At 42.7% G+C, this 72,089-nt stretch overlaps 5 protein-coding genes across 5 annotated transcripts in view; 3 read left to right on the top strand and 2 right to left on the bottom strand.

Annotated features, from left to right (window-relative positions):
• Window positions 1–6,367, bottom strand: part of LOC308296124 (uncharacterized protein) — an 8,749-nt gene extending 2,382 nt beyond the window's left edge. Inside the window, exons 1-3 of the mRNA XM_080739263.1 lie at window positions 5,991–6,367; window positions 4,424–4,593; window positions 1,438–1,889 (exon numbers count right to left, since the gene is read on the bottom strand). Coding sequence (XP_080595389.1) covers window positions 1,730–1,889; window positions 4,424–4,593; window positions 5,991–6,296 — 636 coding nt within the window. The 5' untranslated portion in view covers window positions 6,297–6,367 and the 3' untranslated portion in view covers window positions 1,438–1,729. The remainder of the gene's footprint in view (window positions 1–1,437; window positions 1,890–4,423; window positions 4,594–5,990) is intronic.
• A 1,762-nt stretch (window positions 6,368–8,129) lies between these two features.
• LOC308295043 (arrestin domain-containing protein 3-like) lies at window positions 8,130–11,069 on the bottom strand. Its single transcript, XM_080737986.1, has 5 exons — window positions 10,776–11,069; window positions 10,081–10,125; window positions 9,501–9,561; window positions 8,822–8,972; window positions 8,130–8,276 (listed from the first exon to the last, which is right to left on the bottom strand). The coding sequence occupies exons 1-5, from the start codon at window positions 11,041–11,043 to the stop codon at window positions 8,172–8,174; spliced, it is 630 nt and encodes a 209-aa protein (XP_080594112.1). The 5' UTR covers window positions 11,044–11,069; the 3' UTR covers window positions 8,130–8,171.
• Window positions 11,070–19,961: 8,892 nt separating this feature from the next.
• Window positions 19,962–47,379, top strand: LOC308295747 (uncharacterized protein; the record flags this gene model as incomplete). Its single annotated transcript, XM_080738795.1, has 13 exons — window positions 19,962–20,226; window positions 29,297–29,341; window positions 29,443–29,506; window positions 29,931–30,087; window positions 30,965–31,061; window positions 32,095–32,351; window positions 33,658–34,235; window positions 41,379–41,539; window positions 42,292–42,352; window positions 42,690–42,837; window positions 44,360–44,456; window positions 45,672–45,940; window positions 46,734–47,379. The coding sequence occupies 13 exons, from the start codon at window positions 19,962–19,964 to the stop codon at window positions 46,845–46,847; spliced, it is 2,313 nt and encodes a 770-aa protein (XP_080594921.1). The 3' UTR covers window positions 46,848–47,379.
• A 4,379-nt stretch (window positions 47,380–51,758) lies between these two features.
• Window positions 51,759–62,509, top strand: LOC308295746 (arrestin domain-containing protein 3-like; the record flags this gene model as incomplete). Its single annotated transcript, XM_080738794.1, has 8 exons — window positions 51,759–51,837; window positions 53,556–53,729; window positions 55,784–55,844; window positions 56,182–56,329; window positions 58,168–58,264; window positions 59,115–59,383; window positions 61,094–61,183; window positions 62,486–62,509. The coding sequence occupies 8 exons, from the start codon at window positions 51,759–51,761 to the stop codon at window positions 62,507–62,509; spliced, it is 942 nt and encodes a 313-aa protein (XP_080594920.1).
• A 307-nt stretch (window positions 62,510–62,816) lies between these two features.
• On the top strand, window positions 62,817–69,357 carry LOC308295745 (arrestin domain-containing protein 3-like; the record flags this gene model as incomplete). Its single annotated transcript, XM_080738793.1, has 7 exons — window positions 62,817–62,852; window positions 64,105–64,333; window positions 65,822–65,882; window positions 66,542–66,713; window positions 67,456–67,543; window positions 68,036–68,364; window positions 69,343–69,357. The coding sequence occupies 7 exons, from the start codon at window positions 62,817–62,819 to the stop codon at window positions 69,355–69,357; spliced, it is 930 nt and encodes a 309-aa protein (XP_080594919.1).
• Window positions 69,358–72,089: the final 2,732 nt, after the last annotated feature.

Raw genomic sequence — 72,089 nt, 5'->3', positions numbered from 1 at the left:
GTGGCTTGGTTATACGTGGAGGGGAGGGGGAGGGGCATTTGGACCTGGGCTTGGTTATACATGGATGGGAGGGGGAGGGGCATTTGGATCTGTGGGTTGAGGTGGGCGGCCTGGTTGGCCGTGGCAGGAAGGCGGAGGATGGGAAATGGAGCCTGTGGTAGGGTGTGTGGGAGCTGATTGGCCGTGGGGGGGGGAGGGGGGGCTGTTTGGCCCTGTGTGGATTGTATCATTGCTTGGTTGTGAGAGGGGGGGGGGTGGGGGGGGGGCTGTTTGGCCCTGTGTGGGTTGAAACATTGTTTGGTTGTGAGAGGGGTGGGGGGGTGCTAGAATTTGATTAGGTGGGATGAGGGTTTGATTAGCCTGGGGTGGGATGGTGGATGATTGGCCAGGGTTTTGTGCATACAAAGCAAGCAAGTGAAGCAGTGGATTGGCATATGTGGATGGTGATGGTGGAATCACTGTAGTAGTTACTGATGGGGTGGCGATAGTAGTGGCTGTGGTGGTAACAATGGGGGAGGACACGCGAGCTGGGGTGGTTTTACGAGCGCGTTTTCTGGGAGGAGGGGGGGGGGGGGGAGGGGGAGTGTGTCGTGACTGGGATTCCCCGGGGCTTCCCTCTGACGCGCCTCTAGGTCCCGCATCATCATTGCGCGACGGACCAGGCGTGGAGGGGCAACACATAGCCGTACAAAACAATTCATAAAGGACGGGCTTAGATGCGGTACGGGGAAATACTATGTTACAGCTAGTCAGGGCATTCTGTAAGCCACGTACGGTCCAATCATTAATGGCTAGTGGAGGATTGACTGACCTGGAGCGTGGCACGGAGGTGGCAGATCGTGTGCTTGAGTAGGGGCCGGTGCCGGCGGTGGCAACGGGGCTGTGGGTGGAGCGCTGGGAAGCCGGTGGTGGCGGTGGCGTGGTTGTGGCGGCGGTGACGTTTCTCTGCCTGTCCAAAACCTGCCTGCGATCTGCCGTGGGGGGGATCTCGTCTTCTGAGGCGAGCAGGTCCATGGGTTCTTCCATGCTTATGGAGAACGACGATGGTGTCAATGAGACGAGTAGACTTCACTATTTAGACGCGAAGTTATACTTGTTTGTGAGCAAGTTGTCTGTTTGTTTAATCGTAGATTTGTACGTGTGTACTTTGTCTTTCTAGACGCGATTTGTACAAGTGTCTGTTTAGACGCGAGTTTGTACTTGTTGCGAGTCCCTCTGCATGCGAGAAACTGAGCAGGGAAGTGCTGTGAGCACGGCCAGGTTTAAATACAGCGCTTGATTAACCTGGTAGGAGGAGATAAGGGAGGAGGTGTTATCAGTTAGACCTGTAGCAAGCGAGGTGGGGAGGAGAAAAGCAGGTTAGATTGGAGATGATTAGGGAAGAGAGAAGGTGGTTATCCGGTGTGGTCTATTCTCCTGAACCTTTGTTGTTCCAACATCATTTAGTGCAGGGCTGAGCATGGATCAGATTACCATAACGTATTGATCTCACTGCAGATAGTCTTCAAACATATTACCTGTAAAATCAACCTTAATCCTTGAAATCAATACATTATTTCAATGGACTATTATTTGATGGCCTTCCTGCCCTGGCATTTGGCCTTTTTGCCCTAAAACATTTTACAACACCAAAGGCCAAGTGGCCTTGCCCATAAAAGGACAAAATCCCCGGCCAGGTATAGTTACGAAAAAAACTTGGTTTTTACTTGGTTACTGTCCATCACTGGTTTTATACGTCTGATGAGCGATCCGTTTCGTGGGAGCCACGCGAGGGCGGGGAGGGTGCCGCACACTGTGAGAGAGCGTCCAGGGCCGCTTCCAGATCTTTCCACTGGTCAGTGGTCGGGGTCCACCCTGGTTGGTCCCCGGAGGCCCCCGAAGCTTCACACCTGGGGGGTCATTTTGACATTTTACTCAACGATTAACTACTTGAACCCCAGCATCCCTATTCTGGGGGAAACATTCGCCAATTCTTTATTTTATTTTTCAATTCTTATTCTTCTGTTCATGTAAATTAAAGTTTATTGCGACCATAGGTCGCATTTACTATCAAACCCTGCACAAAGTGTAAGTCAGTCCGTCCGTCAGTCAGTCTGTCTGTCACACCTCACACGTCACACTCTTGCCCTGCTCATATCTCCGCAACCGTTGCCCCGATCCATGCCAAATTTTGCACACACGTTCCTTACCTGCCAAACTACAACCTCCAACCTCCAACCCCCGGAGCTCCAGGGACCCCCAGGTCCCTGGGGGACCCCCAGATGTAAAAAATGACCAAATGTGCTAAACTGACCAAATGACCACCCCAACGGGGCTGCTCACGGGGAATTCCCGGGGACCACCGACTCCTGGTGCTCCAGAACGGATGCAAAAGTGGTGACGCCCCCAGTGGAGGACCCCCTACACTGCAGCTCACATAAAATGCCGTAACTCCGGCTAGGAGCGACCGGGACAGCCGGGGTGGTACCTATTCGTCCGCCTTGCCGGCGCGGAGACCCCACCCCTCATTTCTCACATGGCCCTCTTCTAGCGCCACCATGAGGCCGATTCTTGCAAAACACATTTTTGGACACTGCTCCTACAATTTTTGCCCTAAAATCACGCAAATCGGTACACAGTATGTCTACACTCATCCCATCAACATGAATCTCTCCCATATAGCGCCACCTCCAGGCCGATTTTTAAAAACACATTTTTGGACACTGCTCCTACAGATTTTGCCCTAAAATCACGAAAATCACTATACAGTATGTCTACACTCATGTCATCAACATGGATCAGGAAGATTTTGGCAAAACACATTTTTGCCCTATTTGTGGAGATAAGTGACCTACGGTCGCTTATCTCCTGATTAGGGAGCCTTACTGGTAAGTTTATGTTTTTTTTGTAACATTGGTTATGATGTTTTTTGGTATGCGGTCAAGCTTAGGCCTGTCTCAGGGAAGAGGACGCCCCTGCCTGCCATGCAGAGTCCATCATGGGAGGTGCAATAGGTCCAAGGCCTAGCAGGGAGACTGTATATGAATCATACTGTACTGCATTTTGTGTCTTGTATTGTGATGTTCTTCTATGCCTGGACCCAGGAAGAATAGTCTACACTACGGTGTAGACTAATGGGGATCCTATAATTAACTAAGCTAAACTAAATGGAACGGTGCCTTATCCCTTATGCCTAAATGTTTTTTGTTTTATTGCAGACCGGTCTGGCCCCAATTGCTGGGTGGGCATTTTGCAGGAACCAAAAGGTGGAAGAGCCAATCAGCATCTGCGCTCAGGGCCCTGTGATGGACAGACGTTGATTGGGTCTCCCACCGTTTGGTTCCTGCATTACTCCCACACAGCGCTTGGGTCTGCAGAAGACACATGCTAATGTGCAGTGTTGGGTGTAACGACGCTATAACTAACGACGTTACGTAGCGCCGTTAGGTTTGGTGGTAGCGGAGTAACTTAACGAGTTACTTCTGCAGTTTAGTAGGATCGTTACCAGTTACATTTCCCAAAGAATAGCGGCGTTAATTGGGTATTTAAGACCTATAATTCCCTGTTTTTTCTGTTGCCACAAAGGAAAAATAAATCCATCTGACACATTTGCGCTGTTTCCTGAATGAGCTCTTCTCTCTCTGTCATAGAAGGAGCCTGAAGAGGCATGCATGCACGCATCATGGCCCGCATTTTTACACAGAAAAATGTGACCAACCAGAAATGTGTTGCCAGCCTGTGGTGGTTGCGTAGTCATTCTACAGTTTACGACAGGCTACAAAATTTGGTGTAACTTGGGGTTACTTGCGGTCATCTGACTATTAGCGAGTCAAGAAGAACCTTTTGCGTGTCTTGTTTACTTTAATTTACATGGCAGGGCTTGAGTAAGGCTGTGGAAGGATTCACACTATTTTTGGATTTACTTGGTGAAAGGAATAAAGGATAGATCAACGACATTACATTATCCACGTTGAAGCTGCACGCAGACAGCCACGCACACAGCTGACAGCCACAACAATCCGGTAGGCTGCACTCTTTTTTTATGTTTACCAAACTTTCTCACAGTGGGTTTTAATGGTCGGTAACGGTAACGGGTAGCTCGTTAAGTTACAATTGTCATTGGGTAGCGGAGTAACGTAACGGATTAGTTTTTCAAGTCAGTAACTAAAGTAAACTAACGAGTTACTTCAAAATGTAACGATACCCAACACTGCTAATGTGAATTCAAATAGCCAATATATATATGAAATAGCCAATATACAAGCTTGTTGACCGTAGAGCTTGTAGATCTGCTATTTCCAAAAGATCTTGAAAAATGTATGAACACTTTTCAACAGTTGAATTCATACAGATGAGTGGAGAGGAAGGTGATGATTATGAAAACAAACAATATTTGCAGGCTACTTCAGGTGATTATGTACTGTAATAAGTGTGACAGGCGTACCTGGGGGTCCCGGATGCTTCACATCCCAAAGTAGAGTAATGTGGAGGTAGCTCCGGTGCGGAGGGGCCAGGGGCTGGAGGATGATCCGGTGCGGAGGGGCCAGGGGCTGGCAGGATAACTAAGGGCAGAATGACCTCTGGGTTGGATGTGAACTTCACTTTCAGACATACCTAGGAAAAAGAAAAACACACACACACACACACACACACACACACACACACACACACACACACACACACTGATGGTTGATATCGTTGTATGTCACATGTATAGTTTCAACGTACAGATTATGTATTTTTGAGCGGTGGTCACACCGTCTCCTAAGAGTGAGTGTGTGTGTAGCTTTGTTACTATGTTACTATCTAAGTATGTAGCCTGAGCATGAGCTGCAATAGCGCTGGTGACCAAGTGGCACTGTCACACACACACACACGCACACACACACACACACACGCACACACACGCAACCCTGAAATGAACTGCTACACACACACACGGCCACGCACACACGCACCACCGCTCACTTCAAACTTGGTTTGATTTTTTTGATATTATACTGGTTTGCCTATTATCCTAGATTACTATCTCTATGCATTTGATGTACCTCGTATTTACCTCGTTTACAGTAAATCACTCTAGATTAAGAGCATCCGCTAAAGGCCTAAATTGCAAATTGTCCAAAACGGTTTACTTTTCAGGAAATGGAAAGGGTTCCATTGTAGTTATTATTTTGTCAAAAGTTCATTGGTTCACAGACACACTGAACCTCTTTCCCTTAAATTTTGTTTTCTAAAGTAGCAAAAAGTAGCAGATCTACACGTTGTTTTTAGATCTGCATTTTGTTTTGCTACTTTTGTGTGACACTGTAGCACGGGGCCTGGTGGCTGTGTGTTTCTGTGGGTGTAATGTAATCCAGTCACTCCCATATCTGTAAGGCCTAGGATTCCTCTGAGGCCGGCTGGGATTCCTCCCCTATTGTTCTATTCTATTCTATTCTCTGAACTCTGCTTTTGTGGTCTATGGGAGAATGAAGCGTGTGTGTGTGTGTGTGTGTGTGTGTGTGTGTGTGTGTGTGTGTGTGCGTGTATGCGTGCACGTGTGTGTGTGTGTGTGCGTTCAAATTTACAGTGCTCTGGGAGTTAGATCAGAGTTTCTCATCCTTTTCAGCTCAGACCCAAAAGATACATTTTTTAATATCTCCCCGGGGGCCGGGACATAATATTGTTGCTATTGGGTGAAAACGTCTTATGTCAAAACCGTTAGTTTTAAGCCAGGAATGGAACAACATTTTTCCGTGATTGCCTATTTTCATTTTGTGTGGGGCATTAAATAATAACATAAAAAGTTTTTATTTGGAGTTTTAAGGTTTCTGCCCAAGAGCAACATTATGAATTAATCACTTAAGCCCTATTTAAAAAAATAGCAGATCTATAATGGCTTGTTTATGCTATTTTTGTCTATGAATAAAATAAATGAAAATTATGTTATTTGGAAAAAATCTTTTGGGTTAAAACTGAATATCTACTGGTGGTGACCTACGGTATTAAAACATGACCATGCATTTTACCTTCAGCCAGTATTCAACTTGGATGATTTTGCAGTTGAGAATGGATGGAACCATCTGAGGGGGAACGGTGATGGTCCTGGTGGCAGTCTGATGGTACGCGGCAGGGATGACCTCCCCCTCCTCCTCCACGACAACCTGGAGCTTGTGCCTGGTCATATGGTTCTCCACAAGGAAGGTGTCCCCTCTGTACAGCCGGTACAGCAGCCTGATGTCCCCCGACGAGTCGTTACGAACCGAGGCCACCACCTCCATCCCCTCTCCTGCAGCACAGTGGTGGAGAGTAACGCACTTCCAACTTTCAATCATTTTACTACACCTCAAAGGCAAATATTGTACTTTTTTTTTTACTCTGCTACAATTATTTGAAAACTATAGTTACTAGTTACTGTGTAGTTTTGGATTGTTATTACAAAAACACTTCAGACCTATATATACTTTGGCAATTTGAAAATAGCCAATCTGCAAGCTCACAATAGACCATATGTCAAATCCCGCCCCATTCTGCCCTGTTACTATGGTGGTACAAATGACCCTGGGCAGATTGTTTTTATAGTGGCAGTGAATGGGGGGAGAGGGTATTTTCATTGCCTCATTATTGCAATTTAAAGTACCAAAGGAAAAACATCTAGGTGATATTAATAAAAAGGGAAGACAAAGGTACAGTAGTTACATTGCAAAACAGGGGGTTTCCCCCGAAAATATATGTTTTAATTAGTTTAATCCTCTGGATCAGACAGAGGAGATAAATAGAAAGAGAAAGCGCAGTGCATTTTGGGTAGGAAAATGACAGCCAGCCTATAGTTCTACTCACATAATAGGCTGGCTTTCGTAATTCTGCCCATGTAAAATATATGTACCCAATCAAAACTCTTAGTTACATTGATAAGGTCCATGTGAACTAGTTTGTTGAAGCTTATTCATTATAATGAGCAAAATCGCTATCACCTCGCGGACCGTTGTTGAAAGCCTAAAGCAACATTCTCTCACTGCACAACTCCACCCCCGATAGCAAAAATGAATGATTTTTTCTGGTTGGCCAGTCAGGGAGTCTCAGGGACCAATCAGAAGGCTGACAAAGGATTCAAAGGATTTTTACTTTTACTACTTTAAGTACATTCTTATACCATTACGTTTTTACTTTTACTCAAGTACATTTTGAATACCGAACTTGTACTAAAAGATTATTTCTACAATAGGGTATTGATACTTTTACTCTTAATAAAGTAAGTAATATATCCATCACTGAATACAGACCAGGGATACATTCGTCACAACAGATAAACAGTAAATTATAATGGTGAGCAGGTCATCATTGCAAAGTCAGTGTGCTTGGGTGGCACAGAGGTAAAGTACAGTACCTGCCTACCATTGTGGATTCTAGGGGTTGGAATCCACCATGGTGCACTGCATCCGCTTTAGCCCGAGCGACTATATGAACACAAGCCGACGGGGAGGGTAATATTTGTCACTTGTGCGTACTCCTGCAGGCTGGGGCGGCGCGGGGAGTGGACGACGGATGCGCTATGTCCTCCTGGAGGGTCCTCCTCACTGGCAGGTTAGCCAGTAGGATACAACAGAAGTGGGATGAATGAATTGGCATAATAATGACTAAATTGGGAGAAATCTACTTGTGATCAGGTTGCTATCCGAGGCAGGCGCAGCCTCCATGTTGCTCCCTAAAGGAAGCTTCGCCACAACAACAACGCAAACAGTGTTCCGATGATTTGAATACAGTCAGGACCTCAGTAGAAACGAGCCGAAAGGCTTTCTTGGGTTATCCTTTTAGCATCATTTTGTATGAAACTGTACCTCTGTGCTTTTTTGTTGTTGCAAACTGTTAATAAATATTTAAATATAAATATTGTCGTTGTCGGGTGGAAACCTCGTATCTCCAAGTTTCAAATGTATACGTTCTTTTGCAAAGCAAAGCCCTTCTTCATCATACAAGACCGTCGCACAAAAGTAGTGAAAACAGCCGATCTACAAGCACACACTATGGTGCTTGTCATTTTTAAAATGATAAATGCAAAACAAACGGTATTGGACATACAAGGTTTTCACCCGACGACGACGATATACTATTAAGCTTCCACTTAATAAAGTCACGTTTACCCTCATCTGCACTGCAGAGATGCCTCTTGCTCTTGCAGAGGTCTGCCAGCTACAGTACTCTGCAGCCAGCTACTCACCTTGGCAGTAGCCCATCTTGTCAATGTTGACCTGCATGGAGACTGAGCCTGAGGTGCAGAGCGTCATTTGCTTCTCCGTGGACCTCCGCTGTGGAGTCTGGAAGCATCCAGAAAGCGCACGTTAATAGGACCACAAAGCACACTTAAACCCATTGGCTGTGTAGTAAAAAAACGTGTGTTGTTATATCAGCGGTGATCCAACTTTTTCATGTGAAGGACCCCCAGAAATTATATGTATCCGGCCGCGGATCGCCCATCTGAAAATATTTGGTTCCAGTGACCCATGCACCAGAAGCAAAGATTTGAGTTAAAAATGTTCGCTTTATGTATTCAACGATCTGCACACCTTTTCAAGATTTTTCTAAAATAGCAGATCTACTGTACATTGTTGTGGCACGCACTATGAGCTTGTATATCTAATATTTTAGATTTTTGAATAGCCAAAGTATACAATAATGCTTTTTAGCTCAAATCTAAAAAAACAAAGATGCTTTCCTGGTTGCAATGGGATAATGCAGCATTCTTATTATCAACATAACATTCTTATAATACTATTCTTAATAGTTACATCAACATCTTGTTATCTTGTCAACGGAGACAGAAAGAAGTACAGGGCAGTGTTGCACTTCAGCCAGCTCGTACCATCAGTTCGGGGATATTGTTGACCACGGCTCTAGGGACAAAGTTGAGTATGACGGTGTCTTTTTTGTCCATTCTCATGGACCTGGTCAGCTTGGCTTCCAGGTCGTACACGATTTTTCCATATTGGCCACGAAACGGCGGTGGCATGTCCCTAGTCGAAAGGATGAGAGCCGTCAGACAGTTATCTCTATATCAAATAAATGATGACAACTTTGTGTGTGTGTGTGTGTGTGTGTGTGTGTGTGTGTGTGTGTGTGTGTGTGTGTGTACCTCTGCCTAATGTGCGTATGTCTGTTGAATTCATGTGGACACTGGACAGGTCTATCTATCCACTATTAAAATCATCATAACTCATATTGCACTCTCAACCAAGCGTCGAGCGGTTTGATTATTTACAAAAGGGTGTGGTTGTGTTACAGTATGATGATGGCTACATGGTAAAAAGAATAATAATAATATCAGATATTATATAGTAATGATCAAAAACTGAATTTCTTTGTAGTCTCTCTCAGTTACTTCTCATGCATATTTCTTGCAATGGAGTTATGACACAAGATGCTCTGCATAATAAGGTGGCGGCCTGGTGGTGTTGACGTGTGGCCCTGTGGGCGAAAGAGCTGTCTATACTGTACCTATTTATATATGCAGTATGCACAGGTCTATTAGAGAAGAGTCTTACCGGTCAAGAAACTCGAAGGTGAATGGATAGATGTGGCAGCCCGGAGCAACAAAATTGCTATCTGAAGACACACATAAACAATCAAACTGACTATCATAATCAGTCTAGTGGAGTGGCTCTCAAAGTGAGGTCCGGGGACCCCCAGTGGTCCTAGGGTTTCAGATGGCTCCCAGCTATGTAGGAACGAGGAACCAAATACACCTTCCTTATAGGTCCTGAATGAAATGTCAGGTGCCTGGACCTGGTGAGCGCAGGACTGGCCCTGGTGAGACGTAGGAGGGGCCCGGACAGGAGTCAACCCACAGAGCCTCCCGGCCCCAGCAGAGTATAGTTCCGGAGCGGCGGATTGTGTGGCCTTTGGTCTTTCCCTAATGGGACTGATCGTGGGTTGCACTTGCAGCTGGGTCGTAGGTCGGGACTTGATGTGTAACTAGCGTCCGTGGACTTACTGGACTAATACCACAATGGGGGTCCTTGGAGATGAAAACCTTTGAGAACCACTGTGATCACAGACATTATTAATCATTTCAGAGATTCGTACACTAGCAAGCAACAAAACATTTGATTTCACATCACTTACATGGTCTCCCAAACTCATCCGTCAATAGTGGGCAATACTGATCCTCTGAAGAAAAAGAAAGCAATACAATTAATTAATATTAATGAATATATTAATGAATTATATGATTATGTTTTGATGCAAATGTTTTTGTGCTTTTATTCAAGTACCGATAACATGTGAAATACATTTATTTTATTCTCTTTCAAAAGAGAAATGTCAACCTCTGTTAAATAGTATAGTATATTTATTTTAAAATATTTTTGTAGGATATTATATTGTGTTTCATATAGGCCTGCACCAAAAGTAGAACATTCTCAATTTAACACACAAAAAAAAAGAAACTAACTGAAGTAACTTTTTCTATGTAACTTGAAACGTTACAAGTTATATTTCTCCAGGGGTGGAACTGTAACTTGATCAAGTTACTGCCATGGTGAGTTACTTTAAGGCCTAACTGTTACAAGTTACGCTTTCAAAGTAACTTCCCCAACATGTGATTGCGTCGCAGGTAAATCAAAGAGTCAAGAGTGCTCTAACTGTCTTTCAACCGCTCTGGGTTTGTGGGTTGACTGGGTTCAACCTTATTTGCCCTCATCCAGCCTCACTGACCCACTGATCCGCTATAACATCCTGCAGGCATCTCATTAGTGATCCGCTATAACAGCCTGCAGGCATCTCATTACTAGTGATTAGTCCAATCAAGCTGCACATACCTTCCTTTTCCTTTCGGTCTCGCACAAAAAAATTCTTATAGAGTAAATAATGCTCCGCAGCGTAAGCCGTAACGCTACTCGTCCTGCCCCTGCTCTCTTCCCACTTCACTACAGCTTTCCCCTGAAACATTATGCTGAGAGTCTCTATTCGACACTCCTTGCCCACGTCCAGAACGATCCGACCCGTGAGGACGTCTCCTCTGGTGAAAGTGTCGCTTTCATTCAGACGTTTGTATTGAATCGTCAAGTTCTTGATTGTGCTCGGCATTTTGTTTTTGTTTTCAATCCGTTTTGTTTTTTTCCCTCCCACTTTCCCAGAAGGAATCAAATCCTTATCCTGTATCTCGACAGCAACTTTATTAATAGTGGTGTGATCCCATTGCCCGAAGGAACGACGGCACTGTGTGATTGGCCAGTTGGTTGTCAGGGGCTGCAGGGTGGGCACCATAGGGTGGGATAGCTGCCAAGAGACACATCAGTTATGTGAGGTCATCATCAACAATAGAAAATAGAAATATTAAATATAGCCTGAACAATAACACCAGGCTGGGTTGCCTGGCCCGGTGTTGTTACTGCTATTATCTGTATTTCTTAAAATGTTTTAAATTATTTTGAAAGTATTTCAAAAACAAGTGAAAGGCAGTGCCGGATTTATATGAGGCCCCTGGGCAAGGGGAAATAAAGAGGCCCTCGAGGGCCTGCACTAAGAGACTGCACTAAGCTTTCAGAGCAGCTACATGTGTATTACACATGCAGGGCGGCCAGCAGAGCAGAAGCTCTCAATGTTATTACCATAATAAAACAAAATGTACAGTAACTAACTAAACACAAATATCACTTCCTTTGGATTGCAATACTTTAAAATGTCATCATTATTATTATTATTATTTATTTTTTCGGAGGCCCCCCCTCTGCCACGCCTGGGGAGGGCCCCCGAACTGAGCTCATGGCTTATGCTTTCTTCAGTGAGGAGTGAGCGGGCCGCTTCTTTTCACCTGACAGGGGGGAGCTTCCCCGGTTGGACGTAGCGCGTGGAAGGAACACATTATTCCAACCAGTTCCTTTCATCAACCCTAATCCTAACCCTCCATCAGCGCCCCGGCTGGCCAGGGGGAGGCATTATAGAGACCAGGATTACTGCATGTTTTTGTGAGGGTATATCTACCCTAGTAGACATGGGGAGAACATGCAAACTCCACTCAGAAAGGCACTTTTGCTAACTCCACCTAGGGTGTGGGCGCTGATGACGCAGAGGAGGGAACACACCCCCTGCAGCGCTCACAAAGTCCCCCGGCGGATATCGAATCCAGGACCTTCTAGCTGTGAGGCGCTACCGACTGCGCGTTTTTAGAGTTAGTTCGTTGGATTCATGTCAATGTGTATTTTCAGAAATGTAACCTTTTAAACCCTCAATAGTCAACTTGACCATTGGCTCCCTTGGTCTGCTCTTTTCCAACCTTCATCATCTCTTCGAAAATAGCAGATCTACAGTAAGCTCACAAGCCTCTGCGCTTATGTTCCCTATCACCCAAAGATTTGTCTGTAGTTAGTCTTAGGAGTGAGGACCCCTTAGGGGTCCCAGACCCTCTGTTGAAGACCCCTTGAAAATATAAAATATAAATCAACAAAACAAAACAAAACAAAACAGAAAAAGAATAAAAAACAAGTAGGCCTAGCGGAAAAAAACCCAAAAAACAGTGGCATGTTTAAAAAGGCACTAGGCCTAATAGTAGTAAGTAGTGTGTGTGAATATTTCACACTGCCCATATTATTTCAAACCGGTTCCATAACAAACAAACTGGCCAATCACACAGAATCGTAACACACCCACAACTTCAATAGTAAAAGCTGCTGTTGATGCGTGTGTTGTAGGGTAACATTTTCCGCAGAGAAAGAAAAGCTTTGGGAAAAAAAATGTCGAGCACAGTGAATATCTTCAAAGTAAGCCACAACCCCATTAATGAAAAGGACACCTGGACAAATGGAGACTTTGTATCGGGACAGATCAAAGTGGAGCTGGCCAAGGAATGTCAGGTCGAGAGTCTGTACGTCAAGTTTAAAGGCAAGGCGAACGTAAAGTGGACAGAGAAACGTGGCAAAGTCACACATTACATTCATTCCCAAGACGAATACTTTAGCCTCAAACAGTTTTTCATTTGTGAGCAAAAAGATCAAGGTAAGTGCAATATCTCAAAATGTACAACACTGCTATTTTCTGTATTTCTTAAAATGTTTTTAAATTATTTTGAAAGTATTTCAAAAACAAGTGAAAACGCCACCCAAACTATCTGCTATTTTCAAATAGCCATAGGGTTGAAGTGGTTAAACTGATCTTGATGCTAACAAGCTATATTAGGCCTAACATTTTTTTGTTTGTGTTTGTATATAATATTTATCCCACGATTTTTGTAAACCATTTTTTCACCCAGTGCCAATTGTCCGGGCTCTGCTCTCCCTCTGGCATGCCTGGGGAGGGCCCCCGAACTGAGCTCATGGCCCATGCTTCCTTCAGTGAGGAGTGAGCACGCTGCTTCTTTTCACCTGACAGGGGGGAGCTTCCCCAGTTGTACGTAGCGCGTGGAAGGAACACTTTATTCCAATCCAACCAGTTACTTTCCCCTCCATCAGGCACAATGGCTGGCCAGGGGTAGGCATTATAGAGACCAGGATTACTGCGTGTTTTTGTGAGGGTGTAGACACGGGGAGTACATGCAAACTCCACACAGAAAGTCCCTTTTCCCAACCCCACCTAGGGTGTGGGCGCTGATGACTCGGAAGAGGGAACACACCCCCAGTGCCCACAAAGTCCCCCGGCGGGATTCGAATCCAGGACCTTCTAGCTGTGAGGCGACAGCGTTACCGACTGCACCAACTCATTTTGAGGACCCGCTGGGGATCACCAGACCCAAAAACTGCAAGGCCCTTCAACATGTGATTGCAAATTTGGGGTTGATTGTAGAAATTCTAGCCTATGGTGTGTTTTTGTTTGTTTGTTTGTACAGATTGGTGTGGATGATCCTTTTCAGGCCAACTTGTACAAGGACGTTGTATAGTACCATAAGGCCGATTCCCAGCCTTTCGGCGTGATATAAATGAAAAATCACACAAGTGTGAGTGACTCACCCACTATCAACCTGTACTTCCCTACGTGTCCACCAGGTGTCACATTGGTCATGTGATTGCCTTCCTGTCCTACAGAACAAGCTGAAATACCATAGCTCAAATAGCAGATCTACAAGTTAACAACAGGTTGTGATGACCAAGCCCCCAGAACCCAGGGCTAGACTTGAAGCAACGGCTACGTGCTAGCATGTAGCTAATCCAGGTGCATTCTGGGGGTTTGGCCCCACTACTCCTGTGAGCGGAGAGCAGCGTGACGTCATTTGTGGTCTCGAATAGTGGCCAATTTCCCCCAGAATGCACCTGGATTAGCTACATGCTAGCACGTAGCCGTTGCTTCAAAACGCCACTGAGCACTTGCATTGAAATGATAGTGGGGGCGGGGCTCGTCCGCTCTCTATTTTATATATACTCTATGGTGATGACACACGTTGTGAGCTTGTAGATCACCATTTTCTCTATAGACTTAAAGTGGTTATAAATGAGTGCTGCATTCTACTTAGAATATATACACCAGCGAAATGTGTTGATAGGCTATGCGATGCGTAGTGAGTGTACAGTAGGTGTAGATTTTTATTTTATTTTTGAAAAATGTGGAATACCCACAGGTTGAGAACCACTGCTATAGGTCTATAATCAATGAGTGCCTTCGATCAGCACTTGAGGGCTATTCTGGTCCAAAGATCATCGTTAATGTGAATTCTGGCCAGCCGGGGGAGGGCAATCGTACACTTGAACAGTTCGAATCAATCAGAACTTAGAGCGATTGATTGAGTTGCCTGGGCTACATGTAGGCCTACTTCCACCACTGCCCTAGTAAGCTGTAGCTAAATGTAATCTATATTCAACATGTGTGATACATTTTAACAGCAATACGATAGCTATCACGATACATGGCTGACGATTCGATAAATGGACGATATTGGTTAATTCATGGCAATACGATACAATTCTATTACATTATTTAAAATTGATACTATTTAGCAAAATGGATAGTGCAGTTTTTCAAGGGAAATTGTATTATTATGGAAATAAATAATTAAACACAGTGATTCTCCGGCAAATACATTTTATTTGAACACATGGACAAACCCGCACCTTGACATGAACGCAGAGATTACACACATTTATTGATGGACCAATGTAGCGATATGTAATGGAAAAGTAATCAAACCACTCTTTTTTTTTGCGGGGTAATCGCTCCCATGCTTGACTGTGTGTAGCTATGTCTCTTTGTATGTTTGCAGTATACTCAGTAGCAACAGCTGCAATATCTCTGGGTGACCAAGTGGCACTGTTGAGCAGCCCACACACACACACACACACACACACACACACACACACACACACACACACACACACACACAAATTAATGGACAACATAATGAATTCATATACAGTTGTGCTAGAAATGTTCAACACCCTCTGACAAATTTGTTCATTAGTGTAACCACTGTTTCTTTGACTTAGAACTTTTCAACTCTGCTCAAAACTGTACTTTTTGGATCAGTGTCTTTGCAATTGTTTTATATGCTTTTCCTTTAAAAAAAAAAAAAAAGCAATAATCTCTTGTTTGAACTTATCTGACCATTCCTTAAACTTAGCCATGTTTCTAACTGATCTAAACACACTCAACAAGTTAACAAACTTCTAGTCAGGCCAGATTGCACATCTAATGCAACAATTTAAGGCCTTGATTAGTCGATTGCAGTTGATTACAGATGTTTTCAGGTTTAATTAAGAGTTATTGAAAGTGGCGTTGAAAGTGGCATTTAGCATTGAATGAAAAAAAAGAAAGAAAAAAAAAACCTTTTAGCTATTTACATTGTTCTTGTATGATTTATTTATTTCATTCAGTTGTCAGATTGTGAATTTAGTCAATAAACTAGATTTGCAGAGTGTGTGTGTGTGTGTGTGTGTGTGGGGGGGGGGGGGGGGGGTTGACCAATTTTGAGCACAACCTTATAGCTTAATGAAATGAACTGTTCAAAGGCACAGCCCATTTCAAACTGGGTTTGATTGAATTTTGCATTTAAAAGATTGCTGAATGCAACGCACTACTAGGTATCGATACAATCGATTCACTGATTACCTATGAAAGGGGTCCATCTGAGGTGTCCAGGATATGGTGCCATCCGGACTTCATCTCCAGACTGTAGGGCAGAGCAAGGGTTAGTTGCTCTGTCTGCTGTGTGTCCTTGACCTTGGTCTTGTCGAGCACTTGACTTTCAGGGTATCATAGACCATGGGTGTGCTGTGAGTAGCACACGAGCAGCTGGCAGCTTGTGGCGAGGCCTTCTGCATGAGCAGTTGCCCTAGTGACAGGCCTACTGACTCCAGTGGAATGGCTCTGTAATCTAGTGTTGCAAGCAAGGTGTTTGTTTTGTGCTTTACTCCAAAGCCTCTCAACCGCTTGCACTGTACGCTCTGCTTCACCATTAGAGTGTGGTGTCAGTAACGAAGTACATATACTTTGTTACTTCCCATCTCTGGTGTTTCTGTTGGTTTGAGTGGCTCTCTTGGAAGTCTGTTTTTGATCTCAGCACACATACCATATTCTCTATTTCAGCACTCATGCCTGGCCAGTAGCCTACCGGTATATTGCACTTTACAAGTTCGCTGCTTGCTCTTCACTATTAGATGAGACTGATGCATTCACAATTGGGTGCAATACGGTGTCGAGTTCATAACCACGATTATACCACAAGTATTTTTTATAACTAAAAGATATTATAAAAAAAAACCCTTCTAGCTTAAGTGGATGACAAAAGTTCGCACCAGAAATATGAGGACAGTTATCGTTATAGTGCTTGTTGTGATCTTCCACACCAATGCAATTGTCGCAACTCCTTGCAACAAAACTGTTTCATGCAACTACTTGCAACCAGGGGTGTAGTTGTCATAGGCTTGTGATGATTCTTCTTCGTGTGCTTTATTTTCGGCAAGCTCAAGACAATGTCCCATGTATCCCTGCGGTTGCACGTGACCGTTGCCAGCCAATAGCATTCCTTGGGTAACATTAAAACAATGATTGCGGCACCCATACGATGGCCAAAAAAGCTTCATTTGCGCAGCATAGAAACCAATGGCTTTCCACTGTCCAAATTCTTTCATAGTGGTGCGGTCTAGGGCTGGGTGCAATAACTGCAATACAGTGGTTGTATAATGCATAGTCTACTGCGGTCCTTTTTTTAATCATTCAAAACAACATTTTGGGGAAGATACCGTGATACTGCCATACCATCGGAAACAGTGACTTAAGTACTGCGATAACTAAAAATCCATAGTACCGCCCCAGCCCTATTCACAATACATTACAACAAGGGTCTTCAACGTTTTCAGGCCAAGGACCCCTTAGTTGAGAGAGAAATGAAGCAGGGACCCCCACAACCTGTTCATAGATTCCATATATTTTCATTGTTTGACAGCACAATCATCAGTATATTTGGATTCATGTCAATTTGTGTTTTCAGATATTTCACCACTTGAACCGTCAATACTTTAAACTTGACCTTTCACTCTGTACTTAGTATGCTCTTTTTCCCCTCTACACCAAAGCTCTTTGCCAAAAATAGCCGATCTACTATCTCACAACGCCTCGTCCTGCAAGGCGTTGTGAGCTTGTAGATAAGCTATTTTTGGCTAAAGTTCTCAGAATATGGACGCTAGGTTTCAAGTTGTTAAGAAAAAAAAAATGAGAAAAAAAGGTTTCTATCACTCAAAGATTTAGAGGACTCCCTTTAGTAACTCTGGGGACCCCCTAGGGGTCCCGGACCCCCTGTTGAAGACCCTTGCATTACAATATTGTATCAAACTAGAAGTTTGCGGCCCTTCGGGCCGCAAAAGTCTAGAGTTCAGGCCGCTGCGCGGCCTTCACCGCCATGTTGCGGCAGTGTGGTGTGTGTAATGGCCAAATATGGTAGTTTTTTGAGAAAAAAAAGTTGTTTGAGAAAAAAAAGTTTTTTGAGAAAAAACAAAATGTTTTGGGGAAAAAAAAACGCTTGCGCACACACACACGCGCGCGCACGCACGCACGCACACACACACACACACACACACACACACACACACACACACCCCTCTGTTGTAATTCGATACTCTACTCTGCTCAGCTCCTCTCCCCCCTCCCTCCCCCTCCCTCCCTCTGTAACTTGATACCCTGATGATCATTTCAGCACTGGCCAGAATGTTCAGAATACTATGTCAGGACTGGCTGCTCTGCGTGAGGCGAAAGGCGAGATGTTGTTAAATTGAAATAAATGCCGTGCAAAGAGTGGCATGTTTAAAATGTGGACAGTTGTAAATTTTCACGCTTGTTCGACGTGGTGGCTATGTTTGTGAGAGGTGTAGCGAGACAATGGAGCTAAACATTCAGGTTCTAAATTGTGACCACTTTGTGTTTGCTCAATTGTTTGCTCAACTGTATTAGATTGTGTTGCAGACCAGTAAGGCTCCCTAATCGGGAGATAAGCGACCGTAGGTCACTTATCTCCACAAATAGGGCAAAAATGTGTTTTGCCAAAATCTTCCTGATCCATGTTGATGACATGAGTGTAGACATACTGTGTAGTGATTTTCGTGATTTTAGGGCAAAATGTGTAGGAGCAGTGTCCAAAAATGTGTTTTTAAAAATCGGCCTGGAGGTGGCGCTATATGGGAGAGATTCATGTTGATGGGATGAGTGTAGACATACTGTGTACCGATTTGCGTGATTTTAGGGCAAAAATTGTAGGAGCAGTGTCCAAAAATGTGTTTTGCAAGAATCGGCCTCATGGTGGCGCTAGAAGAGGGCCATGTGAGAAATGAGGGGTGGGGTCTCCGCGCCGGCAAGGCGGACGAATAGGTACCGGCCCCGGCTGTCCCGGTCGCTCCTAGCCGGAGTTACGGCATTTTATGTGAGCTGCAGTGTAGGGGGTCCTCCACTGGGGGCGCCACCACTTTTGCATCCGTTCTGGAGCACCAGGAGTGGGTGGTCCCCGGGAATTCCCCGTGAGCAGCCCCGTTGGGGTGGTCATTTGGTCAGTTTAGCACATTTGGTCATTTTTTACATCTGGGGGTCCCCCAGGGAGCTGGGGGTCCCTGGAGCTCCGGGGGTCCTTGGAGGTTGTAGTTTGGCAGGTAAGGAACGTGTGTGCAAAATTTGGCATGGATCGGGGCAACGGTTGCGGAGATATGAGCAGGGCAAGAGTGTGACGTGTGAGGTGTGACAGACAGACTGACGGACGGACTGACGGACTCACTCACAGTTTGTGCAGGTTTTGATAGTAAGTGCGACCTACGGTCGCAATTAAACCTTTTCATAGATGGCTTCATAGACTTGTTTGACAGCACTGTCATCAGTGTTTTTAAAGTTATTCATGTTAATGTGTATTTTCAGAAATGTAACCTTTTAAACCCTCAATAGTCAACTTCATTGGCTCCCTAGCTTGGTCTGCTCTTTTCCCCCCTTCATCATCTCTTCGAAAATAGCAGATCTACAGTAAGCTCACACGCCTGAAGCCTTGGCGCTTATGTTCCCCATCACCCAAAGATGTATCTGTATAGTCTTAGGAGTGAGGACCCCTTAAGGGTCCCAGACCCCCTGTTGAAGACCCCTTGAAAATATAAAAATACAAATCAACAAAACAGAATTGGTTTGATTGATTGAAGACTTTATTAGAAGTTTGCATAGGAAAAGGTACAGTTTCATGACGGTACAGTTCACTGGTACAAGGTCTACTAAAAGGAGATCCATGAAAAGACTAAGCTTATTTCCACTGGAAACCATTGAAGTATCTCATATAAAAAAGAAAAAAAGAACAAAAAACAAGTAGTCTAGCGGAAAAAAGCAAAACAAAAAAAGAATGGAATGTTACTAGGCCTATAGTACACACTGTGCCCACATATTTCAGTCTGTGCCCACATTAATGTCAAACCTGTTGCAGCATAACAAACAAACTGGCCAATCACAGCGCGCCGTTCCTTCGGGCGATGGGATCGTAGATCGTAATACACGCACAACTTTGGTAAAAGCTGTTTATGATGTGTGTGTGTTTTGTAGGGTAACGGTTTTCCGCAGAGAAAGAAATGTCGAGCACAGTTAACAGCTTCAAAGTGAGCCACAACCCCATTAATGAAAAGGACACCTGGACAAATGGAGACTTTGTATCGGGACAGATCGAAGTGGAGCTGGCCAAGGAATGCAAGATCCAGAGTCTGTACGTCAAGTTTAAAGGCAAAGCGAACGTACATTGGTCAGAGAGAAATGGCAAGACTACACATCACTATTATTCCAAAGACAAATACTTTAGCCTCAAACAGTTTTTCATTCGTGTGCATTATCAGTATCAAGGTAAGTGCAATATATCGAATTGTAAAAGTCAATAATATATCAGCCTATATAAGGAATAAATGTATGCTTTGGAAAATGAATGAATGTCTATTGTTAAGTCTGCATGAGTTGATTCATTGAACATAAGAGTAAATGGTGTGTCTTTAACCTATCATGGAATGCACAAAGATCGTTGTCTTTTAGTTTCTTTATGAATTAATTGCCGACCGAAGCTACCCGGTCTCAAAACATGTCTCAGCTGTGTGTTACGTCATAAAATGCCCTTATACAATTTGGTTATCATGTCATGTGACTTGGGGGGCAACCAGTACATTAGACTAGATCAATTTTCAGAAAATCAGAACCCTGAAGGCATTTTGCGAATATTTATTATATACAACTGTTCTAGGGGTATTAAGGCATGCTGAATCCAAATTTGCTGTATATAATGCTCAAACATGTTCCTAAATGGCTCAAAATTTAGAAATCCAACATGGCGGCCACTGCAAGGCTGAAATCTATTTAAGTGCAAATCTTTTTGACTAAACAAGGTAGAAACTTGAACTAAATGTGTTTTTCTAGGTTAGCCTACATGGGGAATTTGAAATTATATCCGGATTTTAGCTCAAATATGAATAATTGGCTTGAAACTCATACATGTATAGCAGAAACGGTTCGTTATTGATGCATAATTCATCAAACAGAAACAAAAGCAGGATGAACCATTTTATTCATCAAAACTTGATTTAGATTTTTCTATCATCATATTTCTATCATCGTATATGCAAATTATATACGTATAGTCCTTAATATGAAGGTAGGCTACATTAATTTAGCCTATTTGCAGTCATCAATATTTCGAGCAGATGTCATAGGTATCTTGCAGCTGCATGCATCCAATTCCACTTTTCCTGAATAGAATAGAATGGGTTATAATATAATATAATATAATATAATATAATATAATATAATATAATAGTATTTTACCATATCAATAAAAGTAAATGTACATGGGAATACGTCTTACTGTAATCCTTACTGTGGCAGCTTATTCAGTCTTCCTCAGTGTTCCAGCAAGTTTTGAGTTTTTTTTGCATTTGCATGCTTCCATACATGCCATATGACTCTTTCTGGATAGAATAGAAGAGAAGGGGATACAATGTTTATAGCCAGCACAAGTACCGGTACATCAGGGTAGGGTTCATCAATCTGTCAACATCTAAGAGTCTAGAGTATGCAGTCTAGTATAGGCTAGTATCTCTAAAATTACCAAATCCTATTAGTACAATCTATTATTCATATATACCTGCAGCTGCAGTTTTGGCTGAGGCACTCCTTTGTACACCCACATGAAGTGAACTCCCTGCAGGCTTTGGGCATAGGTGGCAGAGAGAGTAGCTGTGGCACTAACTGGCCTTCCTTAATCATCCATCCCATTTCCTCCACTGGAGGAAGATTGGGGTGTGGCAGATGAGCTTGATTCCATATAGTTGCTTGATAGTGTGCAGAATGTGCACGCATGATTTGATATGGAACCTCACAGCATCTGTGGTTGGTGGCAGAGTATCTTAGGGACGACCTTTGCAGAATAACTTTACTTGTGCTTTGTTGCATGAATCAACATCAGGCACACCATAGATCTTACAAATGAATGTTTCTGATGATGTCACGATATCTTCTGTGAAAGTCCCCTTCCCAAGGCCAGCAAGATCAGTGTGATCCGTGGTCGGATCACACATTGTCACATCCAGTAAGGGCATGGAAGGCAAGGAGTGTGTCCAGTTGATCCTCAGACAGTATCCTGTGAATTTCATGCACTGGGAAAAACTTTGGGTCCTTTGATGTCCCAGCTTTCATGTAGACATAGGTACATCTGATCTGATCTGATCTTGAAGTCTCCTCCCTGAGTGCTGACCACGAGGAAGCTGATGCACGACCGATACACGATACAAGCTGATACCCGACTGATCCTTCACTGTATCCATGCACCGATGGAAACAGTAGTCGTGTCAGCACGTGACACAGACATGCTTCTACTACTGCTTGCTCACTTTGACAAAATCAGATGTACCTATGTCTACATGAAAGCTGGGACATCAAAGGACCCAATGTTTTTCCCAGTGCATGAAATTCACAGGATACTGTCTGAGGATCAACTGGACACACTCCTTGCCTTCTATGCCCTTACTGAATGTGACAGTGTGTCTCAGTTCAGCGGCCACGGAAAGAAGACAGCCTGGCAGGTGTTCGAACAACATCACACTGATCTTGCTGGCCTTGGGAAGGGCCCTTTCACAGAATCATCATCATCAGAAACATTCATTTTTAGATCTATGGTGTGCCTGACGTTGATTCATGCAACAAAGCACGAGTAAAGCTATTCTGCAAAGGTCATCCCCAAGAGACTGCCACCAACCACAGATACTGTGAGGTTCCATATCATGCGTGCACACTATCAAGCAACTATATGGAATCAAGCTCACCTGCCACGGCTATTCTCTCTGCCACCTATGCCCAAAGCCTGCAGGGAGTTCACTTATGTGGGTGTACAAAGGAGTGGCTCAGCCAATGCTGCAGCTGCAGGTATGTATGTATAATAGATTGTACTAATGGGATTTGGTAATTTTAGAGAATCCTAGCCTACTAGACTGCATACTCTACAGACTCTTAGATGTTGACAGATTGATAAACCCTACCCTGATGTACTTGTGCTGGCTATAAACATTGTATCCCCTTCTCTTCTATTCTATCCAGAAAGAGTCATATGGTATGTATGGAAGCATGCAACTGCAAAAAAACTCAAAACTGAGGAAGACTGTGAATAAGCTGCTACAGTAAGGATTACAGTAAGACGTATTCCCATATGTACATTTACTTTTATTGATATGGTAAAATACTATTATATTATATTATATTACAATCGATTCTATTCTATTCAGGAAAAGTGGAATTGGATGCATGCAGCTGCAAGATACCTATGACATTTGCTCAAAATATTGATGACTGCAAATAGGCTAAATTAATGTAGCCTACCTTCAAATTAAGGACTATATATAATTTGCATATATGACTTGTTGATAGTAAAATCTAAATCAAGAGTTTTGATGAATGAAACCATTCATCCTGCTTTTGTTTCTGTTTGATGAATTATGCATCAATAACGAACCGTTTCTGCTATACATGTATGAGTTTCAAGCCAATTATTCATATTTGAGCTAAAATCCGGATATAATTTCAAATTCCCCATGTAGGCTAACCTAGAAAACACATTTAGTTTAAGTTTCTACCTTGTTTAGTCAAAAAGATTTGCACTTAAATAGATTTCAGCCTTGCAGTGGCCGCCATGTTGGATTTCTCAATTTTGAGCCATTTAGGAACATGTTTGAGCATTATATACAGCAAATTTGGATTCAGCATGCCTTAATACCCCTAGAACAGTTGTATATAATAAATATTCGCAAAATGCCTTCAGGACTTTATACAAGCACATTCTCAGAAATTCTGCCTAGTCTACATGATGACATCCACCTTTTCCGTGGAAATAAACGTGTAGGCCTACCTTGATCAAAATATGTTTTCCCCTTTTTCTTTTCAATGTACAACGATCCTTTTTTTTCTCCTTTTTTTAAACAATGTGTAATTCAGCCTAGGTCAACACAAAATCAAATCACTGAACCTTTCAGGTGGCTTAGTGGTGACCCTTTGAGGTCTGGCCTTTGGCACCTCTGACATCCGAGTGTGTTATTTTGGAGTGTGAGTGACATTAGTCTGTCTATGCATGTCCACATCAAGCGCAGCGCACTGTCCTCAGTGTGTCTCCTCTTGTTGTCTCCACCAGCCGAAGGCAGGGGGAGAGTATGTTTTCGCCCCTGTCCGTGCGTCCGTCCGTCCGTCCGTCCGTCCTCCGAGTTTGTGTACAGCTAATCTCCGGCGCCGTTGGCCCATGCTGCCAAAATGAGCACACACACTCCCTGGATGCCAATTCAGAACCTCTGCCCCACATTTTTCAAATGGCCCTGTTCTAACGCCACCTTGAGGCCGATGTTTGCAAAACACATTTCTGTAAACTACTCCTACAGATTTTGACCAAATCGGTAGACAGTGTCTCTACAGTCATGTGATCGACACGGATCTGTCTGATTGTCCATATTCCATCCTGATTGGCTGATATTGGCTTTCAAAGTTTGTAAGATTGGTCCATTTTTGACACAATGCCTCAAATCACAAATGCAGAGTGCAATTAACATGAAATCGTGCACACACGTTCCCACTAGGCCGAGGAAGAAATGCCACTTCAAATTTTTTAAATCAGCCTCATGGTGGCACTATAACTATTCGTGGTTTTACCTATAACTCCACCGATCAGTTTCAAACTTTGTAAGCGCACTCCCTATAGGCAAGGAAAAACCCTTTCCTTGTATTTTTCACATCAGCCTTTTATAGCGCCACCAGGAGGCCGACTTATGTAAGACACAACTTTGGATATTACTCCTAAATATTTTACCCAAAATGAACAAATCAGTACACAGTATCTCTACAGTCATATGATCAAGGCGGATCTGTCCCGTATTAAATATTCAATCCTGATTGGCTAAGATTGGCCTCCAAACTTTGCAGGATTGATCCGTTTCGAACAAAATGCCTCAAATCAAAGACAGTGTGCAATTGTAATGAAATTGTGCACGCACAATCGCAAAAGGCCAAGGAAGAAATTACACTACAAAATGTTTAAATCAGCCTCATGGTGGTGCCATGAAAGGTCTAAGATTGGTGAAGAACACATGCCACCCTTTTTACATTACATTACATCTTCTAGTTCGTTGTGTGCCTCCGTAGGCCGGTTTGTCACATATCTCTTTGTAACTGGTGTATCTTTATCTCTCTGCGTTGTGTAGATTAGAGACAGACCCAAAACTCTCTTTGGAGACAACCTCCGTTTAATTCTGACAAAGGACAGAAACACACATGTCTCCAAGTGAGTCTTTTTCAGTGTACAAGAGCTCCTTTATCTCATTCAATGCGGAAATACAGAAACCGAGTAACAATACAGATAACACACAACATACCTGACAAAGGACAGAAACACACTTGTCTCCAAGTGAGTCTTTTTCAGTGTGTACAAGAGCTCCTTTCTCTACAAAGTCAAACAAACACTTTATCAGTAATTTGTAACATCAATTATTAATATGTTTTGCACAGAACGATAACAAAAGCCACCCACCTCGTTCAATGCGGAAATACAGAATGAAGAGGTGGAGGTGTGGCAGGACATGTATACAGGAGAAGGTGGGGACTTAAAGGAGCTGTGACCACTAAACTCTATATACAGTACACAATGGAGAATCGTCAGGTATATGCACTTATTTATGTAATATTTTGTGTAATTATACACACTTATAGTTAATACTGTTACATCTTGACATGAGTGATGTTTCTTTGGTATCTTGCTCCTGTTGGTGACTCAACCATAACCTGGTTCCCAGTTTTGCCCTCAATCTTGTGGTGAACTTGTCCACTTTGTCCTGCTGTATGAGCACTGTGTCTGCAACGTCCACCTTTGAGTACTGAGCTCCCCATCGCTCATCAGCATACAGCTTTGCTTTCCCTTTTTGCTCTGCATCTCTGTCACATATACTTCCAGCAATGCTGTGTGTGATCCACAGAGATCTGCAGTGGCGCGGGAAGGGGGGGGGGGGGGGGGGGGGGGGGGGGGGGGACTATGGGGGCTGTCGCCCACGCTGGGCCAGAGTTATAGAATAGTAAATTGTCCCCTCGACTTTCGGCACCTCCGCGCGGTCCAAGAGGATACAGCCAATCGCTCCCAACCTCCTTGCCCACTGGCCCCCACCGTTGTGCTTACTTTCCTCCAAGGAAGTTCAAATAAGGAAAGGACACGGGGGTGTGTTTTTTTTGGCACCACGGCTATGCGCCATGACACTCTTGGTGGCTAAACTAGCACCGGAAGTTTGGTGAATAACATTGGAGTCTAGAGAGGCGGCTGGGATAGCTCATGAACAAAAGAATAATTCTGATAACTAAATTAAATACATTTTTTACTTTTCAGGATTCAAATTATAGCAAATAGCAAAATGGCAGATCTACAAGCTTAAAACGTGTCGCACTGCGACACGTTTTGAGCTTGTAGATCTGCTATTTTTGCTACTTTTTGTGTGACGTCGAATGATGAAGCAGGGTAATAATTTACGCAGAGATAAGAGATTTCTGCACAGTTTCTGCCATTATGCAATGTGGCCCTCTGGAGTGAGTGTAGAAGTATAGTGGCCCTCTACAGTCTACATCATCATAGTTGCAATAGACGATGTGCCTGCCAGGTGTCATGCATTTTGGGAATTCCTTTGCATCTGTTGGCTGCTGAATCTGTCATGAGAGATAGGTGTTATGTGAATGGAGATTGGAGTTGGCGTTGACGCATTGTTGGAACTAAGTGAACTTTAGATGGATAGTAACTAATTATTATCCATTACCTTATTACTATCATTAATAAGTGATAGGAAGAAAGAAAGAGTGGGTGGTGGATGGCTAAAACTGGAGCTTCATATTTCACATTGCCCATATTAATTTCAAACCGGTTTTTCCTGTTTTTCTATCTTCACAACCAAACTGGCCAATCACAACACACTGTTCCTTCGGGCGATGGGATTGTAACACACCCAAAATGTGTTGTTGATGTGTGTGTAGGGTAGATCTTTCCTCAGAGAAAGAAAAGTTCTGTTTTTTTGTTTTGTTTTTAATGGTAAAAAGAAATGTCGAGCACAGTTAACAGCTTCAAAGTGAGCCACAACCCCATTAATGAAAAGGACACTTGGACAAATGGAGACTTTGTATCGGGACAGATCAAAGTGGAGCTGGCCAAGGAATGTCAGGTCCAGAGTCTGTACGTCAAATTTAAAGGCAAGGCGAACGTAGAGTGGACAGAGAGAATTGGCAACGTCACTTATTACTATCATTCCAAAGACAAATACTTTAGCCTCAAACAGTTTTTCATTCGGGAGAAAAAAGATCAGGGTAAGTGCAATAGCTGTCCCCCCCCCCCCCCCTTCTTTCTTTTTTTCCCCTTTTTTCCTCTTCCCAATTCTCAAAATGTAAAAAATGTAATAAACTAAAGAATAAATGCATGCTTTGGAAAATGGTCAGGAATGTCTATTGTAAAGTTTGATTTGATTGAACATAGAGTAACCTACATGGAATGGAGCAGGATAGGTGGGAGCTTTTTATGCTATTATACTGCATCTCAGTGGCGTCAGTTCAGCAAAAGCTAGGGTATGGCAAAGATGGGAGTCCTCATGGAAAAGAGGCATTACATTTTGTATAACACGGTTCTATAGTGAAAATAGCAGATCTACATCCTCATAGGCTATCTGCACAATGTCTGAAAAAAAAAAAAAGTTTTGACAGTTTTTTACGTTACTACGGTTTCTTGGGCTGGATATGGCAACCTAAGTGCAGCTAAACTTGGCATGTTAGTAAAACGTGCCACAATTAACAATAATGCATTGCACCTGTGCAGATGACATGCAGAACCTGGGAATATACCATTCTGTCAAGATGGCAAGTGTGGAGAATATAATTATAATACCTTGTTATAAGTGACATTTTGTTACATTTTGCATTTGTAGTTATTTTACTGTAATTTAACAACATAATAACCAGCACAGGTAGACAAAGAGACATTCATGGCTTTATATTTATTTATAACTTGTATTTCCCCCCTGGACCCAGGGTATGGCAGCTGCATACCCCTGCCATACCCAATTGACGCCCCTGCTGCATCTTAGCCTCGTTTAACCTCACCCTCACCATCGACAATAGTGGAGGGAGAGGTCTGGGCGGCAGCGGCGGCTCCGGATAATAGTGACTGGGGGGGGCTATGGGGGAGCTGACTTTGGTAGAGCAGGGTGCGAATTCATTTTGGCAACAAACAATAATGGATATTACTAATATGACAAACGAGATTCTCTCGCATAGGATATGGATAACTGAACAGATCAGATCATTGGCAGCTCCAAATCTGAGGACTGTAGGTGATTTTTTTGTGAGGCTGAAGATGCTTTCCAGCATAAACATTATGATTTTATAGTATGGTTTACATAGAAGTCAGTCAATTGTCTTTCCCATATTCATGTATATTTAATTTATGTATTCCTTAAATACTTTTCATCACAATTGGGTTTGTGGGATGGGGGGCCTAGGGGGTGCTAAGCCCCCCCCCCCTGGCAGCGCAATGTAAAATTGACTATTTCTTCCAAAGTTTGCTTAAAAACATCCCCCCACAAAAGAATGGTGCCAGTGTTCTCAGGGTCCCACTTTTCCAATTACCCTGCTAGCTGGTATTCAGGACTTCTACTTCACTACATTTATTTATTTTAGCTTGTAGATCTGCTACAGATTAAAATGAAACAGGGTTTTAACAATTTCTGGACTCATTGTCTCTGCCAGGCCGAAAGGCATGGCCGAGATTATGATTTCGCCCCTGTCCGTCCGCCCGCGTGCGTGTGTCCGTCTGTCCGTCTGCCCTTCCGTCTGCGGACAGCTAATCTCCGACACCGTTGGCACAATGGCAGCGAAACTGTGCACGGACACTCCCTGGGTGCCAGAGCAGAACCTCTGCCCCCATTTTCCACATGGGCCTGTTATAGCGCCACCAGGAAGCGGGTCTGTGCAAAACACTATTTTGGACAGTACTCCTAAAGATTTTGTCCAAAAATCACACAAATCGGTACATAGTATCACCATTAAACGAAACGGGTCCTTCAGATTTGTCATATTCCATCCTGATTGGCTAAGATTGGCTTCCAAAATTTGCAAGAGTGCTCCCTTTTGAACAAAATGTCTCAAATCATGAACACAGAGTGCGATTTCTGTAACTTTTGCACGCACATACTCACAAGGCAGAGGAAGAAATGCCACTTCAGCGTTTTTCTAATCAGATCAGTAACACTGTGACGTTCTTTTCTCTTTTCACGTGATTGTGGAAATATATTGTGAAAAACAAAATATATAGCTTCAAGTAATACATGTAGTCATTATTATATTTATATGTTTTTGTTTGTTTGTTTTTTGTTTCTTTCAGAAGAAGATGGTCACCCGCTATTGATGGATGAGTGTGGGAAACCATGTAAGTGAAGTGAAAGCCAACATCAAGATATTGTAGCTTGTTTTGTATAATGTCTGGGACCTAGTTGGTTATGATAATGAGTTTGATTGTTTCTTTTTCAGATAGCAATGTTCTTGCCCCAGGCAGCCACGTCTTTCCATTCACCTTTCAGTTTCCTACTGACCAGTAAGTCTCATCCAATGGACATGTGTACAATACTCTATTTCAGGGGTTCCCAAACGTTTTTGTCTCAGGGCACCCCATAAATATTTTATGGGGTGCTATTGGGGTGATATTCAGTCTTGTATGATCAAGTTGTAGATCCGCTATTTTCAAATGTCCGAAATGTATATAGGGCTGATTAAAGTATGTTTAATAATCTTAACCAAAGTTGTAATAATCGTAGTGAAGTACAAATATAACATTTTCCTCTGAGATGTAGTGGAGTAAAAGTAAAACTACAGAACATTTTAAATACTCCAGTAAAGTAAAAAATGCCTAAACATTGTACTTAAGTACAGTATTTGACAGCCCTAGTCTGGATTATGTTCATGTTAGTACTGCACTCTATAATCCCTGGCTGATTGATACCTCTCATCCTTTCCATTAGGGAAATGCCACCCACCTTCTACGGATTAGGTGGAACGGGTAAAATCACGTACTTCCTGGAAGCCCACCTGAGCAGGTCCATGAGACTGGACAGCAAAGACACCAGCAAACTCACCTACATCCCCCCCTGTAGCGTCAACAAAAACCCTGAACTGATGGTATGAGCTGAGCTAACAAGGCTGTATTATCTTCCATTTTCTTTTCATTTTTTCTTTTTTTTTTCAATATCAGTTCAGTTCTGAATCATTTGAATCCGTGTTTTTGCTAATTTGCTATTAGTGGTTCAGGAATGGTGTGTTAATTCAGAGCTTCTCAACCAGTAGTCTGGGGACCACCAGTGGTTATAGATCTTTAACTCTAAGCTGACGGAATTCCGAGTTTAAAGTTCAGCCGTTTATACAAAATAATGGCGGCGGGTAGGGCGAAATGCACAAGATCTGGACCACTCTTTTGGGGTGAGAATAACACTGACTAAAGGTAAGGAAACCTTCTAGGCCGGAATTCTCCTTTAACGCATTTGTAAAGGCCATTGCACTGGGTCATTCTATGCCACCTTTTCACCACTAGAGGGCGCCCAGTGGCCATAGAAAACACCCATCCACAAACGCTGTAACAGCACAAGCCCTGCGCAGCCATTACAAGCCTGAACACTTTCCTTTGTGTCATCAACAGGGACAGGATGAAGTTAGCTTGAAGTTAGCAATTGGCTACCAAGCATTTTAGAAGCCCTATTTTCGGCGATTTAGCCATGATTAAACCTTGCACACCTCATGGATATGCATGGAACAGAGAAAATGAGCTCTAAAGAGCCTGGATTGCATTGGAGTGGATGGTAAATATCGGCGGCGCGACGCTCTCGCGGGCCGTGTAAACAGATGACGGCCGGCGGCCCGGCTCGAAATTTTTTATTATTATTATTTTTTTTTTAAAGCCGAACTAGTTCGGGATAGGCACCCAGGACGGTCCAAATCATCCCGAACTAGTTCGGGATAGGCACTAAAGCAGTTAATGTGTCCTTTGTGGCTCCTCTCCCAGATCCCACAACATGACACCAAGGAGAAGAAAATGAAACTGTTTACATCTGGAATGGTGGCCATGGACGTCAACCTGGACAAGATGGGATACTGCCAAGGTGAGAGGAAGCCTGTCACTGTTATTACATAATCGCCTAATCACAATCATTTTAGTAAATCAAAGGCATTTCTGTCGCCAAAATCAATGACTTAAAGGAGAACTTTTTTTATTACAACAAGGGTTCATATTTTAGATTGTAATTAGAGATGAGCGTTAAAACGTTTTCATGTACTTCTTTCTATCGTATTAGCGATTTTAATGACATTGATTTCAGTGGTTGGGGGCATGCGTGCAAGTGGCTAAATATGTCTTTTTAGATACAGTAAGCCCATTCCCAAGATGCCACAATCCTTCATGGGAAGATGTGGCTTATGGGGGCTAGTAGTGTTAGTAATAAAGAAATTGCCGGCTTATTGTGTCTAAAAAGGTAATTAAAATCACTAAAACTATAGAAAGAAGTAAATGAAAACATTTTAACACTCATCTTTTCTTTTCTTTAATTACAATCTAAAACAAGGGTCTTCAACAGGGGGTCTGGGACCCCCAGGGGGTCCTCAGAGTTACTACAGGGGGTCCTCCAAATCTTAGTGTGATAGAAGCTTTTTTCTCCTTTTTTATATTAACCACTCAGAATAAGAACACCCTAGTGTTTCCTTATTCTGATAACTTTGGCCAAAAATAGCAGATCTACAAGCTTTGTGAGCTTGTAGATCTGCTATTTTCGTCAACGAGGTTTGGTGTAGAGGGGAAAAAGAGCTGACTAAGTACAGAGTGAAAGGGCAAGTTTATTAAGTATTGACGGTTCAAGTGGTTAAATATCTGAAAACACAAATTCACATGAATTCAAAATACACAGATGATTGTGCTGCCAAACGATTAAACTATATGGAATCTCTGAAAAGGTTGTGGGGGTCCCTGCTTCATCTCTCTCTCAACTAAGGGGTCCTTGGACTGAAAACGTTGAAAACCCCTGATCTAAAATATGAACCCTTGTTGTAAAAAAAAAAAAAAAGCAAAGTTGTCCTTTAAAACTAAAGGGAAAATGTTGCTGTCAAAATGAACCCTGCCCCCTGGTGGCGTGTGTTCTCCAGGGGAGTGGATCAAGGTGGTGGCCGCCATCCAGAACAACTCGTCCCGGGACATCAAGCCCAAGTACTGCCTCTACACCAAGCACAGCTTCTTTGCGCAGGGCAGGAGGCGGGTGCACACCAGCGACCTCCTCAAGGAGGTGGGCGACGTCATCCCGCCCTCGGTTCACCAGACCGTCACCAGGGCCATCGCCATCCCCCCCGACATGGAGCCCTCCATCCACAACTGCTCCATCCTCAAAGCCGAACACAGGCTTAGGGTGAGTTATCTGACAATATTCGGGTTCGGGTGATATGACTTCAAATCAATGTCCATGTATGATTAATGACGAACGATTGTTGTTGAAGACAGAAAATGGCAGAGCGGCCATGTTTTGCTGTTTTTTTACGCGACCATTGTACAATGAAGTATAATACAGCGTCAAGTGATTTATCAGACTAATTTATTAGCAGCTTTTACATTTGTTGCTTGCAGAAGGCCGCAGTGAAACATTGCCATCCCAAGTTGTTGGGACATGTCCTAGGCTGCCAAAGATAAACACAAGTAGATTTCACCTATAATCTATAGCTCTGCGATGGTATGTGTGGTATGGAGGAGTGGACAGTATTTAATGACTTTAGTCATAAAAGCTTCCTCTAAGCTTCAGTCAAAGGTGATGGTCACTTCAGGAATGGAAACTGATTTGGAGCCTTCATTGACATCAACTTCTGGTGTACTAGCAGAGAGATGTGCAAAGCTTTCAGGATTAGTACAGAGTTGAAACATGGACGTTTTGACACAGGAATGTTCTCCCTGACAGTGTTATGAGATCAACTATTCTGTCATGGCGTGCTATGTAAAGCCCTTGTATAGGCATAGCAGTCATTTAGAATGCGTGACATGGTTTCTGTAACAAGCCCTGTGGTGTGACGCAAACGATGAGGTACATAGAGGGAAACATTGTGTCTGGTAGGAAGGGTCTGTAAACTGGCTTTTAACTGTAAAGGTGATAATGTCAGCATTGAGAGCAGTTCCTAAGAAACGAATAAGAAACACAGTGATCAGCAGAGGGGAAGACATGCAAGTTTTCCTTGAAAAACACACATGTACATGCACGCACGCACGCACACACATATAATAAATGTAGTGGAGTAAATAGTGCAATTGCCTCTACGCTGTAGTGTAGTATAAAGAATTGAAAAATGTATATACGCCAGCAAAGTAAAGTTACCTCAAAATTGAACTTAAATCAATATACTTACCGTATTTTCCGGACTATAAGGCGCACTTAAAAGCCTTTAATTTTCTCAAAAAACTACAGTGCGCCTTATAGTCCAGTGCGCCTTATATATGGATCATTCATTGACATTGACATTCCCTTTAGCACAGCTCCATCTGTTGGATGCATAACGCAACGATAGCGTCTATTATGTGCGCCTTATAGTCAGGTGCGCCTTATATATGAAAACAGTTTGAAAATAGACCATTCATTGACAGTGCGCCTTATAGTCAGGTGCGCCTTATAGTCCAGAAAATACTGTAGTTTGCGTTTTGTTGATATCAAACATACTGTGTGTTTTCTGCAGGTCTATCTAGATGTTAAGTACACGACCGACCCGCACATCAAGTTCCCCATCGTCATCCTGCCAGCCCCTGGGGCCCTCCCTGGGGCCCCTGCTGGGGCCCTCGCTGGGGCCTCCGCGCTGGATCGGCCTCCAGCTTACTCTGCTTTTGGACCGGAACCATTCGGGGTCCCTGGGGGCCCACCGGCATACAGGGCTCAACCAGCATTCGGAGCCCCTGGGGGCCAACCAGCTTTCGGGGCCCCCGGAGCCCAGCCAGCATTTGGGGCACCCGTGGCCCAAACAGCATTTGGGGCACCTGGGTGCCAACCAGCTATCGGGGCCCCCGGGGGCCAACCAGCATTTGGGGCACCTGGGGCCCAACCAGATTTCTTGGCACCTGGGGCACAACCAGCATTCGGGGCACCGGGGGTCCCACCAGCCTTTGGGGCCCCCGGGGCCCAACCAGATTTCTTGGCACCCGGGGCTCAACCCTCGTCTTGGGCAACCCGCATCCGGGGCAGACGGGGACCCACCAGCATTTGGGACCCCCAGCAGCCAAGTGGGGACGCCCCCCCACCTCCTTACGACTCGCTTGGGCTGTATCCGACGTTGGCGGAATTAAATTTAAATAAATAAAAGCTCTATATTCTGATATTAATTGTTAATATATATTTTGTTCAATAACGGAGGTCTCTCCAGCTCTTCAGTAAGGAGAAAATGCTTTTTCAGGTCAGGATTCCAATTCGATCCAATCGGGAGAGAGAACTCATACAAGATACTAGATCCTGATTGGCTGACATTGACAACCCGCCTGAAAATGCATTTCTCTTCCTACGTCATCCTTAAAGGGCTTTGCACACAGACATCTTTTTTTTCGCACGGAAAAAACAAAGATTCTCTATGACCTCATGCTCACCGGCTCCGAATTTGCCATGCGGTAGGTGGCTGTGGCAGTGCGTTTTTTTCCCCCGATCGAATCCAGTTCAATTTGTGCGTCTTGTCGCATGCGTTAAAAACTCATTGACTCCTTTTATGACTCCTTTTCGGATCCGCAGTGTGGATTCCGCACACCAAATCCAATGCAGAGTAGCAATGATTACTATCAGGATATAGAGCTATTATTTAACACTTATTTTAAGACATATCCCTTACTAGCCATATAATCCTGAAGATATCTGTCATGAAAAGAGATTAGTTTCTAGGGCTGGACAATATATAATTGTTGTATTGATATTATATGAAGATTATGATAGAAGGCTAGATATCGCCAGGGACTGTGGATAACGTAATCTCGCGATTGTGGCATTAGTGTTGTCTTTTCCAGGTTTTAACCACTTAAGCCTTATTTTATACTTTAAAAAGTAGTCAAAATAGCAGATCCTGCAACTATTTTTCAAAATAATAATAATGTATAAATATTGAGGTATATTATGTTTTTTTTTCTTTTTTTTTTCTTTTTACAAAAAAAAATAGAAAAAAAAAAAATAGCAAATATACACAAAAGGAAGAAAACAAACAAATACTTGACAAGAAAAAGGTTAATACATTACTTGGTTCAAGTTTAATTTGATTGTCACGTCACAGGCATGAAGTGTTGTACACTACATGCTCTATCATTTGTTGTTTTCAACTAAGGGAAGAATAATAGAGATAGAGTAGAGAAAAGAAAACAAGTATAGAAAAACAGGTAAAATATCACATTTATTTACAGTTTTTTAAGCTGATAGGTCAAATGTTTAGCTTATTCACATTATTAAATTAGTTATATGGTTAAATTTTCATTTGTAATCTGTTTAAATGTTGATGCAACATTATTTCTTATTTTTTTATTGATAATTTTGTTGTGGATGTGTGAAATAAAATTGTGTTTATTCAAACCTTAGAAATGACAAATAAACCTGAACCTAAAACAAAATATTCCTTACGTGAGGAGACAGAATATATACTGATATGCACAATATATATAGAAACAATAGAAACAAAGTAATTTAAAGGGGAAGACCACCCATTTTCAATATTGAAATATGTCATTAATATACCTTAGAGGAGTTGTGTGGAAATAGAAAAAAAGTTCCTCCCCTTCTGTGTTGCCTAGAACTGGAGGATTGATTTTGAGGTTTGTCTTGTAATTTACAATGTATGATGTCATCAAGTTGTAATTTACAATACAAACCCCAAAATCAATCCTCCAGTTCTAGGCAACACAGAAGGGGGGGAATGTTTTTTTTTCTATTTCCACACAACTCCTCTAAGGTATATTAATGACACAGTTCATTATTGAAAATGGGTGGTCTTCCCCTTTAAGTACAAAATATACAAAGTTAAATAAATGGTATAATACCAATTGCAAGATACACAATACCAAATATGCAATAACAAATATACAGTGCGAATATACAATACCGAATATACAACGGCGAAAATAGAGTTACGAAAGCACAATGGCGAGTATACAATGCCAAATATACATACATGGTCAACAAATAAATTGAGTAGAGAAACATTTGCAGCAGATATACTGTAAATAGCAGTAGGCCTACATGTAATCTCTTCTGTAGGTGAGAGACACGACTTAGCAGTGCCTTATTTAAGTGAATTCAAGTATTGTGACTTTTCACTCCATTACATTTCAAAGACAAAAATTGTACTTTTGACCGCACTACATTTCTAGGAAAGGACCACTGCGACCCAAATGTACAATAATACACCACTTAAGCCTTATTTCATAGTCAAAATAATAAGCTAGTACCAACCTTGTAGAACTGCCATTTCCACTGTTTTTGAAACATTTGGTTTCTTTTTCTTTTCATTTTTATACATTTCAATACAACAATGCATTGATTTTAAAAAGACCTTGTACTTTGTAAATCATACTTTTGAATGTGTCAGTATTTTTAAACACCAGCACTCCAAGTTCTTTAACCCAAGTACAATTTTGACAGAGGGACTTTCATTTTGTACTTGGTAGGCTAACATTTTGACCAGGAGTATCTGTACTTTGACTCAAGTATTGTCCACCACCGGACCGGTGACAATGTCACAGTGTGCTAATATTTTGATTAGTTATTAGGTATTAACTAGGTATGTTATTGTCTCCACCAGCCGAAGGCTGAGGGAGAGTATGTTTTCCCCTCCGTCCGTGTGTCCGTGCGTCCGTCCGTCCGTCCGTGCGTCCGTCCGTGCGTCCTCGCAGTTTGTGAGCGCCAAATCTCAGTCGCCGTTGGCCCGGTCGCTGCCAAAGTGAGCACACACATTCCCTGGGTGCCAATCTAGAACCTCTGCCCTAAATTTTTCAAATGGGCCTTTTCTAGCGCCAACTAGTGGCCGATGTTCGCTAAACACATTTCTGTGCACTACTCTTACAGATTTTGTCCAAAAATCCTACAAATTGGTAGGCAATATCTCGACAGTCATGTGATCGACACGGATCTGTCCGATTTTGCATATTCCATCCTGATTGGCTAAGATTGGCTTCCAAAGTTTGTGGGATTGAGCCGTTTTGAACAAAATGCCTCAAATCACAAACGCAAAGTGCAATTATCATGAAATCGCGCACACACGTTCCCACTAGGCCGAGGAAGAAATGCCACTTAATTTTTTTTTAATCAGCCTCATGGTGGCGCTATAACAGCCCGATTTGTGGTTTTACCTTTAACTCCACCGATCAGTTTCAAACTTTGTAAGCGCACTCCCTAGAGGCTAAGGATAAACCTTTGCCCTGCATTTTTCACATCAGCCTTTTATAGCGCCACCTTTGGGCCGACTTATGTAAAACACATTTTTGGATATTACTCCTTGAGATTTTATCCAAAAATCATGCAAATCGGTACACAGTATCTCTATAGTCATGTGATCAAGTCCGATCCGTCTGATATTTCACATTCCATCCTGATTGGCTAATATTAGCTTCCAATGTTTGCAGGATTGCTCCGTTTTTGAACAAAATGCCTCAAATCATCAACGCAGCTTGCGATTACCTTGACATTTGCCACACATATTCCCACTAGGTCAAGGAACAAATGCTACCTTTTTAACATTGTCCTGTTATAGCGCCACCAGCAGGTAGACTTTAGCAAAACACATTTTTGGAACACTATGCTTGAAATCATGCATGCAGCGTCCGATTGCCATGAAAGATCTAAGGTGAAGAACATATGCCACCCTTTATACATTGGCCTATTATACAGTAGCACCACCAGGACGCACGGCCTGGTGGAGACCTGTGCTCGGAAGAGCACTGCTTCTAGTTCTACTTTGAATTTTGTATTTTAATATGTTTTTATGTGTGGGGAGTCGGGACTAGGGACTAATAAGTCTGGCATGTTAACATGAAATCATGTGGATGATTTCCGTTCATGTATTAAATGTATTAATTAACTTGAATTGTCCTGTCCAAATAAAGAAATAAGATAAGGTAAAGGTTCAAATAGTGAGCAGCATTGTATCTGTCTAGTGTGTGTGTGTGTGTGTGTGTGTGTGTGTGTGTGTGTGTGTGTGTGTGTGTGTGTGTGTGTGTGTGTGTGTGTGTGTGTGTGTGTGTGTGTGTGTGTGTGTGTGTGTGTGTGTGTGTGCGCGTGTGTGTGTGTGTCTTTGGACATCATGGAGGTGCCCAGATGTCCTATATCTGAAAAGACATACATGTGATGTGTGTATAGACTACTATCTGCACTTTGACATCTAAATCTGCATAGCCTACATACTATACTTCCCATACGACTGGTGTGGTTTACAAAGCTGGTAAAACCTGTTTTCTTCCTGTCTTTGCTCATTCCTTCACAGCTGAAGTAGAACTGGAAGCAGTCTGTTTCTCCAGAGAGCTGATCTAAGTTTAGTTTGAAGCAGACATGACCATCAGTAAATTCACCATCGAATACGATGCTCTCAACGATCGAAACATCTTCACCAACGGAGATTCAATAACAGGCAAGACGATTGTAGTTTTGAATTGTTTCATTTGTTTTTATTTTCATTCGTTTTCAACGTGGGTTTGCTAGTGTATTTATTTTTTATTGTAATATGCAGTATTGGACAGGGCAGGGGAAAAAGGCAGTGCCAGCTCGATGCATCGACTAGTTGCATTATTCTTTAAGATCCGCAAGCTAAGATTTCCTACTGTATCCACCAACATTTTTACATAACATTATAGTGTTCTTATTTTGATCATAAGACCCAATTACTGAATGTCAGTCTCCAGGTTTTCTTCAGAAAATGTATGACACAGATTTACTCTGACACTATGTACAGTATGGTCCACTAGGAGTGTGGCTCTTTAGCGTTTTATTTTCAAGGACTCCCATGAATGGTATTTGGTTCCATGTGTACACTCTCAGAGTTACAGACCTATATTGGTCATTTTTAGGGCTGGCTCTTTGTGTTTTCTACTCATTGTTTGTGGCAAAAATAGAATTTTGACAGAGTACAGCAACTTGCAATGGGCCTGGTGTACAAGATACACTACACCACTAAGATACCCATGTACCTGGCAAAATACATTATATTTTTATAGGTAAGGCGTTCCTTTATGGAACGCCTTACCGAAGACCTTAAAGGAGTGTGGATCACTAGCATCCTTTAAAATCGCCCTGAAAAACAACTTACAGGCGGCAGCCGTTCGCAACTGGTTAAAACAAACACAGCCCAGCCCTACCCTCCCCCTGACCCTTCTTTGTATTTACCTACTGTTGTTTTTTAAAATGTTTTCCCTTTTTTTCCTGACTATATCTACTGCATAGTACTGTGTAGTGTTGTAGTACTCGAGTCAATGACTCGTCTCGAGTCAGGACTCAAGTCCAAATTTTCATTGACTCGGTCTCGTCTCGGTCTCGCCCTTAATTTGACTTGGACTCATCTCGGTCTCAGTCTAATTTGACTTGGACTCGCCCCCCATGCACCGAGTCCACTCGAGTCGAGTCACAACAATGCAATGGAATAAATGTTATATCTATATATGAGCGCAGACAGTCACGTTAACATTAAGAGAGCTGCCTTGTTAAGTAACGGAGCATTCTGACGCGCATCTGATAGGCACACAGTAGCACGCACGCACACACAGGCACACACACGTAGAGCCCCCCGCTCAGCACAGCAGCAAGCAACTAATCTTCCCAGAAGTTATTTTTTTCGCCAAACAGACAACAGCACAACAGTCCACTTTCCTCTTACCTGCAGGATATCCTTGTGTCCCCAAATAAATAAGTCCTTGTTGTAGTAAAAACAGCTTCCAAACACAAGCCTTTGTGATTATGTGTAGTTTAATCCACCCACAACGCTGGATTAAGAATTTTCTTTTTGTATTTCCAGGTGTAGTCTATTACTCGTTATGCAAGCCTCGTTGAAAAGTTTTAAAGTGCACTGATCAACAGAGAGATGTGTATCATTGTAAGTCCCTGTAGAGAGGTTAAAACGAATCAAGCAGTGACATGGGGTATTGTTTTGCCTTGTATATACTTGAAAGGCATCAGACTAATGACATATAGGGTAGCCTACATTTCTTACCTTAAACAATGAAATGCAGACAGGCACGTACTGCTATGTGTTTGAATGGGAAAACCTTATTTATTTATTTTAGCTTTTAGTCAAAATAAAATATTAAGATAAGATTTTGTTTGAAAAACGTTTTGCTATAATCATGCATGCTATATTTCAATGTAACTATAACAGCAATGTTTAAAAATGTTATAGATTACAGTAGTAGACCTATAATTCTTTTTTAAATAATATTATTTTTGTTATCACTTGGCCTTTTGGTGCATGGGCATCAATATTATATCCATATCATGATATATTAGACTGGATAGGCCTAATTATCGTCTGTGATTTGGGATATTGTACTACAGTATATGCCAAGTCTTATTTGTACAGTAAAGTTCTTGTTCTCTGCCTGGGGGAAAATGTAATTGTAGCAATGTAGCAACTCAAATGTCTAGTTCTTAGACAGAAAATTGGTATGGGAAAAAACTACCTCTCCATAAAACTCACTCAAACCTAAACCACAGCATTGACAGCAACCAAAGGTAATTTGGGGACACCTATTGATTTAATTTGAAGACAATTAGCCATTCATTTGAAAGGTATTGGTCGGAAACACCAGACAGGTGAATGCACATGAACGGGGGGTTCTTGCATTGCCTGTGTGTGTGTGTGTGTGTGTGTGTGTGTGTGTGTGTGTGTGTGTGTGTGTGTGTGTGTGTGTGTGTGTGTGTGTGTGTGTGTGTGTGTGTGTGTGTGTGTGTGTGTGTGTGTGTGTGTGTGTCCGAAAAAAATGAAAACATAAAAATAAAACAAGAAACAAACAAAAAAATATTGTTTTCTGCAGACTACCTATCAAAAAAAAAAGAAGAAAAAAAAACTGGACTCGGCTCGGTCTCGCCTCCCATTGGTCTCGGACTTGACTCGGACTCGCCTCCCATTGGTCTCGGACTCGACTCGGACTCGACCCCCTCCCAGGGGCTCTTGACTCGGACTCGACTCGGACTCGAACCCCATAAGACTTGGACTTGACTTGGACTCGCTTTAGGTGGACTCGACTACAACACTAGTACTGTGTTCTATCCGTCTGTCTTTCAATGTTATATGAGATACTTGATAAGTGAACTGTACCGTCATGAAACTGTACCTTTTCCTATGCAAACTTCGAATAAAGTCTTCAATCAATCAAAAAATCAAACAAAAATGTACACCACAAGCCAGCATGGCGATGACCCCTGCCTGCTCCAATAACGTTGACGATGGTTGACAGGCAGAATCATCGTGGTGACGTCGAGTCAGACCAAGGTCCAGTCGCTGACCTTCACGGCCAAGGGCAAAGCACGGGTGTGTTGGTCTGAACATCATGGACAGAACAACACCGTGGTCTACCACGACAAGGAGAAGTACTACGACGTGGAACGCGCCATGCTGACAGGTAAAAAGAAAATACTTTTTTTAACGCATTTAAAAACCTGAGGTCGATTCTACCAAAGCCTTCTAAATCGTTGGTTCTCGAATGTTTTCGTGCCAAGGACCCCCATAATCATCTGAAAATGTGTTGTGCCAGGACCCCCAGAAGAGAAGATTTGATATTAAAAAATGCAAAATTTAAAAAAGTTATCAAACACAAGATGTTTTCAAAAATGTTCAAAATAGCAGATGTGCATGCTTTTAGATTTGCAATATTTGAGAACCACTGTTCGAAAGCAATTTTCTAAATCCGGCTTTAATAGGTTATGGAATTATGGTTCTCAAACTTTTTGTTTCATTTCAATTGGCCACAGACCCCCATAACTCTGAGGGCCCTATATCTTCCACAATTGTACAAATGGAACCAATGAATGGACAATTTGGTTCCATTACTCTGTACACTCTCAGAGTCATAGGGGTCTGTGACTCTGTGACCAAATGCATACCGAACTTGTACACTACAAGTACTGTATGTACAGTATATATGAATGTATGTACGTGTGTATGTGTTGTGTTCTTTGTTTACAAAGCCTAAAGGGTAAACTGAAATCTGAAATTACATTTTGATTTATATGTTCGATTGTTCAGTGACAAAAACACACAAAAGCAGAGACGTAAAGAAAAATATAATCAATGTTGAATACATTCATACAATGGCCATGTGACTTTGTTTAGACTAGAGTTAGTTAGTTAATACCCATGTGACTTGTTTTACAGGTCCCCAGGAGATTGGACCAGGCCGCCACGTATTTCCTTTCACCTTCCAGATACCTGACAGGTAGGGAGACATATACATGTTTGTGTTGTTATGAATGTAAAAATCTAAAGTATTCCAAATGTTTTTAGATTTTTCAAATTGTTTCAAAAAAATAGCCGAAGTACAAGCGCACAACGTGAACAGCCAAAGTACTGTATAATAGTGGTAAAGTTCAACAGATTTTGATGCTATGTTAACCCCATTGTTTGTTAGGGACCCCTCAATGACCCATGGGGCACTCTGCCCCATTTTCAGAACCACAGACATAGAGGTCATATAGTTACTTACATGTGAGGTTTGTGCATTTTGTTGGACCATAACTATATATGCCTGTCTTGCTGTGTGACATTGTGTGCAGGAGTTTGCCCTCCACCTTCAAGACCCACACAGGCAAGGTGGTTCATTCCCTGGAGGCCAAGCTGAGCAGATCCATGAAGATACCAAGCAAAGCCAAAACCCAGTTCACCTTTGTCTCCAAAGCAGACATGAGCCTGCCTGGACTCATGGTCAGTGCTGGGGAAGTTACTTTCTAATATTTAAAAAAAAAATATATATTTTATTATTATTTTTACAGGGGCCGGTTTCGAATTACAGACACCTGTAAGTGCTCTTTTAGAGCAGTTTCGATGGAGAGTAAGGATTCACAATCTTTCCTCATTTAAGCTGAATGAGCAGGGGTTAAATGAGTTTTAGAGTTGTAGCAATTCAATTCTATTCAAAGGAGCTTTATTGGCATGAGAAAACATATGTTTACATTGCCAAAGCAAGTGTCAAAATATAATAAAAACAGTTCAAAAAGGGGAACTTACACAGTTGGAGGGGGGTTCAGCGTTGTGTAAACAGAGCTATGTCACATTATGTAGTTATATATGTTATATACTACGGAGCCCCCGAGGGGACAGAATTGTAATACACAGTATATAGGCTATTAGCTTTTTGGAACAAATAACAGCAATCTTTTGCAGTCGCTTTGGGACAAAGAGCAGCATTTTTCTTCAAAACGATTTTAAGTAGTATACAAAAAGCCTCAGATTTAAAATATGTTTAAAGGTAGCAGATTCTCTAGCAGTCTTCACAGCAGTTCACAAATCTTGCTGCTGTGTTCGTACATTGTTGTATTTCTCCCAGTAGGTAGCAGTAGCCTGACCAGTTTGTGCTGGGATGTCTGGAGCTTTATTTTTAAGGCCTTTGTGGTGCTATGGTGGTAGCCTGGCGGTGGTGATGAAGTGTGTGAAAGAGGCTGGCAACGCCAGGCTACTATGGTGGTGCATGAGGTGCATGCGTAGTCGACGTGACATTGTATGAGTGCCCCTGCTAGAGTCTTCAATGTATTCTTACTGACCAGGGAAGAGATCCTGTACAAAGATCTTGTACAGATAGTACCGACTATGTCACGTGATTTCACATGCTGTAATCCTTTGGTTTGAACCTGTGCTGATGCTCTCTTCGCACCTCTCGTGTACAACGCAGTGATTTTCATGGACCTTGGAGAAGGCAGCTTGTCTGTTGGAAATGTTGGTCTTCTCTGTGTTCCAACACAATTTGCATCGGCAGCTACGAGTGTGCGGCTATACTCTTTTATCGTTTAGTGTTGTTCTGTTGGCTGTGGCACCTCATAAGGACCGCTGTGCTGTGTACCTTTTGATTAACGTAAGATCATGATATAAAAAAAAAAAAAAAAAAAAAAAGAACAAGACATGAAAATAATACGATCTGGACACTCAGTATTAAAAGGATGAACAAGCCTTTAATAAAGGGCCGATATTCAGGGCAAAACGGGACATGCAGACATATTCATGCAATATGTCTAACCACATGCACATACAGTAGCCTACTGTCAACTGGATTATGCTATGTGTATGTATGTATATTATATAATGTAATTATCTTTTTCTCCCTGCCCCCTTTCTTTTATTTTCTCTTTTTTCTGAAAACTACAAATGATGGAAATTGGAAAACACGATGTGACAATGAAGTCGATGCTCATTCTGAATAATAGCCCAATGTGTAATTGTCATGTCATTTCAGGAGCCGCAGTATGGCAGTAAGGACAAAGACGTTGTTTTCTTTGCATCTGAAAACGTGTCTATGAACGTGTTCATTGAGAAGATGGGATACCTGCAAGGTAAGGTTACAAAATGCAGACAGACAGGGGGGTCAGAGAATCAGCAATTAGAACAATTAGGCAGCTGAATTAATTAACATTGTTAGAAGTCCTGTAGTGAAGAGTTGGGTTAAAATATGACCCTTTGGCACCCTCTGGTCCCGTAGTTAAAAAGGGAAGCAGCAGGCCTGCTATGATAAGACTTAGTTTCAGTGGTTCTCAAAATCAGGTCCAGGGAGGGACCACCATTGGTCCAAATGGACCACTGATGGTTTTTCTACAAGCATACACTCATTTAATGTGTCTACTACTCCTCTTACCACCACAAGGTGGCAGCAAAGTCTATGTTATGCTTACATTGCAAAATGGAGCTTTATAATGAAATACTGTGTATAGTTTGTTACAATGTAGGTCATCTTCCATCCATCCATCCATCTTCAACCGCTTATCCGGAATCGGGTCGTGGGGGTAACAGTTCCAACTGAGACCTCCAGATTTCCTTATCCCGAGCAACTTCCTCCACTCCCTCAGGGAGTATACCGAGGCGTTCCCAAGCCAGTTTGGAGATATAATCCCTCCATCTGGTCTTTGGTCTGCCACGGGGTCTCCTCCCAGTGGGACGCGCATCGAGGACCTTCCTAGGAAGGCGCTCGGGAGGCATCCGTACTAGATGCCCGAACCACCTAAGCTGACTCCTTTCCAAGTGTAGGAGCAGCGGTTCTACTCCAAGTCTCTCTCGGGTGACTGAACTTCTCACCCTATCTCTAAGGGAGATACCAGTCATCTGTGATGATGTAATAGCAGTTTGTGTGTGCGCTATGATCTTGTTTTTAAATTGTCAATAGAGCGTTACACTAGTATGTGCATAATCATCACAACCATATGGGTAAACAATTATGTAAAAATAACACACTTCTGAGATTTTTCAATACAGAAAAAAAGGTTGAGAAACACACGTTGTCCATCTCTCTCTTTCTCTCTCTCTGTCTCAGAGGCGTCAATTAGGTATGGCAAGGTATGGCAGCTGCCATTGGCCCCAGGGGGGAAAAAATAAGTGTACTTATTAAAATAATAAAATAATACCATCCACTGATAGTTATCTTCATCATCATGCCTGTTGCTAAGGTATGGCAACATGACAGGTGCCATGCATGCACGCTAAGGCATGACAGCAGTCATGTTGCCATACCTTAGCCTTTGCTGAACTGACGCCACTGCTCTGTCTGGCCGCGACAGGGGAGGCCCTGAACGTGACGGCGGAGGTGGTGAACAACTCCACGCGCAGCGTCAAGCCCCGCTTCGAGCTGTACGAGAAGAAGAGCTACTTCGGCAAAGCTCTCTACGGCCAGAAGAGGAAGCTCCGTACCTCCACCATCCTGAAGGAGAAGGACGAGCCTGTGGAGAAGTCCAGCAGGAAGACAGTGTCCAAGACCATCCGTCTGCCACCGGAGCTCCCTCCCTCCATCTTGAACTGCAAGATTATCAGGATCGAGTACAGACTGAAGGTATGTGATTCTGTCTGTCTGTCTATCTCTCAACCTGTTGCATTCCTAAGCTCTTTGTGTCTCCATAGGGAACCACTGCTGGCCATCAAATTATTGGCTTAGGAATGCGAAAAAATAAAAATAAAACACTATCCATGAATTCAATTCTCCATGGAATGAGTAATCGATAGAAAATAGAATTTTTGTTTTTATAAAATATTTTTGACGAATAACAAATTGTGTCGGGGAAAATAAAGTTGTGTCGGGAGTAGGATTCGAAACTCTCAAGGTTGGAACGGGTGTCGCTCTCCATTCCGACATGTCGCCACTCCGAAATTGACTTCTTATTGTCGGAGTGGCGACACTTCCATAGGGGTTAAGTTTAGGGTTAGGGTTAGAGATAGGGTTAGTGTCGGAATGGAGACATGTCGGAAAGGAGACATGTCGGAGTGGCGGTGTGTAACCGGTTGGGACTGGGGGTCCAGTGATTATCTCTGAACGCCACGGATCTTCATGGTAATATGGGGTTTTGGGAGAACTTTAAAGGAGAATTCCGGTCTAAATGGCTTTCTTACCTTATTTTGTTGTTAATTTCTCTGCAAAAAACAATGCAAAAACAATATATATATATATATATATATATATATATATATATATATATATATATATATTACCACCAGAAGTAGTATTTGCCGTTTACTTATCGATAGTAGTCGGATCTTGTGGAATTTAAATCGATGCAAATAGTTTCATCGTCACACACATACCTAATTAATGAAAATGGATCATTGTAGTCTGTTATAATTCCCTTCAGGTTATCCTGGACGTGGCGCTCAGCAAGGACCCCGAAATTAAACTACCCATCGTCATCCTCCCAAACCTGGACGACTGGTCCTCCTCAAAGGCCCTGGAGGCATACAAGCACTGAGAGAAAGGAACTAAGGACATGTGCCCAAGCACTGCCCTTGCACTCATTACAACTTTGTGCCGTGCTGTGTGCTTGTACATCTGCATTTTTGAGCGGTGGTAAACCGCTCCATAGAGTGGCTGTGCGTGTGTCTGTAGCCTTTTTCCTCAGCGTTTTGCCATAGTAAAACGTGTGTGTGTAGCATAGCCAACCAGATCTCTTGGCACCCGGGGCTCAACCCGCATCCGGGGCAACCCGCATCCGGGGCACCCGGGGGCCCACCACCAGCATTTGGGGCCCCCAGCAGCCAAGTGGGGACGCCCCCCCACCTCCTTACGACTCGCTTGGGCTGTATCCGACGTTGGCGGAATCAATGAACCCTAACCCTAACCCTAAACCTAACCTCAGTAACCTTACCTCAGTAGGCTAACCTGCCGACGCAACCTCCCGACCGGGTCGCAAAATCACCGACCGCGCCGCTAAAGCGAGCGACCGGGTCGCTAAATCGACCGACTGGGGCGCAAAATCTTCCGACCGGGTCACTAGATGTACCAACCGGGTCGCTAAATCTACCGACCTAAAACTGCAGGCAGGTCGGTAGAAATCTACCGACCTAAAACTGCAGGCAGGTCGGTAGATTTAGCGACCGGGTCGGTCGATTTAGCGGTGCGGTCGGTGATTTAGCGACCCGGTCGCTCGATTTAGCGACCCGGTCGCTGAAAACTACCGACCACGTTGCGACCCGGTTGTAGGTCGCTAAATGATCTCGCTCTTAATGATATTTTGACCAGGAGTATCTGTACTTTGACTCAAGTATTGTCCACCACCGGACCGGTGACAATGTCACAGTGTGCTAATATTTTGATTAGTTATTAGGTATTAACTAGGTATGTTATTCTACTTTGAATTTTGTATTTTAATATGTTTTTATGTGTGGGGAGTCTGGCATGTTTACATGAAATCATGTTGATGATTTCTGTTCATGTATTAAATGTTCATTAACTTGAATTGTCCTGTCCAAATAAACAAAAGATAAAGGAAAGGTTCAAATAGTGAGCAGCATTGTATCTGTCTATTAGTGTCTCAAATCTCTTTGAAAAATTGATGGTTTACTTAAATGAAAAACAGTTATCAGCCAGTGGTTCCCAACATTTTCAGAGCAGCGACTTCTCAAAATAATTTTATTTGAACTGGGGGCCCCCTCTGACAAGCACTTGGAATTGTAGGCATCATATTTAGTTTGACGCCATAGTTCCATCAATAATGTGAAAAAAGCCAAACTACATGCTCACAACTACATTGTGATCATGTAGATTGGGTATTCTTTTGCCTTTTTTGGTGAATACCCAGTTTGAGAACCACTGGTGTAAGCCCTGTCCTATAGACCTTTTTCCAGAGTGCTGCCGTGTAGCTGTTGTGCCGTTGCACAGCCGCACACACACATAGGTGCCGCCTGACACTGCAGTTATGGTTGTTGCTCTGAGAAATCAGTCTATAGTATAGTGTGCCCCTGTTTTGCCCATATTGTGACTGCCCATGTCCAGTGTGCTCCTCCCCTTTCCTCTGTGGACTTCAATAGAGACTGTCCACCTGGGCACACAGTTGTGGTGCCCGTGCCTCTGAGTTGATTGGACAATTATAGGGTGCGTTCGGAAATGCGCACTCAACGCACTGGTGTGCCATGTTGTCGTTCGTTTATTCGGTTCGTCGTTAGAGAGTCGTTCGGAAATCCAGTGCGCGGCGCACTGGTGTGTTGAGTGCACGCACTCACCAACCCTACTCAGAAGATGGGGTTTGGCGGTGTGGTGGTGTGGTGCGGTGTTCTGATTGGTTGGTTTTCGTGGTCGTGTCTCGAATGCTTCTCAGCTGTGAACAATGGAGGAAATAACCGCAAAATACAGCACTTGCAGCTTAATTGGTTGTTTGGGCTTGAGTTTCACACACATCAACATGTAAATTAACAGCAGGTATGCCAATGTTGTGAATTAGTCCTACATCTCCTAATAGCAACGTTACGTTAGCATACTTAGCAACTGCTGCTTTTCAGAAAGTTTACCTTCAGAGTTCAGGGTGAAAAAGCGGACATCTGCCTCTTAAAACTGGTCGTTCGTAAATAAGCCACACTGAACGCACTCTACAACGCCACGCCCACTGCACTCACTACACTGAGCACACACCCGGTGCGGGTTTCCGAACGCACCCATATTGAGTGTGTTTTGATCAGTACTGTTTGTGCCATTCCAAGTATCGTATTTTTGCCTGTTCATAGACGTTTCCTAGTTGTGTCTTCCCTCTGTTAGAGAGGCCTTGATGGCGTCGTAATGGCTGATTTTACACTTGGTTGCATGCTGAAAATAGCCGATCTACAAGCTGACAAAGTGGCGCGTTGCGAACTTGTAGAGCCGAGAGCGCAACACCCGAGCGCAACCAAACTTGCCCCTCCCTAACATTTAGTCTAGTTTTAATTTTTGACAAAATTGTCAATATATTTAGTCTTAGTTTTAGTCATCATTGCTTAGTTTTTATTTGGTTTTCGTTAGCTAAAAAAGTTAGTCGCTTTTTCGCCATAGTTTTTAGTCGACGAAATGAACACTACTCAGACCTGCATGAAAATGTTTGATTCTGACACTGTTGACGAACCAGAAAACCACACCCTGCTGCCTTTGCACATAACCATCAACACCTCTTGCTTTTGGAGCGCTGAGTTGTGTTTGTCTCTTCAAGTATCTTCACGTTTACACAGCTTATCGTTGCTGTCAAGCAGAAAACCTTGTATCTCCAAATGTCTTTCATTTTTCTTTCCTTTTTTGACAGCAACTTAAATGACTTACCTACTTCATCGTACAAGAGTGCCACACAAAGGTAGAGAAAATAGCAGAAATAGGATATTTTAATTATATCTTTTAAAGTGATAATAAAAAAGGAATGGTTTTGGATAAAAGGTTTCCACCCAACAGCAGTGAATTCATCTAAAGTGTCATGCCCTCAACCTTTTGTATTTAGGAGCAGTTGATAGGACTGACGTGAATTTTCTAATTACAATGCTAGTTGGGACATCCCTCTCTCATTTTCTCCATACTCTGTGTGATTTTCCAGTGAAAAGGGAGTACAGACTCTGACCTTTTGGCCTCTGTCTATTAACTCCAATCCATGTACAGGTCACGCTCCGTTCATGATGCAGATGTTAACTAGGGGCCCTATTATGATCAAGGTCTTATGCCTTATGCCTTAACTTCTTTACCTTTTTTTCACTATTTTGAAAAACATTTTTAAATACTTCAAATGCTGATCTACATCTGCACGTTGTGAACTTGCACATCAGCTATTTGAAATATTTAAAAAAACAAAAACAAAATAGTAAAAAAAGGCAAAGAAGTTAAGGCATAAGGCATAAGACCTGGATCATAGTGTTTTGCTGTGACTTGTTTATGACTACTGGTTCATAGGGCGGTTTACTTCACCTATTTTTGGTTTTTCTTTATCAGAAAGTAGCTTTTCCTCTCACTAGCCCTTTTGTAATACCTCAAGGCCACTCCGTTGCTATGGTAACTTACTCACACCTCCACTCGGGAGGAGCCCCCCTCCCTTCCTGTTCCAAAAGCTGATATATGCAAGTGTTTCTCTCTTTTTCCTCTGTTGCTGCCTGGTCCGAAACACTGTTCGTTTCTGCTGGGTTGCAAACGTGTGCACACTATTTTTACTCATTGAATAAAACCACCAAAAGACAGCTCTGGTTTCCATTTTTTTTATTTCATCGTAACTGGTACATTTAAAAAGCCAACTCAGGACCATTGGAGTATATAACAAGTGTGTTTTGGTCAGTTAGTGGTGTTGCTGGATTCTTATCATCACGCGTTCTGCTGTTTATGCCATTCCAGCTTGAGGTATAGTATTTTCGCCTGTTTTATAGAAGGTTTCCTAGTTGTGTCTTTTACCTCTGTTAGAGGTGAACCTTTGATTGGTCCTGCTTGCTGCTTTGATTTCAAATGGTTTCTTAAGTGTCCACGTAGGAAACCATTTGTAGGATTTGTGCACCATGTCGCCTGCATTAACAATCTTTGCTAGAAGTGACAATTTATGACAAATATCCTATGGTTTACCATTACAGACAGACATGCTGGTCATGGCAGCCCAAGTTCCCTAAAGGGTTATGGCTATTGAGGTTGTCCCCATTTTTTATTTTTTATTTTCTAAAACATTCTGACCTTAATTCATGTGCTCCTATAGTAGGTAATGTTTTATCATCTATAGGATGCTGACTTTTTAATTATTTCAGTTCTGGAGATTCTATTGTTGTTGTACCTGATGGTCCTCATTTCTAGTCCCCTGCTGCGGAACCCAGGCAGTGATGTCATGTCCTACTCTGTAGTTTGTGAAATCTTTTAATGGTATAGGTTAGGTTTTCATGTTGGGTTTTGTATGTCTCTACATTTTTGTCTTGGTGGTCTTTTTTTGGGTTATATATTTTTTCTGCCTACTAGTCACGTGTGTGTGTGTGTGTGTGTGTGTGTGTGTGTGTGTGTGTGTGTGTGTGTGTGTGTGTGTGTGTGTGTGTGTGTGTGTGTGTGTGTGTGTGTGTGTGTGTGTGTGTGTGTGTGTGTGTGTGTGTGTGTGTGTGTGTGTGTGTATAGGCGCCAAGTCTGTGGGTGCTGCGGGGTTTCAGCACCCCGCGGAGCGCTCCTATAGCCTATTTGCATCAATTGCATGTATGCAAACGGGCGGGGAGTAGTGCTCGATATGGCTCTTTGACATCTAAATCTGCATAGCCTACATACTATACTTCCCATACGACTGGTGTGGCACAAAGCTGGTAAAACCTGTTTTCTTTTTTCCTTTTTTTCCCCTGTCTTTTCTCGTTCCTTCACAGCTGAAGTAGAACTGGAAGCAGTCTGTTTCTTCAGAGAGCTGATCTAAGTTTAGTTTGAAGCAGACATGACCATCAGTAAATTCACCATCGAATATGATGCTCTCAACGATCGAAACATCTTCACCAACGGAGATTCAATAACAGGCAAGACTATTGTAGTTTTGAATTGTTTCATTTGTTTTTATTTTCATTCGTTTTCAACGTGGGTTTGCTAGTGTTCATATATATATATATATATATATATAATATATATATATATATATATATATTGTAATATGAGGTATTGGACAGGGCAGGGGGGAAATGGCAGATCTACAAGCTCAACGCATTGACTATTTCTGCTATTGTTTAAGATCCGCAAGATAAGATTTCATACTGTATCCACCAAAATATATTAGGCTCACGTATGAATTATAATACATACAGTAGCCTACATTCTATAATCTATATAGCACTTTACTGAGTACTCAGAGCTGTAACAAAATAATTAAACACTTGATATTCGTTGTTTTCATCTTTAAATTCCTAGATGATAACCTAAAAAGCACTAGTGTAGAGCTCAAACACTTACGTAAGTCCACTCCCCCTCTTTACTGTATCTACTGTAATTATTGGAAAGCATTAAACAACTTATAAGGAAAAACTATTTAATTAAATCCATTTGGAAAACCTATAGCTTCTTTTCTTCTTTTCCCCTCCATTATATTATGTTCATTATTTCCATTAGCATGGGTCCATTATTTCATAAGTTATATTTAACTGTAATACAGGGATCATCAATATATCCGTACACAGAAAAATGTGTCCAATGGCAAGACTTGAATGTCAGTCTCCAGGTTTTCTTCAGAAAATGTATGACACAGATTTACTATATGGTCTTTACCGTTTTATTTTCAAGGACTCACACACAGGTAAATGGTGCATTTTATAGCGCCTTCATCCAAGGCGCTTCACATAGATTGTGCATTACATTCACCCATTCACACACATTCATACACCGATGGTGTAGGAAACCATGCAAGGCACCAACCTGCTCATCGGGAGCGTGTCGATATTTCGACATAACATTTGTTCTATGTCCCAGTATTTTGAGGCGAGTGAATGTTAACCTAGTGAAATGCTAACCTGACGACTCTGGTGAGTAGCTAACCTACCAACGCTGGTGAGTAGCTAACCTGTCGACGCTGGTGAGTAGCTAACCTGTCGACGCTGGTGAGTAGCTAACCTGTCGACGCTGGTGAATGTTAACCTCTATGCCTAAACCTAACCCAAACCCTGACCCTAACCTCAGTAACCCTGACGCTCGTGAGTAGCTAACCTGCCGTCGCCCGTAGTCGAAATAATGGGACGTAGAAATAGCGAGATTTCCAACTGCTCATCGGGAGCAATTTGGGGTTCAGTGTCTTGCTGAAGAACACATCGACGCTAAAGGCCCTTTCCCACTGGGCGCGATAACGATAAAGATAATGATAAGTCGGCGTTCACATCAATTACGACGGCTTTATTGGTGTGGTGTGGAGGCTGCCATCCACTTAATTGAAAATTATATGTTTTATCGTTATCTTTATCGCGACAGTGGGAAAAGGCCTTTACTCTGGGGGAGCCCGGGATCGAACTGGGAAGATTCCGGTACCCAAGGGCCCACTATACCCCATACCCCATAACTCTGAGAGTGTACACATGGAACCAAATGGACCCGTCCATGTGTACACTCTCAGAGTTACAGACCTGTAATGGTCATTTTGGGATGGCTCTTTGTGTTTGTCTACTCCTTTTCTATGCCCCTGATAAAATAATGTCCACCACAAGCCAGCATGGCGATGACCCCTGCCTGCTCCAATAACGTTGACGATGGTTGACAGGCAGAATCATCGTGGTGACGTCGAGTCAGACCAAGGTCCAGTCGCTGACCTTCACGGCCAAGGGCAAAGCACAAGTGTGGTGGTCTGAGCATTATGGAATGAACGTCGAGAACGACACCGTGATCTACTACGACAAGGAGAAGTACTACGACGTGAAACGAGCCATGCTGGCAGGTAAAAGGAAAATACTTTTTTTTAACACATTTAAAAACCTGAGGTTGATACTACCAAATAGGGATCGACCGATTATCGAAACGGGCGATAATCGAAGTCGATATTCATAACATGTATTAATATTGCAAAATATCGATATCGAAAAAAATAATTCGATATATATATTTTTTTAATTTATTTATGTTTTGCATTGGTTACTGATTTTCACCGATTTCCTGCTGCGGAATACGTTTTTTAACGCTATTCTAGTATGTGGCGACTAGATGTGAGCCTCTAGACATTTAGTATGGGAAAAATATATAAATTAATTAACCACTATTTCAAATTGGGGGATACATTTTTTTTCTTTTTTTACTTAAAATGCATATCGATTCAAAATATCGGTTATCGGCCTCTTTGATCACGACTTATCGATATCAAAATCGAACATGAAAATCCCATATCGGTCGACCCCTACTACCAAAGCCTTCTAAATCATTGGTTCTCGAATGTTTTCGTGCCAAGGACCCCAAAATGATATGTATTTGGCCGCGGACCCCCATCTAAAAATGTGTTGTGCCAGGACCCCCAGAAGAGAAGATTTGATTTAAAAAAAAAAAAGATCAAACACAAGATTTTCAAAAATGTTCAAAATATCAGATATGCAAGCTTTTAGATCTGCAATATTTGAGAACCACTGTTCTAAAGCAATTTTCTAAATCTTCAGGCTTTAATGGGTTATGGAATTATGGTTCTCACACTTTTATTTCAAGGACCCATGTTTTTTTATACAATAGGCCACAGACCCCCATAACTCTGAGGGCCCTATATCTTCCACAATTGTACAAATGGAACCAAATTAATGGACAATTTGGTTCCATCTGTACACTCTCAGAGTCATAGGGGTCTGTGACTCTGTGACCAAATGCATACCGAACTTGTACACTATGTACAGCAGGGGTATTCAACAAAATAGTCCAGGGGGCCACATTGACAGAAACCCAAGGGGCCGGGGGCCGCACTAACGTATCCCCAGTGGTGCAGTGGTAATTCAATGTTTGGGGGGTCGCGAACGTCGCTCAACACCTACTATACGGGTCGATTGATATGCAAATAGGCTCGTTTCTTTGTTAAAACAGTTGTCAAGGTGTGAACTTGGGGGGGTGCGAGACCCTGGCTCAAAAAAGATATGGGTCGTCGGGGGCGCGCGACCCAAGACCACGGCAACACTGCGTATCCCCCCCCCCCCCACAGCTATTAATCTAATGAACACTTGAAACAACAGGCACGACCACATTTTCACTACTACATTTTCACAAACAAGCACATTTTCATCTAACTACATTGCAAAGCAGAATACTTTTCAAGTAGAATACTTTCATGTTAATGTGCTTAATTTATGTTCAAGTTGACAACTGTACACATGCTTTCTTGTTTAAAACTTAGTGCTAACTACATCACACTAGTGATGGCCAACCTGGCTTTGATGCTAGATGTCGACCTTATTGACAGTGCACACACTGCTTTAACGATGCTCAACGAGGATCAGGTGGGTCACAGACACACACACTCCACTCAGCTGCAGTGCTCTGACTGGAGTCTCTTCACTTGAATATGATGGAATATGATTAGGGATTACTGTGATTATGGTAAGATGAAGCTCACGTTTCATATCGCGCAAACCATACCTATAACGTTCATTAGTCTCCACGATTTTTTTTTTTTTTTTTTCAAAAATCTTTTTTTTTTTTTTTTTTTTTTCAAAATTGCTCCAGGGGCCACAAGGAAGGTCCCCGCGGGCCGCATTTGGCCCGCGGGCCGCCAGTTGAATACCCATGATGTACAGTATGTATGAATGTATGTACGTATGTATGTGTTGTGATATTTGTTTATAAAGTCTAAAGGATGAACTGAAATTACATTTTGAGTTATATGTTTGATTGTTCAGTGACAAAAACACATAAAAGCAGAGACGTAGAAAAATATAATCAATGTTGAATACATTCATACAATGGCCATGTGACTTTGTTTAGACTGGAGTTAGTTAGTTCATACCCATGTGACTTGTTTTACAGGTCCCCAGGAGATTGGACCAGGCCGCCACGTATTTCCTTTCACCTTCCAGATACCTGACAGGTAGGGAGACATATACATGTTTGTGTTGTTATGAATGTAAAAATCTAAAGTATTCCAAATGTTTTTAGATTTTTCAAATTGTTTCAAAAAATAGCCGAAGTACAAGCGCACAATGTGAACAGCCTAAGTACTGTATAAATAGTGTTAAAGTTCAACAGATTTTGATGCTATGTTAACCCCTTTGTTTGTTAGGGACCCCTCAATGCCCCATGGGGCACTCTGCCCCATTTTCAGAACCACAGACATAGAGGTCATATAGTTACTTACATGTGAGGTTTGTGCATTTTGTTGGACCATAACTATATTTGCCTGTCTTGCTGTGTGACATTGTGTGCAGGAGTTTGCCCTCCACCTTCAAGACCCACACAGGCAAGGTGGTTCATTCCCTGGAGGCCAAGCTGAGCAGATCCATGAAGATACCAAGCAAAGCCAAAACCCAGTTCACCTTTGTCTCCAAAGCAGACATGACCCTGCCTGGACTCATGGTCAGTAATGGGGAAGTTACTATCTAATATTACAAAAGATTTTATCTTATTAGTGTTTTTACAGGGACCGGGTGCAGCCACCTGTAAGTGCTCTTTTTGAGCAGTTTTGAAGGGGAGTAAGGATCCACACTTTTTTATGAAGCTAAATGAGCAGGGATTAAATGAGTTGTACGGGAAAAAAAAACATCACATCACATGGATGCACCTAGGGCACTGGGTAGAGTTGTAGCAATTCAATTCAAAGGAATTGGCATGAGAAAACATAGGTTTACATTGCCAAAGCAAGTGTCAAAATATTGTTGTATTTCTCCCAGTAGGTAGCAGTAGCCTGACCACATTGGCCAGTTTGTGTTGGGATGTCTGGACTCTCTGGAGCCTTGTTTTTAAGGCCTTTGTGGTGCTATGGTACCATGAGGTGCATGCGTAGTCGACGTGACATTGGATGAGTGCTCCTGCTAGAGTCCTCAATCTATTCTTACTGACCAGTGAAGAGATCCTGTACAAAGATCTTGTACTATGACTATGTCACGTGATTTCCCATACTGTTATCCCTTGTCTTGAACCTGCACTGACGCTCTCTTCGCACCTTAATCTCGTGTACAACGCGATTATCTTTAGTACATCATGGACCCTGGAGAAGGCAGCTTGTCTGTTCGAAACGTTGATCTTCTCTGTGTTCCAACAAAGTTTGCATCGGCAGCTACGAGTGTGCGGCTATACTCTTTTATCTGTTCTGTTGGCTGTGGCACCTCATAAGGACCGCTGTGCTGTGTACCTTTTGATTACCGTAAGATCATGATATTAAAAAAACAAGACATGAAAATAATACGATCTGGACACTCAGGATTAAAAGGATGAACAAGCCTTTATTAAAGGGCCGATATTCAGGGCAAAACGGGACCTGCAGACATATTCATGCAATATGTCTAACCACATGCACATACAGTACTGTCAACTGGATTATGCTATGTGTATGTATGTATGTTTTTTTTTCTCCCTGCCCACTTTCTTTTATTTTCTCTTTTTCTGAAAACTACAAATGATAAAAATTGGAAAACATGAATTTTACCCACTTCTTTACACCTGTAGCTGTAAACCGCTGCGATGTGACAATGAAGTTGATGCTCATTCTGAATAATTAGCCCTATTCATGGCCCGCCCACTCAGCAAATTTCTCAGCAACTTCCTGGTGCTGACGTCAGTTTAGATGGGTAAACTATAACAGAAATAGCTGGACTTAAAGCGAACAAATCATTATTTCGAACGGTAAAGTAAATTATAATGCTTTGTGCCTTTTACTTTCTTGTGTTCTTGATCATGCTAGCCGTATTTTATACTTTACTATTCGGAAATTGCATTACATTTGCGATTTCTGTGTTAACGCTATGGGCTTTTAGCAGGGTTTTACCCTGCTAAAAAACTTGACTTCAGCACCAGGGGGATGCTGAGTGGACAGGCGGTGAATAGGGCTAATAGCCCAATGTGTAATTCACCCTTTGTCAAGTCCCGCCTGTTGTCCCGCCCCTCTTCGCCCCCATTGGTTACTGTGTCTTGGTGGGACAAAAGTCCTTTATCTCCATCCACTACCATTGAAAATCAGTTGCTATTGTTATTTTATGAATTCAATTCTAATTTTAAACTTAGTTTCAGTAAAAAAGGAGCCTCTCAGGTGCAGTATAGTGACTGGGCATATCTTTAAATGTTTTTATTTCTCCAAAAATGATGTTTTAGCGGTTTCAACATGAACCAGGGCGGGACAAGGCAGAAAGAGCCTGCTGGTTGGTCAGTGAGGGACCAATCAGGAGGCTAACAAAGGGTCAATTGTCATGTCATTTCAGGAGCCGCAGTATGGCAGTAAGGACAAAGATGTTGTTTTCTTTGCATCTGGAAACGTGTCTATGAACGTGTTCATTGAGAAGATGGGATACCTGCAAGGTAAGGTTACAAAATGCAGACAGACGGGGGGTCAGAGAATCAGCAATTAGAACAATTAGGCAGCTGAATTAATGAACATTGTTAGAAGAGTTGGGTTAAAATATGACCCTTTGGCACCCTCTGGTCCCGTAGTTAAAAAGGGAAGCAGCAGGCCTGCTATGATAAGACGTTAGTATCAGTGGTTCTCAACATCAGGTCCAGGGAGGGTCCACCATTGGTCCAAATGGACCACTGGGGGTTTTTCTACAAGCAAACACTCATTTAATGTGTGTACTACTCCTCTTACCTCCACAAGGTGGCAGCAAAGTCTATATTATGCTTACATTGCAAAATGGAGCTTTATAATGAAATACTGTGCTTAGTTTGTTACAATGTAGGTCATCTGTGATGATGTAATAGCAGTTTGTGTGTGTGCGCACGCTATGCTCTTGTTTTTAAATTGTCAATAAAGTGTTACACTAGTATGTGTGCATAAACATCACAACCATATGATATGGGTAAACAATTATGTAAAAATAACACTCAATACTGAAAAAAGGTTGAGAAACACACTTGTCCATCTCTCTCTCTCTCTCTCTCTCTCTCTCTCTCTGCCTCAGAGGCGTCAATTAGGTTAAGGTATGGCAGCTGCCATTGGCTCCAGGGGGGGGAAATTAAGTGTACTTCTTAAAGTAATAAAATAATACTATCCACTGATAGTAATCTTAATCATCATGCCCAGCCTGTTGCTAAGGTGTGGCATTGGCAACATGACTGATGTCATGCACGCGCGCGAAGGCATGACACCAGTCATGTTGCCATACCTTAGCCTTTGCTGAACTGACGCCACTGCTCTGTCTGGCCGCGACAGGGGAGGCCCTGAACGTGACGGCGGAGGTGGTGAACAACTCCACGCGCAGCGTCAAGCCCCGCTTCGAGGTGTACGAGAAGAAGAGCTACTTCGGCAAATCTTTCTACGGCCAGAAGAGGAAGCTCCGCACCTCCACCATCCTGAAGGAGAAGGACGAGCCTGTGGAGAAGTCCAGCAGGAAGACCGTGTCCAAGACCATCCGTCTGCCGCCGGAGCTCCCTCCCTCCATCTTGAACTGCAAGATTATCAGGATCGAGTACAGACTGAAGGTATGTGATTTGTCTGTCTGTCTGTCTGTCTGTCTGTCTGTCTGTCTGTCTGTCTGTCTGTCTCTCAACCAGTTGCATTCCTAAGCCAATAATTTGAGAGGAGTCTTTGTGTCTCCATAGGGAACCACTGCTGGTCGTCAAATTATTGTCTTAGGAATGTGAGGGGAAAAAAACCACTATCCATGAATTCAAGTCTCCATGGAATGAGTAATCGGTAGAAAATAGGTAATTTTTTGAGTGAACTATTCCTTTAATCCCAATAAAAAAAAAATCGACGTATTTAGATAAAAAGAAAAATGTATTGCATCGGAAGTAATAAAGTTGTGTCAGGAGCGGGATTCGAAACTCTCAAGGTTGGGACTGGGGGTCCAGTGATTACGGATCTTCATGGTAATATGGGGTTTATTGGGAGAACTTTAAAGGAGAATTTCGGTCTAAATGGCTTTCTTATCTTATTTTGTTGTTAATTTGTCTCCAAAATACAGGTTGAGGTGTTATAATAAATAAAAAAAACACACACAATATTGTCCATTTTGGCCGACCCCATCACAGTTTAATCACCACCTGTGACGCGTGTGCATCACAGGTGGTGACTAACGTGCGGTACTAAGGCCACTCTCCACACTGACATGCATTTGGACTTAAGTTTTTCTTGGTTCCACAGATAAATATTGTGAAAATGGCAGATCTGCAAGCACACGTTGCGAGGCGTTCTACACATTGTAGATCGGCTATTTTCACAATTTCACTTTCTTACTGTATATCGTTTGACAATTTGACCACCATTTATTATTGTATTGTTTGTCGATTACTTTTGATGCAAAAATGCTATTTTCTCTTTTCTTTCCATTTTGTTTTTGAGGTGTAAAAAGGTCCACAGGTTGAGAACATCTGTCTGTCTGGATAAATCGGATCTTTGGTTAGACCTCCAATGATGTTTCATTAGCCTGGTGGGCCATCCCACATACTGCGTTCACTCACTCATTCCTTCCCCAGTATGAGGTCTGGCCTTCGGCCGATAGGCAGCTTGAGAAGTGGTCGGGAGTACTTGCCTTGACAGACTCCTCTAACCAATCAGCGAAGCAAAACACCTGTCATCAAAGTGCAGCCAGTTGGAAGAACGGCAAACGAAGACGTCTTTTCAGCCGATGAGCTCCGCTAGCGCATACTCCTGTTCCTTTTTAATTGTTGTAATTGATTCCAACTCTGAAATAACTTCACGTATTCATTTTATTGTTTCAGCATTAACTATTACACTTGTTGCATCGAGGGCAGCCATGTTGTTTTGAAAATGCTGCAGCAAGCATCTACGTCACCGTCTAAACATGGACCAATCAGGGGAAGCTTTTCACTTGTTTTGCGGACAGCAGTTGAAACGCAGTCACTGATTGGCCCCGATCATCGGGGCCAATGTCTCATACTCGCTGCCTATACACGGAAGTCCAGACCTCATACTGGGGAAGGAATGAGTGAGTGAACGCAGTATGTGGGATGGCCCGCCAGGCTAACGTTTCATGGGTTGTCAATTGAGTCTTTGCATTGCAAAAACAATATACAGTATATGCTTTACCACCAGAAGTAGTAGTTGCCGTTTACTTATCGATAGTAGTTGGATTGTGTGAAATTTAAATCAATGCAATTAGTTTCATCGTCACACACATACCTAATTAATGAATATGAATCATTGTAATCTATTATAATTCCCTTCAGGTTATCCTGGACGTGGCACTCTCCAAGGACCCTGAAATTAAACTACCCATCGTCATCCTCCCAAACCTGAACGACTGGTCATCTTCAAAGGCGCGTTATTTGGAATCGCACATGAGTTCTGGGCAAACCCCGCCCAAGGAAGCTTTTGATTGGCTGAACTGGAGCTAGGGAGCGCTCCTTTTTGTTCGCTTGGACCGCGCGGAGGTGCGACCACCTAAACCTAACCCTAACTCTAACCCTAACCTTAACCTCAGTAAAACTATGCCTAACCCTAACCCTAAACCTAACCTCACTGAAACTAACGCTGGTGAGTAACTAACCTGCCGACGGATGTCCAGAACTCATGTGCGATTCCAAATCAAGCTTCAAAGGCCCTGGAGGCATACAAGCACTGAGAGAAAGGAACTAAGGACACCCAACTACTGCCATTGACTCATTAAAACTTTGTGCCGTGCTGCTAGCTCTGGTCCATAGCGTTAGTGGAGTTCTCCCTAACGCTATGTTCCTCTACATCCCAAATCCTTGGCAAATCCGGAAAGACCGGAAAATATTCTACTAGATGGAGACTCCATTTCTTCCAGTTTTCACTATTTGTCGTCACCATCAGGGTCCCAACTCACTACTGCCGCGCAGGTCAGAGGACCGAATTACACAGAGCATTGTTTCATCATTGGGTGTTATTCAACACTGCGACGTTGGAAGCACTGTTTCGTAAAAACAGTCTTCAACCAGGAAGAGTGGCTCCATCCGGTGGAATATTTTTCATTTAGCCCTAGAAATGTATTTTAATCGTGTGGTGGGGGGCTCAGACCGCGTCCACTAAGTAGAGTAAGCTTTCAACTGTCCAATGATACCTTTGGTTTGGTGAGGGGCGAAACAGTTTTTGTTATTTTCGGACCAGACGACAGGTCTTTCCGGATTTGCCAAGGTTTCGGGAGGTAGAGGAACATAGCGTTAGGGAGAACTCCACTAACGCTATGGACCAGAGCTACAGTGCTGCGTGCTTGTACATCTGCATTTTTTTTTAACTATATCTGATAATATAATGACATGCCCAAAACAGGGATGCCAGGTTGAAAGTGGATGAAAGCATTTATGATGATTATGAAATTATACCTCTAAACAGACAAGGTCTCCTGTTGTGAACTTGTAGATATTGTCTAAAGAGTTTTAAATATTTAATGCTGTTTGAAGTGAAGAAGCGAAAAAGGTGTTATATGAATAAAGATGATGATGATTATTATTATTTTTAGGTTATTTGTTTTATTTCCTGAAAAGCCACAGTTTTGGACATATGAGGTTTCCACCCGACAACGGCGATATAACGGTAGTTTGTACTGTAAACCCAAGAATGACAATGCACATCAACGTGTCTCATATCGTGGACCACAGGGTCGTGGTCCTAGTGTCTGGTAACCGTCTGCTCTCGGGTTACCAATGTGAACGCGACACCTGTACGCTACACACACACACACACACACACACACACACACACACACACACTTGAGTTCCAGAGCATGCCATCCTCATCTGCATCTCGGTACATTCCAGAACAAACAAACCAAAAGAAATGAACTCATACTGGATGCATTTTTGAACCCGCATCTCTCATGCTGAATGGTTTCATTTGGAACCGTTTTCAGAGAGACAGACACTTGACAACTGCACTACCCTGTAGAAGAGAACTCTGTAACAGAGTAAGAGCGTTCTGCATTGGTTCATCATGACAGTGAAGCATTTCTTGGTGGAGTACGACAAGGTAGGGCTGCGACATTATCCATTGTTCCAGCAAATTAGTGATTGTTCTATCGATTATTTGATTTGATAAATCGTGAAGGGTGTTTTTTCCTATTGTTGCTTTTGGGCAGAAATCTCCATGTTTTAACTTTTAGTGTTTTTATTTTTTTATTTGTATTAATGCCATACTTGGATCATACTACAGCGTCACTCAAAAGTAGTACAGTATATGCAAGCTGGAAGCTTGTGAATCTGCTACTTTTGAATTTGAATCCTGAAAAGTCCCAGTTCTGGACATGAGGTTTCCACCCGACAGACGATATACAGTATAAATATACATACGATATACTATATACATATCAACAGATCCATTAACTTAACCACTTAAACCCTCAAGCACAATCATGGTAAAATATTCATCCTACTACTCTTCCATAAGATGGAATAAATACCCTTCCATCATCCATGAAACAATGTGAATCACTGGCTTCTTTCAAAACTGTCCTGAAAAAGCATCTGTCAGAAAACTACAAGTGGAGATGGATATTGAATCCCCTTGAAATGCTTGTACACTGCCCGTTGATGTTCCTTTTTCATGTTTCTCCTCTGTAACTATATCTATTTGTATTTGTTGATGACGTGTTCATATTCTAAGCTCTGTTGATGAATTGAATACACAGGACCACAATGGAAACAATACCCTCAGACCTTTTGGTGTTATCCTTTTCAGTAGTGTCTTACTGTACTAAGGTGCTGTTAACATTTTCGACAGTTACATTTTCGAATGATAAAGTATTCAACAAAGTATATCAATCAATCAATCAGTCAGTCATTGAGTTGCAACTGCTTTTTTCCATCTGCACCAAATGTCTTCGCCCCCAAAATAGCCAACGTGACACTTTGTGAGCTTGTAGTATTGTTATTTTGGCTAATGTTTCCCCACGTTATGATAGGCCTACCCTTCACCTCTGTTGAGCGAAATGAGTGAAAATAGCCGATCTACAAGTTTACAACGGCTGGCATTGCAACATGTTCTGAGTTTCTAGACCGGTTATCTTCTCTTTTTATTGTTTTTATCCTATCGTGGGGAAAGCATTTGCCGAAAATAGCAGATCAACACTGCTATTTTCAGCGAAACAACAACAGAAGTCAGAAAATGCACTATTGTCCCCTGGGGGACTCAGTAAACCATAATAGGATTTAAAGTAGTTAAATAATGGATTAAATGTATTGGTTCGTTGGATTAACAACGTGGCACCTCTTGTGACAACAAGGTGAATGACAGAGGGACGTTCTCTCCTGGGGACCGCCTCTCCGGAAGGGTCGTCGTGGTCGCCGCCAAGGAGGTCAAAGTTCAGTGTCTGCTGGTCAAAGCCAAGGGAAAGGTGGAGGTGAGGTGGCCGCCACCAGAGGGGGCGCCACCGTCCGCCGCCGTCAACAACCACATGAAGAAGAAATACTTCTACTTTGAGCACATTCTGCTCCAAGATAAAAAAGGAGATGGTAATTATCAGTGGGGGGAAAGTAACTAAGTAAATGTAATCAAATACTACTACTACAATTTAGGCATTTAGTAGTCTTCCGAGCCGGCTGTTCCCTAACTTGCCTTGCACAGTTTTCAAATGCTTCCATCATACAGAGTGTTGAATTAGTCCAGGGTCGCACGCCCCCGCCGCCCCATATCTTTTCTGAGCAGGGGTCACGCCTCTCATGTAAACGGACATGCACGGATGCGAAAACACCCCAAGTTCACACCTCCCCAACGCTTTAGTGTCACAACATGGTGTTTTAACCCTTTTTGTGCTAAAACCGAATAATTTCGGTTCTTTTTTCCATTTCAATACTATTTTTTTAATCTATTTCACTTACCCTGAGCTGCTAGTAGCGACGTGGGTGGTCCTGGCTCCTCCACCGCCTCCCAACGAGCCATTCTACTTGTCCCGATGATTTATTCCATTGAAAATGGTTTAGAATAAAGTTTAGAGCCCCCCCCAAAAAAACACTATTTTTGCAAGACGTATTAAGGATTACAAACACCGAACATTTTCGGTTCCTTTAGTAAAATGAATTAAATAATCGGAGGCCTCAACGAAGCCCCGGTCTAAATGTCCATCCAAGCCCGGGGCCGCGACTCTGTTTACACGGCCCGTAATCGGGCAACGCCGCCGCACCACGCCGCCCACTCCAATACAAAGTCACATCTTTAGAGCGGATTTTCTCCGCATTGTGTTCCGAGGCCAGCAGAAAAGTTTTTTTTGCGGCTGAATAGCTTCAGATCGGTCTTCTAAAAAATTACATAGCCGTTGGCTAACTGATAGCTAACTTCCTCCGGCTCGCTCTCATAGCACTCATTCCAGTGAAAAGCCAAGCCAGTTCTGGCTGGCGACCCGGATGTGATAGTGAATGCTTACGAGAGAATGGCTGGCACTCTAGCGGCCACTAGCGGCGCCCGGCAGTCAACAAGTTAAGAAAGAAACAAGCCTGTATGCATATCAATAGACCTGTGTAGTAGTTGTTGAGCGACGTGCGCGTGACGTCTATAGATAAGCGACCCCCCAAACATTGAATCACCAATGCACCACTGATCATACTGTCTGGAGCAACGGAAGCTCTGGAAACTATTGGAGGATAAAGCGGAAGTGAAGCCTCCTGCCCATTTCCGTTTCATCTTGAAGCATTATGTAGCTTGCTGCATATTAGGAACGGAAGGAAGATATTTTTTAATATATTTCCGTGAACGGAAATAACAGCTTGTCGGATTTCAGGTAATTCCAGATTATATAGCATTCGGAGATAGTGGAATCGTTGTCTGGCTACGCAAGACTATCATTGTTAGATCTAAAGGTCACGATGTGTTACAGGGTGATGTGATGTGTGATACTTTTACTTTTGGTAGATATATTTATTAAAACTGTCAATTGAACACGTTTGTACTGTATGTTGTTAAATCATATTATGTTGGGTTTGATGCCATTTATTTCCCCCTCCAAGGTTCTGTAATCATCGGCCCGGGGAAAAGTGCCTTTCCATTCACCTTCGACATTCCAGAGAGGTGTGTGTGTGTGTGTGTGTGTGTGTGTGTGTGTGTGTGTGTGTGTGTGTGTGTGTGTGTGTGTGTGTTTGTGTGTGTTGTTGTTCATCTGTTTGGATACAGCAGTGGTCCTCAAACCTTTTCAAAGCCAAGGACACCCAAATTCATATATATATTTGGCAGCGGACCCCCTCATTGATCAAATGGATCAAGTGGTTAAAATGATTGTGATTCTATATTAAAGGAGTACTGTCACCTAAAGGGGTACTGTCACGTAAGTCATCTTAAAATCCGAGTTAATATTTTTATGATGTCATTGTGGGAATGCACAATTATAAGCCAATCAAATTAATTGACTGTACTTAGACTACTTACTGTACTGGTCAGCTGTTGTTGGGGAGCGAGGGGCAGATTACCCTATGACATGAGTTTCAGACTATTTCAGACCGTTTTCAGAGAGACCACGTGACCTACTGTATCATACTATTATAACTTCGGGGCGTGTCATCGGGCCTTTAACAAATTTTGCTTGGGACCCACTGGTAACCCCCCAAGGACCCCTCTGGGGGTCCCCATACCCCACTTTGAGAACCATTGGCATACAGCACACAGTATAGTCATTTCTGTTGCTTTCCAAAACCATTGACTGGTATTAAAATTGGACGTGTTCTCGTTCACAGGGACATGCCTTCCTCTTACGAGGGCAAATGGGGCAGGATTGCGTACAGCCTGCGAGCCAAGATTACCCAGTCCATTTGGTTGGTGCACAAGGCCAAGACACACTTCCCCTTCTTGACAAAGGCAGAGTTTCCCTTCGTGTCCAAGTCAGAAATGATCATCATAGGATTGAAGGTACATGCCCCCCTTTAATTCCAAAGTCTTAGCCAGACATCCCAACCTGGAGATTTTCATTTTCGGGAGGTCCTGGTGGGCGCGAGTGCGGGTATTAATAGGCTTGATATAAAGCATTTCTTACTGTACCTACAGTATTTGGGAGAAGATTCACTCACTCTCATTTGACTTTGCAAAACCGAACACAACAAAAGTTTAGTGTGCAACCAGGCAATAACAAGTCCTGTGTGTCATGCAGCTATATGTCCACCACAGAGTGAAAAAGAACTGACATTTGTAAACTGTACTGTTATTTTATTCATATTAAGCAAGACGATCAGTCATCATGCTGATCTGTTACCAGCTAATTAGACCCCCGCCTTCACACTTGAAGAACATACTTTTTTCCCTCTAAATCTATGCATCTGAGACCAGTGGTTGGTTGGTCACTTTTAGACGCCCACATCTCCCACAGCGAATGACAATCAGAGATTGAAAGTTCAACGCCGAATGAGAACAAAGAAATTGCATCCGGTCTGTGTGTGGCTCATGTGTGCCCCTAGATCGAATCCTTTTCTCCCACGTATGGTCAGCATTTGTGGGAACTTTACTGCCACTCCCGGGTGTCCGGGACTGGGAGCAGCCGCTAATTTCCGGGAGACTCCCGCAACTTCCGGGAGATTTGGGATGTCTGGTTCTTATTATTACTAATTATCACTGAGAGATTCAATGTGCTGACAGCTTGCCGCCATGTCTCCTGTAGGAACCTCAGTACGGAACCAGGATCTCGTTCTATGGATGTGGGAAAGTCACTCTGAATGTCACCTCTGAGAGAATGGGCTTAACACAAGGTACTGTATACAGTATGTCAACTATACGGACGCGTATTGCTGCCATGACACATTATAATGTAATATGTTTCTAAACCATAACATTCTTACTTTCAGGCAGAAACATCATATTTACAAATTCTAACTTTTTGTGTTTATTCATAGTTGATCATACCACGTAACACAGAGGTATCAAATTGTGAGCTTGTAAAACTGCACATTTTTGCAGAATCTTTGCTCAGGATATTATATTAGGGTTCATGTGTTTTTGTGTTCTTTTTTTGAGTTGCACAAGTTGTTTAGGCTTCTAAGGCAAATAGCCTATTATATAGGCCAACTTTTACTCCACTACGGCGATTATTTGAAAACTTTAGTTAGGCCTACTTGTAACAGAGTGTTTCTACATTGCAGTATTGATAAAAAAGATAACAATAAATTGAGTAGGCCTACTTTCTCCGAGTAGCCTACAGCACATGTTTGTTTTCGACGTTTGGTTCCCGTTTGTCTAAAAAGGTGAGTCCATGGAGGTGACGGCGGAGGTTCTGAACGAGTCGGCGTCCGCGGTGAGCGCCACGTTCCACCTGTGTGAGAAGCAGACCTTCGTGGCGGGCTCGGAGAGGACGGTACACACCCAGGCCGTCCAGTTCGGGGGGACGGGGGACGGCAGCGTCCCCGCCGCCAGCAGGGGGACGGAGGACGGCAGCGTCCCAGCCGGGGGGACGGGGGACGGCAGCGTCCCCGCCGCCAGCAGCCTGACGGTGTCCAGGGTCCTCAGCGCTGCCCCCACCCTGCACCCCACCTTCTTCAACTGCTCCATGATGAAGCTGGAGTACAGGCTGAAGGTATACTGTGCACTACAGGCAGGGTTGCCAGATCAGAATGACAGTTTCCAGCCCAAGCACAACTTAAAACCAGCCCAATTCAATAGAAACCACCGCAAATTGGCCAAACCCATGTTAAACCGCAAAATCGAACCGCAAAACCGAGTTTGAAACACAATATATAGGCCCACAGATACAATATTTTCCTCCCGCACCGGCATTAAACCGATGACAGTGGTACACTACATGCAGCTTCACCCCTAGATGGATCAGTATCCATCTCCGGCCCTACGTACTCACAACATGACCGTTATTGGATCAAATAAATGTCCGGTCTAGAGTGGATACGGAAACAGTGCATGCATTTATGGGTGTTAAGGACTGGATACATTGAGTAGGTGGGTTATGGACCGGATCAGAGCACTGAGCAGTAGAAAGAAATCAGGTTGTACTGCGTGAAAAGCTGGTGTCTTGAGGCTAATAAAACCAGCCAGATATGTTAAAAACAAGCCCAAATTTTAAGTGCCCGCCCAATGCTATTTTTTCCAGCCCAATGAGTTTTAAAATAGCCCAAAATCTGGCAACACTGACTACAGGACGCTGAATGACCTTCTGAAGTGTCCTTGTAGCCTTTATCCAAATTGCAATGATATACGGTACAGTAGTCTATACTTCAGTTTTTCTCAAACTGTTTTGTGCTGCCAAGGAGCCCCAAAATGATATGACCCACACGCATGAACTCATGCACACACATACATGCGCACACACACACACACACACACACACACACACACACACACACACACACACACACACACACACACACACACACACACACACACACACACACACACACACACACACACACACACACACACACGCACACAGTGTCGGGTTACAGTCCAACCGGTCCTGTCATATTTTGTCTGGGTTCTCTGCTTTGCATGAAGCTACACTGACAGAATCCAGAGTGTGAACATGGACCCTTAACCGGTCCAGGTTCTCACTCCCTGAGTTAAACTGACAGTCCTTTGCAGTGATAGGATGAGACCAAGACAGACATTTTAAGCGGTTTAAGCATGTGTATATAGCGTTACATTAATTTTAACCACTTTATGTCAGGCTCGCGTGGAAGGACCCAAATGCATACACAAGGCACAGGTTTAACTGGTTTTATTAACCAAAAAACATCAAGGCAGGCAAGGGGCAGGCAAAATCGTAAAACAGTATGGGGAAACAGGGTCGAGATCCAAAAGGGCAGTCAGCGAGGCAGAGGTACCAGTAGGGGCAAGGCAAAAACGTAGTCTAGGAGAAAACAAACTAGTAAGGAAAAGTTAGCCTATTGCTACATCAATCTGGGAACTAAATCTAAATCACTAGCTTTCTTCACAAATGTGTTCACAAAGGTGTCTACTATCACCTCTGAACTTTGTCAAACCCAACTCCCTTGACATACTTTGTGGGAGCCAATCAAAGTTGGGGGTGTCGGGATACCCAGGGCCTGGGATTAAAGGGGTAAAAATAAAACATGGCCAATATGAACGTATGAAGTGTGTATTGTTGGGCTGCTGAATCCATTCCAACCATTAGTTATAAGTAAAAATGACTCCTTGGCCATAAAAAAGGCCTAATTGGCTAAGGCACCTGTCCTGTTAGTCCCTATGTTTTAAACCCTGTGTTTGAATGTTCCTTGTCAGATTGTATCATGTTATCCTGTGTGTCATGTGTGATTACCCACCTGATCTTGAATAGTTTTCATGAATTCAAACACTACTCCAACCTTTTTTTATTGCCAATATTATATGTCTCATGGACACACAAAATTAGGTGTGGCCTATTTTATGGCCAAGGAGTCATTTTAACTGAAAATGAATGGTTGGAATGGATTCAGCAGCCCAAAAATACCCAAATTACACATGCACCTCATACGCTCATATTGGCAATTCTTTATTTATCCCCCCTTTAATCCCAGGCCCTCGGGATACCAAATAACTTTGATTGGCTCCCACAAAGTATGTCAAGGGAGTTGGGTTTGACAAAGTTCAGAGGTGATAGTAGACACCTTTATGAACACATTTCATTTGTGAAGAAAGCTAGTGATTTAGATTTAGTTCCCAGATTGATAGGCTAACTTTCCCTTACTATATGGGGAAACAGGGTCGAGATCCAAAAGGGCAGTCAGCGAGGCAGAGGTACCAGTAGGGGCAAGGCAAAAACGTAGTCTAGTCTAGAAGAAAACAAACAGAGGTCAGTCAGGGCAAAACTAGAACGTGGCAAGAGACAGTGCTTGATGGCTTGAATGCAAAACAATCTGGCAAGAGCTGGCTGGAGACTGCAGGCTTAAATACTGTGGGTGATTGCAGGATGAGTGGAGGCAGGTGTTCACACAGGGAGGACCCACACCTAGACACACCCACACCGGTCAGTCAGACTGTGACACTTTATCCATATTTTATATGTTGGCTATTAAAAAAAAGCAAATATACAAGCTCACACAGCTTGTACATCTGCTATTCTGCTACATAATTTAAACATTTATTTTAAAAAATCTTTCAAGTAATGTCTTTTTTTTTTTTTTGATTATTTATTTTTTACACACATCTTCTCTCCTTGGGGTCACTGGCTCAAAACTGTGTGTGTGTGTGTGTGTGTGTGTGTGTGTGTGTGTGTGTGTGTGTGTGTGTGTGTGTGTGTGTGTGTGTGTGTGTGTGTTTGCAGGTCACACTACATGTGCCACACGGACGTGACTTGGAGGTCAGACTCCCGCTGGTCATCCTGCGGGGTCATCCAAGCCCACCTGAACACAAACCAAAGAGATTTAAATGGTTGAAATAAAAACGTTTTTTGCCGCAATCGGTGTGTCCTGTGGTAATGAGACTACTGTATAACCTGGCCTACAACACAAAACATGACTGTAGATGACCAACTGATAACATTAAAATTCAGAGTGGTAATTTAACCCTCAAAGCAAAACAAAGATATCAAATACATATTTACTGTCTCTGATATAAAGGTAGGGTAAGCGTTTTCATTTAATTCAAATATAACAAAATGGGTCTACTGTATGTTCCGATAGTAGGCTACTAGTTAACTGTTACTAGTAGGTTTGGTCCATATTTGGACTTCAGCCTTATCCCCTGTGAGGAGAAAAATGCTGTTTCAGTTTTGGTGGAGGGGACAGGTTTTCCCCCAATCATGAACGAGTGTGGGCGGGCCTTGGTGCGCATAAGGGCCACTTGTAGCTGTATCTTAAACCTCTGTGCTGTTTTTGCTGACTGAAGTTCCCACATGTTAAACTAAACACAGTATTTACTGGGATTCATTGCCATACCAGAATTTAAACAGGGAAATGTTTGGCTGCAGTGTGGGGTGGTGTCCACTAGATGGGGGAAGTGAGCTATGAAGTGTGCAGAACATTGAATGACTTTTCCTATTTGGATCTGTATAACATTTTCAAAGTCATGGACCCAGAGATAACAGGTATATGTATTTGGCCACAGACCCCATCCCCCCAAATCTTGACAAATCTTCTCGTATGGCGGTCCTCGGCACAAAATATTTTCCGATGGAGAAATTACCTATCAATTTGGAGTCATGATAATGTTTGAGAACCACTTAATTGGACGTGACAAGTGATGCCTTCTTCGTGGCTTAAAACCAGTGGTTCTCAAAGTGGGTCCTTGAGGGTCTTCCTGTGGGGGGTCCCCAGCTAAATCAGCTTCACCACTTTGCCCCTGTAGGCTATA

Source organism: Nannobrachium achirus (genome assembly GCF_963921795.1).
Source record: "Nannobrachium achirus genome assembly, chromosome: 12".
In the NCBI taxonomy this organism is placed as follows: Eukaryota; Metazoa; Chordata; class Actinopteri; order Myctophiformes; family Myctophidae; genus Nannobrachium; species Nannobrachium achirus.
The sequence above is the reverse complement of the archived record's forward strand: the minus strand, read 5'-3'. Positions and strand labels throughout refer to the sequence as shown.

What these genes read in the sequence shown, in the direction of transcription:
- LOC308295043 (XM_080737986.1), bottom strand. Translation starts at nt 11,043, where the DNA reads ATGCCGAGCACAATCAAGAACTTGACGATTCAATACAAACGTCTGAAT. An exon ending in GGATGAGTTTGGGAGACCAT is followed by an intron (nt 9,562 to 10,080) that starts GTAAGTGATGTG and finishes GTGTGTCTTCAG; the next exon opens with ATAGCAATTTTGTTGCTCCG. An exon ending in ACCTTCGAGTTTCTTGACCG is followed by an intron (nt 8,973 to 9,500) that starts GTAAGACTCTTC and finishes CCTTTCGACTAG; the next exon opens with GGACATGCCACCGCCGTTTC.